Source organism: Rutidosis leptorrhynchoides, chromosome 1 (assembly GCF_046630445.1).
Source record: "Rutidosis leptorrhynchoides isolate AG116_Rl617_1_P2 chromosome 1, CSIRO_AGI_Rlap_v1, whole genome shotgun sequence".
NCBI lineage: Eukaryota > Viridiplantae > Streptophyta > Magnoliopsida > Asterales > Asteraceae > Rutidosis > Rutidosis leptorrhynchoides.
In genome coordinates this window covers 475,008,795-475,080,883 of record NC_092333.1, presented here as the reverse complement: position 1 = coordinate 475,080,883, position 72,089 = coordinate 475,008,795, and the positions used below count along the sequence as shown (strand labels likewise).

The following is a 72,089-nucleotide window of genomic DNA, read 5'->3' as shown; positions in this document are numbered from 1 at the left end:
ATCTCACCGGAGCGGGGCTGTGATCCTGAGGGTCCGGGGGCAGATGGAGCTGGAATCTCCGAAGGGTCCTGGGCTCCGCTAGAAGTAACCACTGGGGCAGGCGCCTGGCTGCTAGTCCCGAAAGATGAAGCGCCGGGGTCACTCGTGGGTAGCGGGATCGGTGTGTCGGCAGCAGCAGTAGGTAGGGTGGCTGACGAGTCTGAATTGCCTAAAATGATAGCAGGTGGAGTATCCGACATCTGAACAAGGAAAAATAAATTTTTCCATGTCAGTAAGTCATAAAGCAAGCACGTATTAGGCCAACAGTTTAAATCATGTATAACAATAAGTAGCATGGCAATAATAACGAATCGTACAGAAGTAGCATGCAATCGAAAGCAAATAATATCATACAGTAGTGAAATCATGTAGTAGCATACGGCATGTAGCAGTAAAAGTAAGCATCAGCATGCAGTAAGTTCAGCAGAAACAAGTAAACTAGCAAGTTGTAGATTAGTCCTATTAGTGAATCCTACTCGGGTCGGTCTTAGACTCACTAATGCAACCTAATTCCCTACAACCAATGCTCTGATACCAAATGTGATGCCCCGTACAAAACCATCGTGTACGAATCATCAAAAACAGGATCATTACAAGGTTAAGTACTATATGCTGTAATAAAAGAAGTTGCATTCACGATAAAAAGGTGACGTCATAACTAACGTCGAATGTTTTACACAAACAGTATGCTTCTACGAATAGCAAGCATGAATAAATGTATGTGACCCTTAGGTCATTACAAAACATTGTTTCAAATGTATTAAAGTTTGAATGCAAGATAAACAGTTCATGTGGTGATAACACTAGAGCAGCGGGTGTCTACGGCAAGACTACCACGACAGCGGAAGCAAATAACCTTAAGCACCTGAGAAAAACATGCTTAAAAATGTCAACACAAAGGTTGGTGAGCTATAGTTTAAGTATAACAGTATGTAAGGTAGGCCACGAGATTTCAGTGCTACAAAGAGCGTTTCAAAACAGTATGATAAAGTATATGTTAACCGTGGGCACTTGGTAACTAACTTAACGTTTATACCCCCTGAAAGTACACTTGGCAAGTGCGTATGTCTACGAAGTATTAAACACTCGTTAAATGCTAGCGCTACTAGCCCGAGTGGGGATGTCAAACCCTATGGATCCATATCTAAGATTCGCGTTGATTAAACGTTACCAAGCTAAAGGGAATGTTTATGCCGTTGTATAACCCAAACATATATAAGTTTAAGTACTCGTGCCTAGTATGTAAAACATAAAATCCGTATGTATTCTCAGTTCCCAAAATAAGTTAAAGTAAAAAAAAAAAGGGAATGCTATAACTCACAATGATAAAGTAGCGGTAAAGTATGACTCGGAAAGTAAGCAAGTAATGAAGGTTGTCCAAACGGGTCCTCAACCTAAGTCAAATAGTACTAAGTCAGTAAATCGTCCAAATAGGTTTAAAAGTATGTAAATAAGGTCTTAAGGGTCATCATCATTCATCATCAAACAAAAGGTGTAAAGTAAGTTTCGTTCATGAAAGTAGTTTAAAATAAAGGCTGAGTTCGGTCAGTCACCACGTTCTCAATACCTACTGAAATAAGGTGAGACCAGTGGCTATGGCTCCATATATGAGTCCTTTAGTTGTGGTAAAAATTACAGAAGCAAACTTGTCTTTGTTTGACCGTGGCGACGGTCTAAGTGCGAGTAGGTCAGAATTTTCAGCACAACGTTAAATGGACATAGTGACGATCGGAGGGCCATAAATCCTAAACCGTAACTCGGATTAAGACGAGTCCTATATGAAAAGTTATCTACTTGAACAGAGCTATCTGAAAATCATAATTACAGTAGCCCAGATCGTACATGTCAGACACAGAAATAGTAGAACAGTAGGGTCAGTAGGTTCCGGTGGTTCTTGGTGCTCGATGCTTATCATGGTTCTCATCCTTGATGCATATAGCTTCAAGTGTACAACTCGTTGATGTGTTTGCATCATTTTCACCAAGTTTTGACCATCATAACCCAAGTGTAAGTCTAAGACATGAAGCACAACTCACTTAAGTGTTGCAAGTGTTTTGATGAACCAAAGTTACATCAAAGTCTTAGATCTAACACATACATGAACTTTAAAACTAATAATAAGTTACAAACTTGAAAGTAAACTTATGAAATCAAGATCTTGAGTTGTAGAACATAGTTCTTAGTTAGATCTTGAAGATCCTAGACCCAAAAGTCTAGATCTAACATAAGTGTACAAAGTTATAGTTAAAGAAAGCTTACTTACATGTTCTTGAACTTTCAAAGTTAACTTTAGTTCAAGAAAGTATGAAGTCAAGACTAACTTGTAATGCTTGACCATTTAAACTAACAAACATGAAATTAAAGTGCATAATACAAAGAAATAAACTAAGTAAACAAGTAGTTAGTTCAAGGTTGTTCATACTTTAAAGATTCAAGCCTAAGTCTTGATCTTTAGAAAGTAAACTTTAAAGTTTACTTCATGAACTTCAAGTATGATTTACAACCATGAACTTACAATCTTTTGAAACAACATATGTAGAACATAAACTAGTAAGTTTAGTTCTTGTGTGTTCTTGAAATTACAAGATAAAATGAAGAATGAAACTAGTAAGTTTGATTCTTGAAATTAGTGAAGAACAACAACATCAACAACTAGTAAGTAACTTATCAAAGACAAGTAACAAGTTAACAACAAAGAATGATGATGATGCATGTTGGATTCGGTTCTATGTCAAGAAAAAGGAAGAAGAAAACTCATGATACTTACAAAGTAGAGAGCAAAAGATGAGAGGGAAAGTTTGAGAGAAAATGCAAGTTAAGTGTGTGTGAGAAAATGAGAGAATAAACAAGTGATATGTAATCAAAATTTTGAAACAAAAAACCTCTTGGGTACCACCTAGGCCGATGGCCAAAACAAAGGGGAAGGGAGGAAGAAAATTGCCTACTAGTTCCTTGTGTGCATTTGACTAAAAAGATGGATAATAGGTGTATTGTTATGGGAAAGATGTATAACAAGCTTGCAACTAGATTCCTTACTAACATAATCAATTTAGTTTAACTTGAAAGTAATACTTACATGTGAGAATGGGCTAGTTAGTCCATTTAGATGTATGGTGGGCTTATAAGCCCAATATCATGAGTCCATAACACTAATAAAAGCCCAAGTTCAATTAATTAACAAATAAATCCAATTAAAGCCCAAGTAATTAACTAATAACCATAGTTAATTAAAATGTTTAATAAAACTAATCATGAATGCAAATAATACTCTAAAAAAATATTATTCGTGAAAGTTTCGTGTGTCACAAAGACGTTTCGGGCAATTAAAGTCAAGTACGGGCAATCATGGCAACATGTAAATGTAATAACGTACATTCGTTTAATCACAAATATTAATAATAACAATTATTAATAAATAAACGTTGGAAAATCCAGGGTCGTTACAGTTTTCACATGTGCTAGGACAGCAAGACGTCCCTTCTTCATGATCTTTTGCGCTTTCATGCAGCTAATGAGGTTCAGCTTCGAGGTACATCTCTCTCTGTAAATGATCAGTGGCTCACCATCTCCTTGTGGTATACGAAGAGCTTTATCTCCACAGATAATGTCGGCCCTTATCTTGGTCAACCAATCCATACCGACGATCACGTCAAAACTTCCTAATTTGATGGGTATCAAATCAATTTCGAAATCTGCACCAACTATGTTGATAATAGCTCCTCGACTAATATGGTCAACTTTCTCAAGTTTTTCATTGGCTACCTCTACAAGCATACTCTCCTTTAACGGGACTAACGACCAATTAATCTTATCGCAAAAGTGTCTACATAAATAACTTCTATCCGCACCAGTATCAAATAGGACAGAAGCTAAAAGATTGTTGATAGTGAATATACCTATCACCAAGTCGGGGTTCTCGCATGCATCCCTTGCATTAACGTTGAAAGCTCTACCACGGGGTGGTCCGCCGTCCTTTCGCTTGTTGGGACACGCATTTCTGAAGTGGCCCGTCTGTCCGCATTCGTAGCACTTTTTCGATCCATTGGTGTTCGCCTTCACATTCAGGGTAGTGACCTTGCAGTCCTTAACGATATGTCCAGTCCGTTGGCACTTTTCACAAACCACATTACAATACCCGGTATGGTGCTTGTAACACATCTTGCATTGCGGTAAGGTGCCCTTGTAGTTCGGGTTGGGGTTCCCACCATTGTTGTTTCCTTTGAAACCCTCATGTCGCTTCGCTGGGTTTTGTTCATAGGCTCTACCCTAGTTGTTATCCCACTTACGCTTATCACTACTACCCGCTTCAGACTTAGCCTTCTCCGGTTCATCGCTGATGATTTGGTTCATTAAAGTATGCGCCATGCGCATCGCTTCCGGGACATTGGGTGGCTTGGACGAGGTGATGTTTCCCTTAATGGACTTAGGAAGTCCCCACAAATATCTTTCCATACGCTTGAACTCCGGGGTAACCATGGTAGGACACATCAGGGCTAGATCCAAGTACCTACGATTGTAACCATCGAGGTCGTTTCCCACAACCTTCAACTGCATAAACTCAATCTCCATCTTCTGGATCTCGGTCCTAGGGCAATATTCCTTAATCAGGGCCCCTTTAAATTCCTCCCATGGGGTAGCAAATGCCTCATCAATACCCTTTGCTTGAGCCAACGTGTTCCACCATGTTAGTGCACCGTCAGACAGCGTACATGAAGCAAACTTGGTTTTGTTTGCCTCTGAGCAGTTACTAACTCGAAACACAGATTCTAATTTCTCAAACCATCTAGTGAGACCAACCGGCCCCTCCGTTCCACTAAAGTTGTGGGGTTTGCAGCTTTGAAACTCTTTGTATATGCACCCATTACGAATGGGCTGGATAACCGGTGGCGGTGGAGCTTGGAGGTTTCTTTCCGCTAAAGCTGCGGCGACTCGTTCATTGATCATATCCTCGATTTGGGCTGCGGTAGGTGTTGATCGTCCGTTGGCCATGGTGTTCTAAACAAAAATTTTGACTCAAGTCAAAATCCAGTATGCAAATAGTAATAATACAGTATATGGTAGCCAACATGGAATCAACACATCACATGTTTATTAAGTAATGCAATCCAGGTACAAATACCACAGAATCATCATACAGTAACGTAAATAGAACACTTGTGCAAAAAGTAAACAACACAAAGCTCCATTCATTAATAATAAGTTTCATACATCCGCATAGATTCGTACAATACATAAGTAATACATAAAATTACAACTAGATTACATAGTGAAATCTACTACAAAGGTCCTATGGTGAAGGTGGGTGTAGGATGTCCAATACATGAGACATCTGGTCCTCGAGCTCAGCTACCCGAGCACGGAGGATCTCCACCTCCCTTGTCAGTTCCTTGACAGTGGGAGATGGTGGGGCAGGCGGTGCTGTCGGTACGGGTAGTGCTGGTGGAGCTGGTGGTGCAGACGGTCCGGCTCCAGAAGTAGAGGCTGCGAAGCGGTAAGGCTTACGGATGAAGGGATCAGCAGGATACGGCACAAGCCGCTTACGGGCGGTAACCCTACGACGCCGACCATATGCGTCAGTGAATGCTCAACCTCCATTAATCCCCAGAATGACGGTACCATCAAAACGGTACCGCTTCTTTGACGGGGTGGAGGGTGGCTGTACAGGTGCATCATCAGGGTCCTCCTCGTCGGAGTCATCGTCACTAGAGTCGTCTATGGATGAGTCGTCAGATGACGGGTTATCTGAATCATGTGGAGGTGGCTGCACGGGTGGCTGTACAGGCTCTCCTCGGGCGGCCATCATCTGTCGGTATCTGTCGGGCCCGATCAGCACGAGTCGTCCATCAGGAGCGCGTCGGCACCAATGGCGATACTGATTACGGAATGGACCTTCCCTAAATTCCGCGGGAATCACAACACCACTAAGATGGTGTTGTGGATCCTGAGGTACTGGGGCTAGTGGAGCTGGAATTTCCGGGGGGTCCTGGGCTCCGTCTGCAGTAACCACTGGGCCGGATACATGACTACTAGCACCAGAAGACGAAGCGCCTGAGTCACTAGAGGGTGTCGCCGACGGGATCGGAGGATCGGCAACAGTGGCAGGTGAAGTGGCTGATGAGTCTGTGTCGCTGCCCAAAATGATAGCAGGTGGAATATCCGACATCTGAACAAGGAAAAATAACTTTTTCCATGTCAGTAAGTCATAAAGCAAGCATGTATTAGGCAAAGTAACTATGACAGTCTAAATCATGTATAATAGTAAAATAGCATGGCAATAATAACGAATCATACAGAAGTAGCATGCAATCGAAAACGAATAATAGCATGCAGTAGTGAAATCATATTGTAGCATACGGCATATAGCAGTAAAAGTAAGCAGCAACATGCAGTAAGTTCAGCGAAAATAAGTAAACTAGCAAGTTGTAGATTAGTCCTATTAGTGAATCCTACCCGGGTCGGTCCAGACTCACTAATGCAACCTAATTCCCTACAACTAATACTATGATACCAAATGTGATGCCCCGTACAAAACCATCGTGTACGGACCATCAACAACAGGATCATTACAAGGTCAAACACTATATGCGTTTTCAAAACAAGTTGCATTCATGATAAAAGGTGACTTCATAAACAACGTCAAATGTTTTACATCCAAAAGTATGCTTCTATGAATAGAAGCAATTAATAATTGTACGTGACCCCAATGGTCATTACAAATTATAGTTCCAAAAGTAATAAAGTTTATGAATGCAAGATAAACGTTCATGCGGTGACATCTCTAAAGCAGCGGGTGTCTACAGCAAGACTAGTACAACAGCAGAAGCGGCTAACCTTAAGCACCTGAGAAAAACATGCTTAAAAATGTCAACACAAAAGTTGGTGAGCTATAGTTTAAGTATAACAGTAATGTAAGGTAGGCCACGAGATTTCAGTGCTACAAAGAGCATTTCAAAATAGTATGATAAAGTATATGTTTAACCGTGGGCACTTGGTAACTAACTTAACGTTTATAACCCCCTGAAAGTACACTTGGTGAGTGCGTATGTATTACGAAGTATTAAACACCCGTTAAATGCTAGCGCTACTAGCCCGAGTGGGGATGTCAAACCCTATGGATCTATATCTAAGATTCGCGTTCAACGGTTCAAAAACCAATGACTAAACGTTACCGAGCTAAAGGGAATGTTTATGCCGTTGTATAACCCACACATATATAAAGTTTAAGTACTCGTGCCTAGTATGTAAAACGTAAAATGCGCATGTATTCTCAGTTCCCAAAATAGTTAAAGTAAAAAGGGATGCTATAACTCACAGTGGTAAAGTAGTAGTAAAGTTGAGTCGGGAAGTAAGCAAGTATGTAGGTCCGGAAAGTCCTCAACCTAAGTCAAATATTACTAAGTCAGTAAATCGTCCCAATAGGTTTAAATATATGTAAATTAGGTCTTAAGGGTCATCATCATTCATCATCAAACAAAAGTTGTAAAGTAAGTTTCGTTCATGAAAAGAGTTTAAAACAAAGGCTGACTTCGATCAGTCACCACAGCCTCTATACCTACTGAAATAAGGTGAGACTAGTGGCCATGGCTCCGTATATGAGTTCTTTAGTTGTGGTAAAAATTCCAGAAGCAAACTCGTCTTCGTTTGACCGTGGCGACGGTCTAAGTGCGAGTAGGTCAGAATTTTCAGCACAACGTTAAAAGGACATAGTGACACTCGGAGGGCCATAAATCCTAAACCGTAACTCGGATTAAGACGAGTCTTAAATGAAAAATTATCTACTCGAACAGAGCTAACTGAAAATCAACTTTACAGTAGCCCAGGTATTCTGATCAGTTCCAGAAAACAGTAAACAGTAGGTTTCGGTGGGTTCTTGGTGCTTGACGTTCATCACGGTTCTCATCCTTGATGCATATAGCTTCAAGTGTACAACTCGTTGATGTGTTTACATCATATTTACCAAGTTTTGACCATCATAACACAAGTGTAAGTCTAAGATAAGTAGCACAACTCAATTAAGTGTTGCAAGTAGTTTGATGAACCAAAGTTACATCAAGATCTTAGATCCGACACATACATGAACTCTAAAAGTAATATTGAACTACAACTTGAAAGTAAACTAACTAATCAAGATCTCAAGTTGTAGAACATAGTTCTTAGTTAGATCTTGAAGATCCAAGACCCAAAAGTCTAGATCTAAAGTTATTAAGTTAAATCCTGAGTATTAACACTTGAATCTTTACTTTAATGAAACCATAAGCTATAAAACTTAGATTTTCATCTTGTAAAGTATATGTAAGCTTTCAAGCTCTAGATTATGACAAAATTTGAAGACCATAAGCTATAGAAACTTAGATCTTTCATAATTATGTGAAGTTGTAACTAGAAAGTTAAACTTCCATGTTCTTGAACTTATAAGTTAACTTTAGTTCAAGAAAAATGAGATCAAAGTTAACTAGTAACACTTGACCATTATAGCAACAAATCACGAATTTAAAACATGAACAAATGAAGAAATAAACTAAATAATCAAGTAACTAGTTCATGGTTGTTCATACTTTAAAGATTCAAGCCAAGATCTTGATCTTTAAGAAAGTAAATTTTAGTTTACAAACATGAATTCAAGTATGATTTTACAACATGAACTTTCTTTCTTTAAAACATTAAGTGTTGAACCATAAACTAGTAAGTTTAGATTCTTGTGTGTTCTTGTAAATACAAGATAGAATGAAGAACAAACTAGAGAGTTTGGTTCTTAACAATATGTAAGTAAACAACAACAACAAAGTTCAAGTAATTAAACAACAACAAGAAGCAAGTAAAAGGATGATGATGATGTGTTGTTGCTACGGTTTTGACAAAGAAAAGAAGAAGAACACAAAGCTTTGTTACTTACAAAATTGAGAGAGAAATGAGAGAAAAGTAATTGCAAATAAGTTGTGTGTGTTTGGAATGAGAGAATGCAAGTGAGTAAGTAATACAAAAATGAAACAAAACCTCCCTTTTACTCCATGCTAGCCGACGGTTTTGGGAGCCACAAGAGGAAGGGAAAAGTTCACAAGGTTCTTTCATGAATTTGGCTCAAAAGTTGGTCATAAGGTGTGTTTGCATGGGAACATAGTGTAAGTAACTTGTAACTAGATTCCATGTGCACTAATCCATCTAGTTAAGTTCAAATGTAATACTTGCATGATAAGTTGGGCTAATTAGTCCATTAAGTGTGTAGGGTGGGCTTCTAAGTTCATTAATCATGAGTCCATTAATAAAAGACCAAGTATGTAACAAATAATCCAATAAAGCCCAAGTAATTAACCATTAGCACTAGTTAATTAAAAATGATTAATAAAACTTAATCATGAATGTAAATAATATTCAAAAATATTATTCGTATAAAGTTCGTGTGTCTCAAAGACGTGTCGGGCATTTAAAAGTCATGTATGGTAACACGTAAATGTATAACAATACATTCATTTAACACAAGTATTAATAATAAATATTAATAAGTAAACGTTGGAAAATCCAGGGTTGTTACACCATCCTAAGTATGTCTAAATACTATTAGGAGCATAAGTTTTCCTGTAACACTTATGTGTTATTCTTAATCAAGGCTAAATTGTCATTAAGGTGTCATTAGGTGTGATTAACCAAGATTAACGTTCTAGTAACCAAAACTCTTTTGAGTATGAAGTGGGCAACTATTCTAAGCATGTTTAAACAATTTTCATAAATTATAGATGCCCCGAAGTGGTTAAACTTTATTTGATCAAAATTTTGGACAAAACCTTCTGCGGTCAACCCACGGTTGACCGTGGGGTCAACCGTGCACACCTGGTTTCATAAACCAGGGTGCAGGTCTTTCACGTTCTGACATGCGGTCGACCGTGGACCAAACCGTGTGACTTATGTTTTTATTTTAAGCTTTATTTGATTTTGGTCTTTTGCTAAAGAAAGTGTGAATTAGTGAACTTGTATATTTATGTCAAGATATTTACCATCACCTTTAATTATGTGCACGTGTCATCATCTAAACACTTATTGATATTGGTTAAAGTTATGCATAAACCAACATCCTTCCCCAACAAACCCTATGACCTAAATGTTGTTATGTTTAATAAGATCTATCCTACGCCCTTTAGAAAAATTAAGAAAATTAAAAGCACATTGGACATTTTTTAGTTTTGTCGTTTTTGTCAGGTTTTCTTATGACACATTTGGTGTTATGAGCACTTACTAAAAATATTGCAAATGTCTAATGAAGAAATATATAAACTTATGCTCGAAATGAAAATAGACAAGATCTGGGCCAACTTGGAATTTTCAAGAGCTACATCGTTTGCGTTTGATTATTCATAAAGTTTATATTTATTTCTTTAAATAATAAATATAAAGTTTATATTAATTAAAACAGTAGATTCTATAATTTCTATTTCTATACATGCTAAAACACCAACAAGATTGGGTCGTTTGAATACTACAAAACTACAACAACAAAATTTACAAAAGACCCCCTTAAACTGTGACGTCCTCCAGATAGGGTCTGGAAGAAAACGTCACTAATATCAAATAAACCAACATATTATAATACGAGAACAATACTAAATGATAAAAACAAACTTTTATTGAGTACGCAGCGGAAAATGAAATGTCGTTACAAGAATTTAAATTACAATGATGTAAATGTTTCAAATGCAAGAATAATAAATGCGATAGTTCTTGATCCTAAGTCCAAGTAGCATCACATAAGCAGTAAGTAAATAAGCTTGATCAATTAGGCACCTGAGACAAACATGCTAAAGTGTCAACCAAAAAGGTTGAGTGAAATCATAGGTTTAACAAAAATAGTTATCGTTGTTTTTAGATCACAAGATTTTTGTTTTCAAAAGTAGATCACACAGATCTTTAGTTGTCAAGAAGATCACAAAGATCTTAAAAGTTGATCTCGCAGGAATCAACAAGTTATGTCAGTTCGTGATATTTAGACTAAACGTTCAAAGTATGCCCCAATGACAAGTTGTGTCTGTCCTTGTCGGTTTAATTTCATTATTAAGTAATACAATGACTTGGTCAAATGTATCGGGGACGTTACTCCCGATAGGCCTACCCCCAATAATTAAGCATGCATTCAACGAGCAATTAAAAATATCACTGTAGGGACTTAGTCGGACATAGCCGGGTATAGCATAGTTTAGCAGTTGGTACTTGTGTCTAAATTGTAAATAGTAAAAGTAGCATGTGTCTCACCCCAAATAAGTTAAATAAGTTGCGCAATAGTAAGAGAGGCTATGAGTTCACCTTAGTAAGTAGAGAGAGAGAGTTATTCCTCGGAATAGAAAGTTTGGATGGATGAGCAGGAAGTCAACCTAATGACATTTAAGAGTAGTTAAGTGTTTTGCCCAAATTTAAGTTAAGTATGAAAGTGTAATTCGTTTTACTAAGTTTCAATTCCTAGTAAGTTTCCATTTTTAGAAAGTTTCCATTTTTAGTAAGTTTCTCATTTTAGTAAGTTTATAATTAGAAAGTTTCTATTTAAAAGTGTTTCCATTTTAGGATATTTGCAATATTAGATATACTTCCAATCACCCATTTCCCTTCGAATGGCCATTTCAGGTCTAGGGGCTTGAGCTATAGGATCATTTAAATCGGAAAATCCAAACCCTTCCTCCTAGAGTTTCGTAGAAACCATTCATCAAGAAAGTTCGAAGATCTATATATAGCTAATATATATCCAAAAAGGTTTTTATGTGTTATAATATAAGTAGTAGGTTATAAGTGTTAGTAATAGTAATAGTGTATAAATATTATATAATAGTAATTTAATGATTAGGGTTTTGTAATAAATGTTTAGGTTTAGGGTTTAGTGTAGTAATGATTAGGTAATGATTAGGGTTTTAATTAATTAAAGTAGTATTAGGGTTTTAGGGTTTTAATTAATGTATTAGGGTTTAGTAAATTAGGGTTTAATAAATAGGGTTAGGTTTAAGGTTTTAGTTAATGTAGTATAGTTTAGGTGTTTTTAGGGTTTTATATATATATATATATATATATATATATATATATATATATATATATATATATATATATATATATATATATATATATATGTCTATATTTTGTGTATATGTATATATATAGTATTTTTATTTTTTTTATATGTACCGAATGTATATGTATATATATAAAAATATTTTTTTTTACATGTGTATATATATATGTATCAATTTATGTATATGTATATATATATTTATATTTTGTTTCCTTAATTAAACACAAACAAATCTTTTATCTAATCACCTAGGTTTTAAAGATCAAACACCCCTATTCTTTTTTTTTCGGTCGACTATACATATACATACATATATATTTTTTTCTTTCATATATATATATATATATATAGATCTATGTGTGTTCATGTATATATTGTATATGTTTATGAATTAACAAGTTTGTAACATGAATACGAATTAAACAAAGATCAAAGATTATGTAAATAAGTTTTAAGGTTTATGTTATACCTTTGAAGATTCGAAGATGATAATGTAACGACCTGGAATTTTCCGATCGTTCTATACTTATGAGATTAATATTTACACAAATTAAACCTTACCAACATGATAAGCAATTCAAACTATTGAGACTTATATTTTTGAAAAGAGTTTTACACAACGTTTGACCGTCCAATTTGACCGATGATATCACGAACTATATAACACACGATAATTATACGATTATGTATATGTACATATCTATACATATTTAACATGATTTAAGGATGGTTTAACATTTCATTGTGAACTAACAACAATGAGTTATAAGTATACTTTGAGACTACTAACTTAAGTTTTCAAAACGATAACTATATGTAACGTTCTTTGACATATATACTAATGTGTTGTGATTTATGTCACCAATATGATTTAAGTGTAATGGGATTAATTTGTAACCAAAATAATCTTGATAAATATCGAACAAGTTTGGAGAAGTGTGGAGTGCACAGTTGTTTGAACTTATCTTGATTATGACGGGGGTTCGGGGGCAGCGCCCCCGATAAGCGGGGTCCAAGGGGTGGCAACCCCTGGCGGGTTCCAAGGGGCAGAGCCCCTGGCTGGGGTCGAGCTGCCAGGTCAGCTTGGAAATTTTTTTTTGGGCTAACATTGCTTTATTAAAAATGTCTTAAAATTTTATTTTTGGCCCGGTTGGACCCAAAATAAAAGCCCGATTTTGAGCTTCTTTTACCGTATCATACTCATCATCCATACATATTTACTATTGGTAAATACACATTAAATCAATATCCTTATCAGCTTTAGATCTGCCCTAGATAAGAGGGAATCTTATTTGTAAGCTAGCATACATTATTACTCAAAAATTCAACACAATAATTTGTCCTTGTTCCCTCAACAACCAGACTGTCCTATAAGTATCACCATCACCTTGGTTTTTCATTTCATTCTTACAACCATCTTTCTCTAACCAAAAACACTCTTAGGAACTCTAAGTGTTCTTCACAATCTCAGCAAATACTCATGAAGAACTAGCTTCATGAACAACCTATAATCATCATAAGAAAGTTTGATCAAGATTATTTTCTATCTTTTCCAGTAGCTTTATCCAAGTAACTTGAGGTAGTAACCTTATTCATAATCTTATTCAATTCATATTTATATAGCTATCTTATTTTGTGTTATAAAATATTTAACAACAAGAACATAGTTTGAATGATTTCAAACCTGTTCGCAAACTAAATAGATCCTTCTAATTTGATTTTTAAAACACTTCAAAACCTGTAATATATCATATTATGACAAAATCGGATTAATCATATCTTGGCTAATTAACATAATATTTAATATATATTTACTTATGATTTGATTTTATATATTCCAGGACCACCCGTAAACAACGCGAGAAGATTAATCATAAGACCTCATGATTGTACGCAACACGTCATCTGACAACACGGTACTTTATGTACGCAACACGTCATTTGACAACATGGTACCATGGGTCGAGATTAATTCTGATCAATACGAATACGATGGGGTCTTTATTTATTTTATTGAGCAACTAATTGTGGACCATTAACAACAGACTGCTAACTACGGACTAAGAAAATATTAAAAGTATTATAAGTATATATATATATATATATATATATATATATATATGTAACGATTACTTGAAAAGAAAATATGTTGATATATTATATATATGGTTAGGTTCGTGATATCTATCGGAGACCAAGTCGAGTTAAATACCTTCAAGGAAAAGGTGAGTATATAGTCCCACTTTTAAACTCTAAATATTTCGGGATGAGAATACATGCATTTTATGATTTACGTTATGGACACAAGTGATTAAAAATATATATTCTACGTTGATTTGTACCACTGGCATACTTCCCTGTAACTTGGTAACTACTATTTACATGAGGTATTGTAAACGCGAATCCTGTTGATAGATCTATCGGGCCTGACAACCCCAACCGGACTGGGCGACCAGTATTCAACGGTTGAACAGTACTTCGTTTCGGTGACTACACTTGGTACGGTGTAGTAAGATTTCATAATAAAGGGAATATGCGACGTTGATTAAATGTTAAGTATGGTTATCAAGTGCTCAACAACTTAGAATATTTTTATTAAAACGTTTATATATGAAATCTTGTGGTCTATATTTATAACGCTGCCGGCATTAAACCTATATCTCACCAACTTTATGTTGACGTTTTAAGCATGTTTATTCTCAGGTGATAACTAAAAGCTTCCGCTGCAACATGTTGAATTTAAGCAAGATCTTGAGTATGCATATTTGTGTCAAAAATAAAACTGCATATCGGAGGATTTGTAATGTAAAATATGTTGGAGGTCGTATTGTTATTATCACATGTAAAGTTTGTAAGTCTAAGATTATCGCTAAACGATAATCATTATTAAGTTGTTTAAACCTTGTATTTGTAATAAAAGCTATAGTTTGTATTGTAAAAACGAATGCAGTTTTTGAAAAATGTCGCATATAGAGGTCAATACCTCGCGATGAAATCATATGTTATTGTATTCGTCCTTATGGTTATGGTCGGGTTATGACAGATAACAAAAGAAAAAAAGAACACTTGAAGATTGAAGATCAAAACCTTGACGATTTGGAGAACACCTTGAAGATTGTTGAAGAACTTTGAAGAATGCGAAGAACACGATGAAGATTGCTTGAAACCCCTTAAAGATCTTGTTGAAGATTTCGATGGTGGGGGGGTGGTGAATTCGGTTTTTGAGCCGAAAATAGGGAGAGAGGGGAGAGATTTGTGAATTGATTTGGTACAAAGAAAAGGTTTAGCTTAGGCCTCTATTTATAGGAGAGTTAGGAGGATTCTAGAATTAGGGTTTAATTAGGAATTACTTAGGGAACAAGTTAGGTTAATGAGGAGGTGATTAGGGTTAGGTTTTACTTAGGGAACAAGTCAAACTTGATGAGGAAGTAATGGAGGATGAATTTGGCCGATTTTAGGGAGGGGTATAATAGGCATTTCACTTATTATTTTTTTTATTTTCGGCTAGGTTAACAAGGAGGGAGTTTTGGGACTTTTTCGTTTTAGTCCTCGTACTTTAGATTAGCTTAAATAGCTCATTAAAGGCTCTAATTAAATTGTTTAAAGGCTACAAGTTTTAGAGTATTATATTTTGTTCACGAAAGTTTATTAGCTCATTATTTTTATCTTTTATTAACTTGTCGTTTATTACACAAAGTTAATTATTATGTTTTATAATTCTTAACTCTTAACAATTATTGATTAAAGTTTAATCGTTAAGTTTAATTTTATTGTTTGGCATTTAATATTGGAAAAATATAGAATGAAAAATTGAGGGTCGTTATATTATCTATGTCACATGTGTCAACTTCTTAGGGGTAAAAAGTGAAAAAAATCTATTTTATTAAAAAAACTTAAAAAAACTCTACCAACATTTTTATCGGGCCGTATCTTCCTCCTCGTCAACAGTTAAATTTCTCCGACATCACCGTTCAACTCGAAATAATTTCACGAACGCAACGCAACTAACTACACGCGAAACATACGCTTTCTAAAAAACGCTAAATATTTCGGGTTATCTGTCGTACATATGTATGCACGTATGATAAACAATCCAAACTAACTACATCACATTGATGGTTCGGTCCCCCTTTTTTACGCAATTTTCCCGGCGTCAAAAAAATGCACGCCATTAAGTATACTAGGTACTACCCACGTGTATCCAAACACACCCGCAACAACGCGTTTTTAATTATGTAAATACATAACGCTACGTTAAATATGAATATGCAACCAGAAAGGTCCAGCCGCATCGCGTGGGCCGGTTCAACTCTAGTTTAATTAAAATTAAATTTATAATTTAACTATAATTTAATAGAAGTTTTCTAATGACAACCCTAAGGGTTGTCATTAAGAAGTAATTGATGCATAAAAGAGTGGTATAATTTGATTGTTGGAGGTGATTATTTTCATGGAGTGGGTGGTTAATTATAATGTACAAATAAATTAAGCATGTCTTAATTTTTTTAAGACAACCCTTAGGGTTGTCATTAGAAATTTTTAATTTAATATTAACATTTAATATATTTTAATTAATTTTAATGTTATATACAAATAAAACCAAACAAGATAATTTGCCTAGATGTCCAAAGAAAAACATCGTCATCGATCTCATTCCTCTCTTTCTCGCCGGTTACAAAATATATCTTCTCCGACTACTCTCCGATCACAATTCACGGTTTCCTGCAACGATCTGATTTATTATCGATCTCATTCAACAACACCAAAACCATGACTACTGGAGAGCTGCTCAACATCGAACCCCAAGAGCTTAATTTTCCATGTAATTCACTATTAATTTTATATTATTTTTCTAACTTTAATTTCAGATCTGCTGCCCTAATTATTTCCCCTATTAATTTATGTTTATTTACAGTTGAATTGAAGAAGCAGATCGCTTGTTCCATGCAACTACTAAATAAAACTGATCACCATGTAGCTTTCAAGGTACTCGCTATTATAATTCCAGTCATCAGTATTACTCTTATCCTTTTTCCTTTTTTATTATATAATATTATAAGATTATATGTTTTAATTAATAAAGGATTTATTTATTATTATTATTTTTTTAAATAAATTGTACAGGTAAAAACAACCAACCCTAAAAAGTATTGTGTTAGGCCTAATTCTGGGATCGTGTTGCCTCGCTCTACTTGCAATGTCACAGGTTCGATCCTACAGTATTTTTTTTTTTTTTTTTCGTGTTTCGGTAATTCATGTTCGATACTAACTCATTTAAATATCAAGTATTGTGATGTGCAATTAGAAGGGCTGTTTATTAGTTATAGTTAAGTGGTTATCATATTCATATATGTAGGTGTTTTGTTGATTGTGGCACTTATTGTTACATTTTATTTTAGACTGCTCTAGAAATTCACCTTCTGGCTTGATAAAATTCATTAAAAAACACATATGATGTGTTAACGTATGAAATCGTTAATTAACGTATTTTGATTTTGTTTTTTGATATGGTAAAATAAAAAGTAAAGTTTGTGAATGGAGGAATGTGCAAGTCTTGGGTGTGAAATTGTATCTGTGCTTTTCATGGATTTATGTTGTTGATTCATAATCATAATACATCATTGTCGTACTATTTTTTAAGGTGAAATATAAAAGTGGATAGAGTATAGGACATGAAAAGCATGACATATGCAAAAAAAAAAAAAAAACCTTAACTTTAATGACGCTGAGTACCGAGCAATTGCTTGTTTTAATATTAGTACATTTATTCTGTATTATTTTTATGAAGTTCAGGCTTAATGTTTAATGGCTATGATTTTGGTTCTTAGAGGTCGGTCTTAGGGAGACTTTGGTTGAGAGTAGAGTATTGTCATTAATAGTGTCATTGGTTCTGCTTTAAAGTCTGATTTGTTTATCGTGAAATTTTCAAAAGTTAGATCTAACAATTAATGGAGTTCCGTTTTGAGTTTAGTTTCTGCAATTTGTGATTTTCTATGGTATTCTAGTCGTTAGCCATTTAGTTAGAAATTCCATTTTGTGCCGTAGTATGTGGTCTAGTTTATCTTCAATGTGATACGAATCTGTATTTACTTGATGCATTTCGAGTTTTCAAAAAATAAAAAATAAAAAAATAAGAAATAGGACAGATGAACTTAAATAGCCTTTACCCACCAACTGCTTTTTAACTTTCCGCATGAATATTAATTTTGATCATCTTATACGGGTCATCTTTCCCCTCTATCAACATCAAATGTTTTCGATTTTAACATGAACACAGTCTGATACCTAAGTAGAATATAGTTATGAGTTGATTATCTGCTCTCTGCAACTTCTAGAACAAGTTAACACACCTGCGCATTCATAATTTGTGCAAAAAATGTATGTTTTTATCATTTAGTTACAATGCAAGCACAAAAGGAAGCTCCTGCTGACATGCAATGCAGGGATAAGTTTTTGCTTCAAAGTGCAGTTGCTAGTCCTGGAGCTACCCCTAAGGATGTCACTCCAGAGCTGGTAGTTAACTAACCGATTATATCATATCATGTTTAAATTGTTAACTCCATTCAAGGTTGCAAATATCGCTACTCGATGAGTACTCGATCGGGACTTTTTAGGTAGGACTCGGCAACTCGGGAAGAACTCGGATGTTGACCAAGTTTGACTTTGATCAATTTTGACCGAGTTTTGACCAATTTTGACCGATTTTTCTGAGTTTGGCTTATTTTCCGAGTAATCCTGAGTTTTGGCGAGTTTAACCGAGTACTCGCCGAGTAATTTCGAGTTCTGCAACACGACTCCATTAATGATGGAAGCTTATACTTTTGACTTGTGATAATAGTTTAACAAGGAATCGAACAATCAAGTTGAGGAATGCAAATTAAAGGTTAATTATGTTGCTCCCCCACGACCACCGTCACCAGTAAGAGAAGGGTCCGAAGAAGGTTCGTCTCCAAGGGCTTCAATATCTGACAATGGGATACTCAATAGTAATTCTGTAAGTTTTGAAACGGTTTGTTATAACTTATAATTATTTTATATATTATAATATAGAGACTGACGTTCAAGTTCGTATGGTACTTAATATTTGTAGGCACCAAGAACAGTTGCTGAATCTCAAGAGCAATCGTCAGAGGTTATCTTCGTTTTGCATCTTTAAAATGTTGAATCTTTATACATGGATGAGGAGTTTATTAATTTATCATTTTGCATTTAGGTAAAAGCTCTTATTTCCAAGCTGACTGACGATAAAGATTCTGCCATTCAGCTAAGTAAAAAGCTTCGCCAAGAACTTGTACGTATATTCTTTCTTCTTTTACCAATTTTTTTTTTAACTACTGTGATGTGCTACCAACTGCTCACTAGCATGTATATGCTATCTTCCAGATAGTTCATTTATTATTTATTTTCTGAATGATGAAAGCTGCTTTAAATATGAAAAAAATAGTTTAATTGTTGTGCATTATTACCAGCATATACATTTTATCGTAACAATTATCCATCAGGATTCTTCATCTCGTAACATCAATTTTTACAGCAGGATTGCTCACTTTGTTCTTAAAATAAGTAGTTGCGACCTATCTTTAATTTTATACTTTTAGTGAAATATATATTATATATTTTAATAAAATTCCCTTTATAATCTCTGAATGTTGATTTGTATAGGAGCTGTTGAGGCGTGAAGGAAACAAAAGTAGTGGTGGCATCCCGTTGATATATGTGATTCTCATTGGTTTGCTCGGTTTGGTGTTGGGATATATGCTCAAATAGTTGAAGATGGTGTGAAGACAAATTTGCGTTACCTTAGGAGTCATCATGTACGATACTAGAATGCTCAAAATGGGTATTTTTAATGCTCTATAGTTTGTTTTTATAGATTGTTAACTTCCAATTTTGGTCATTTAAGGAGAGGTTTTCAGGGTTTTTCGTATTTGTTGGACTTAGTTCTCTTAGTGCGCGTACGTGTGATCCAAAGTATAGGCTTGGTCTTGGTAATAGGAAGTGTTTGGTGAATGGGTGGCGATGAATGGTTGTGTTCATTTTCCTTTTTGGTCTTGATTTCACATTAATATGGTGTGTGTAATTTTAGACTTTAGACAGTTTACGGGTTCTAACAACTTTTCAATGTGAAATGTGATTTGGTGTGTTTTTTATGTTTCTTTTTAATGACCAGTAATTGTAAAAGAACGAGGGTGATTGCTCGCTCTTTGCAGTCAATATCTACATCTTTTTAGTTTGTAAACTTAAGTAACTACATAATTATATAAACATAAAATAAAATAGTTAGTTTGTAAATCTTATTATTAATTATATAGTAGTATAAGATAAATTTTAATATTACCTCCTATTCTGTTAAAAATTATAACATACTATAACAGTGTGATACGTTCGGTTGCCAATGGAGGTTTAAGTTCAATTGCCTCAAAACTCTAATTTCAACACCCTAATTTCAACTCTAATTCTACATTCTACAACCGATTCAAAGAAACTAGAACAAATCAATAATTCTTAACCATAACAACTGGCTGAAAATGACGAAACAAATTGAAACTCTAATTTTGTATATCAACCGCGCAACAAATGAAGAGTTATCAATCGATTGAAGCCGTCAGTATAAGAAGTCATTAGAATAAATATATGTGTGTGTGTTGATTAAAGAAAATGAACAATCCAAGTGAAATACATGTATTATGGACTTACGAAATTACCCCCTTAGTACAGTATTTACATTCCTAAAATGACATTGAGTCTGTGTAGTCTACTAAACTTATTTATTATACACGGGAACAATCAAGTTTATTAATATATATTTATATAGGCCATCTATATCTGAATATAATTTTGTAGGTCGTATAAATTCATAATATATAATTTTCTATCTGCTTAATTAGTTGAAAAACTCATGGCAAAATGTAAAAGAGCACAAAATACGCACGTATAGTTTAATCAATGTTATTTGACCGGGGTGTTTTGAAAGTAGTCTTTTGACTTAATGTAAAGGAGAGACTTTCATTGTCATTGGTGAGAAACGACTTGCTTTATTTAACTCTAGAGGAGTGATTCTATATCTCACATCCGTGGTATCTCACATTCATGAAATTAACTTTGTAACTTTTCACGATGACTTTTTATCGTAATTTAATATGTATAGAATAAATATGATTATATGAACTTGGGTGACTTATAAAATTATTTTCAAATACGAGTGATTAACAAAAATAAAATGATATATAGAAAAGTGATCTTTAGATATGTAATATTTTTAGAAAATATGTTATAAATGACAATGATTTTATCAAATATGTTTGGATTGTTTTTATAATATTTGATCTTTCTTTTTAAAAAATATAAAAAAAAAAGATAAAAGAGACTGAAAGAATGAGCCCAAAATTAGGCCGTCAGCCCGTCACACATCGCGGTTATCGTCATCCCCAATTTCAATCTCATCTTTCTTGATAAAATCGAAATCACAAATCAACGCACCCAACACTTCAATCTTCAATCTTCATGTGATGAATTGATTGATTGATTCATTACAATGACCTCACAATCGTTAATGGCTACTCCTTCATCTTCACATTCCTTCAAAATCCATACTCTACAATCCCTCCCTATTTCACTTTCTTCTTCTTCTTCTAAAACCCTAATTTCTTCCACTCCCTCTCCCAATCTTAAATTAAACCTCTTTACAGCATCGAAACACCTACGCTTGTTGAATATTCACAATTTTCGATACGGCATTCATCGTAATTCACCAAATACTTTCACTCACACTCTCATCTCTAGAGCAGATACTAATCACATTCAAGACGATGAACCTCTTCAGGTATTTTAACTTTTGAAATATATGTTTTATTAATAGATGTACTGATATAATTCAATGCATTATTAATAGAGACGATGCATTTTGAAGATTATTATTATTATTATAATTTAGTTTATTTATTTATTGATTATTGATATATGGATATATTAATTATAATGCAACAGCAGCAGCCGCAGCAGGCGAAATGGAGTCAGTTAACAAAAAGGATTGTGTTTGGAGTTGGAATTGGAGTATCAGCAGGTGGAGTGGTAGTAGCAGGAGGATGGATGTTCACGGTGGCATTAGCTGCTGTTATATTTGCTGGTTCAAGAGAATACTTTGAACTTGTTAGAAGTCGTGGTATCGCGTCTGGAATGACTCCGCCTCCTCGTTACGTTTCGCGTGTTTGTTCTGTGATTTGTGCTCTTATGCCTTTGTTCACTTTGTAAGATCCTTCACAAGAACTCATTTGCAAAGTACTCATTCTTGGATTGTATGTAGAGATACCATTGTTATAAAGATATACTTAGGGGCTGTTTACTTTTTTTCTGAATTCGCCTTTGTTTCCATTTGCCTATGTTAGGAAGGGGTGTCTGATTCTATGTCTCCTAGAAACAGATCAATTTTCAGATTAAGTGACAAAGAAACAACAATTTTACTTACTGAATTAAGAGCTTTACACAAACAGATCATTAAGTGGAAAGTAAAGGGGCCATTAGTTTTATTTACCGCTAGGACATCTGCATGTATAAATGCTAGTTTCTCAAAATATAACTGTCTAAAGTTAAAACGTTGGTCATTCATACTTAACGAAGAAATCGTTTGTTGAAAGTGATAATTTAAACTTGCTTTATGTATTTTATCTAATATGATCTTGATGTTTGTTGTTTTTGATTTGTGTCTGTATGAGTCATTGGCTAAATACAAAGTTATAAATGAAACTATGTAACGTTTTATCTTCAACCAAACTAGTCTAAGCAGTGTGATAACAAACTAGGCTCGACCCTTGATAGTAGGATCCTGTGAAGTCTAATCCTACATTGTTTTGGGAAGAGAGTCCAATTGGTATCTGGGTTTCAACTGAGTTAAGAATAGATTTAGCTTAAGGCTAATAGTAATTATTGACTTATCGTATTAATATATGACAACATATTATGTTAGTCAGTAATAAGGTTATCCAAAGGTCAGGTTTAGAGTTATGAAAATTTAGATTTAGATGAAAATAAAAACAAGGTATTAAATATTTGTTAAGTGTACGGAGGATTGTTAATAGTTCAACGTCACATTTGTTGTATATATTGTGTAAATTATTAAAAAATATAACATCTATATGGTATCCAAACTGTCAACATCTCAGATGTGATCATCTAGATAGAAGTTCATCCCCGTTTGCTCGGTGGCCGTTGGCGCTAAAATTTTATAAGAATATGGTCGTTATGTATTACAAGCACATTGTTTATGTGAAATCTTTTTATATATTCTTTTAGTGCTCATTATATCTGTTGTGATTTCAGATACAAGGGTCAAATTGATGTTTCTGTGGCATCAGCAGCCTTTATTGTTGCTATGGCATTACTGTTACAAAGGGGAAATCCTCGATTTTCTCAGCTCAGTAGTACCATATTTGGCCTGTTTTATTGTGGCTATCTTCCTTCTTTTTGGGTTAAGCTTAGATGTCGTTTGCTAGCACCTGCCTTAAATACTGGTAAGCTTTGTAGTTCCTTATGCTCATCACTTCAAAATGGTCGAAACTTCCTTCCTACTTGTTAGTGATATTGGTGAATATTTGCCTAAACTTCATCAAGCAATTTATTTGGTTCATCATTTCTGTATATGCATGAAATTAAAGTGTATATATGCATATACTCTAAACAAGATCATAAGCATTTTACTGTTAAAAGCATGAAAGAACTGCAACTGCATTAGCGTTATTTAAAAGAATGGTTTGTAGTTCTCTAGTTTACTTTTGTATTTAAAAGAAGAACTTGGGAGCTAAAAGCATTTTAAAAAGTTGGCGTATTTGCCTTGTCATTGCACTTAAACAGTCATTTTTTTTACCTGATGGCGTATACATATACATATAATTTTACTAATCTAATATTATATCTTCAAGAGGAGTGGGAGCTACATGGCCTATACTTTTAGGTGGTCAAGCTCATTGGACAGTTGGTCTTGTCGCCACCTTGATATCGATCAGCAGCGTAATTGCAGCAGATACGTTTGCTTTTGCTGGTGGCAAGGTATATTAACATCCCTTTGATACTCATGATTTGTCTAATCTGGGAACATTATGGTTTCATTTAACTTCGATTGCAGGCATTTGGTCGGACCCCACTTACCAGTATTAGCCCCAAGAAAACATGGGAGGGAGCTATTGTAGGCTTAGCAGGATGCATAACCACTTCTGTATTGTTATCAAAGATCTTTTCTTGGCCTACGTCTATACTCAGGTACTTAAATGAATGAAAGTTTATTCAATCTTTTTATAAATAGCTACTGTCGGATATAAGATTAAAAATGTTATCTTTTGCACTAAACAATGTACGAGGTTTTATACCTTTAACCATCACTTTGGGTCATATATAACTAGCGTCTTTTAAGCTATTGTTATTGTAAAATGGCTTGCAAGGATAAAAGATAACTTGAATCCGCCCTTAGTTATATAATTGGGCTGAAATTGCTAGCTCTACTTTCATTCTTTGGCTATTTTACTCTTTACTCTAGTATAAGAGCACATGAAGTGGCCCTTGTCAATCCGTTTTGATTGCGATGGCGTCGCCACCACACCCCGGCGTCGCCACCACACCCCGACCCTTCGCCGACCACGTCTTTTCGACTTTTATTTGGGTATTCTATATTGTATGTTGTTTGGGCTTTGAGCCTTTTTTAGGTTTGGGCCAATTTTTTAATCTTTAAATTTGGGCCTTTTTTGTTAGGTTTTGGCCAGTTATTTTAGTCTGTTAATAAAAATGTTTTAATTTTAAATTAATAAATGACTATTTTAATTTAATTTTTTGATTATTTATTTAATTGTTCTAATTTATTGAAATATATAAATTATTAAATACTACAAAATAAAAACCTGATAAACACATTTACTGACCTACTTGTTGGATCATACAGCTCCACACCAACTTGCTTTTATTCTTCATTATCGGAACATACTCATATATTCAATTCAATTTTCAATTATAAATTAAATATAGTGACAAAATAAACAAGCACAATGACTACATTTTTAATCTTGCTAGTTTTATTCATACTAATAGATAGCCTATTTTTTTTTCTTTCGGTAAACGGGTTTTCACCCGGTGAATATCATTAATGATCAAAACTTACAACCAAGTCCCAATGATTAAAAGGCCAACATCCAGGCATTGTGCGCCAACAGAAGGCCAACAAGCCAAACAAAAAATAAATAAAGTAACAAGTAATCGACTAAGCTACTCCAAAATTCCATTTCAACTTCAAGTCACGAACATGTTGCGAGTCTTTGAACTTCAAAGACATGATCTTGAGACGAACCGAGGACACAATAGCCTTAACGACTTGATCCAGGTTACGGCTATCACCTTTAAATAACCGAGCATTCCTTTAAATAATAGATAGGCTATTTATATAGTCTTAAACTCTTAATACTTGACCTCTAAAGTGGTAACTACCCATTTACACTACCCATTTAGAATCGGACTACCCACTCTCCAACGTAAGCTTTAATTTGGATCAACTCATACTACTTTTTCAAACCTACTAAAACCATTAACTAAAACTATATGTATCAATAATTAAATACCCCGTAATACTCACCAAGTACTAAATAATTATCTAAACCTAACATCTAGCTATGGACACATTAACATGTTAACATGTTAACATGAACCATATCAAAATTACCCAACACTACTTCCCATTCTCACTTTTTTAACTTGGTCAGTCACTAGTGACGGAGACCTAGGTCACCACTCTGAATGACTCATGCTAGCTTCTGCTCATCTTGTTTATCAGTGCAATAGGTTTTGGTATCCTCAACTTCTTTGGGTCTCTTTTCGGTGACCTTCTTGAGTCGATGATCAAGAGAGATGCTGGTGTAAAAGATTCCGGATCACTCATACCTGGTCATGGTAATTATTCTTTTTTCTCTTGTAGTATATCTTATCTGATTTCTATGGATAAATTTAACCTTTAAATGATGAAAAAAAAAAACAAAAGGCTGTTGGGACATGTTTAGGAGGTCAATGAATTTGCTTAGACCAAACTTTTTTCAAATTTGTTAATCATGAAAAGAAATGATTGGCCATGTGCAAACACATGGATTTTGTCCCCAATACTTGTGAAATTATTTCATTTTCTTTTTTAAAGATTGTGTTTTGTACATGATTAAAACCATACGGAGGCTTTTCATAATTACATTGATAAATTATATATATTTTTTTATTAATTAAAGGTTGATTTTTGTTAGTGCACATTGGGGTCCTTCAACCAGCTTGACCCATTCTGCCTGTTTCTATATTAGCTAATTCATAGTATAATGTTATTCGTTTCAACCTGCTAAGGACATGATATATAACCTAAATTGACCCTTTTATCGGTAGTTTAGCTAAAAGTCGGACCTCTATCTCAATATCTGTAATATATTTTATTACCAATTCAGACATATTAAAATATTATGTTAGATTTGTGCCTGATGTTGCAATGTATTGAACAGGTGGAATACTGGACAGGGTGGATAGTTACGTTTTTACAGGTGCGCTGGCTTATGCGTTTGTTCTCAACTTACTGCCTCTTTACGGAGTTTGAAGTAATCTAATTTCTCAAGTAGCCATGCGACCACGTCGAAACACGATGTATTATACCAGAAATGGTATAGTTGATGTCAGCTTGCGAAAGGTAGGTAAGTAATATACAAAATTAATATTAGTTTAGACGATAGATGTTTCATTTGACATGATGGTACAGTCTTTCTTGTATGATATTTTTGTTCAAATATTGATCAATAAATTATAGCTTTAAAGAGCCGCCTAAAGACAAATTTTATTGAGCCCGTGATAGATGTGACACGAGCAGTATACTTCTTTGTTGGATATCATTTGCAGCTTCGGAAATCAGTCAAAATGCTCCATTTCCGAAAGTGCTTAATAATATACCCTAAAAAAAATTGTAATTGTATAAATGCATCCCAATCACGCACCACGTACTATGCTTGGTGCGTGTCACCAAGATCACCGAGACATCCAATTTTCCTCGCACCAAGCATCACACACGATGTGTGGTGCGTGGTGCTTGTTGCGTGAAGACTTTTAATGACCATATCTTTTGACTCGTAGCTCTGATTTAGTCACCGTTTTTTTGATAATGTGTTTTAGAGATCTATCTGTTGGAAAGCTTCTTAAACGAAAAAATATATTTGAAATTAGACCTTATTTAGCGATTTACGAATTAACATAGAAAATGCTCGAATTGCTCAATGTAACATTTATTTAATTTGATTGAGTTGCTGCGTATACGTTTAGTCAAAATTATTGATAAATTTAACGGATCACAAATTAGAATGTTCTATAGCAAGTTATGAAGGTCTTCGAGGCCGAATTTGGGAAAAAAACTTGGCACAAAACCGTCCATGACTGTTTGCCAACGGATAGATCTCGAAAAAATACACGATTTCAAAAAAATGGTGACTAAATCGGAGCTAAGAGTTAAAAGACACGGCCATTCAAAGTTCTGACGCACTAAACACCAAGCACTGCACCAAGCATCACACACCGTCCGTGATGCTTGGTGCATAAAATGGTTGTATCGGTAAATGTCTTGGTTACACATGCAAAGCACCGAGCATGGTGCTTGATCATGGGTCATTTTTGAAATTACGTTATTGTTAATACTTTCGAAAATCAGGGCATTTTAACGAAGTTCCCTTGCAACTTTGTTAATTTGACTACAAAATTCTTATATTAAATTGACATAATTACGCTCCTCGTCCCTGTGGTTTAACCCAAAATACACCCCTCGTCCTTATGGTCGAATTTTTGCTTTCCTCATCCCTGTGGTATTTAACCCCTACAACCCTCGTCCCTCCGTCTAAAAAACGTCAATTTCAGCCGTTTGTCTGTATCACGTGAGGTACATGTGAGGGTAAATTAGTCCAATGCCTATTAAATCACGTATATAAACCATAGGGACGAGGGAAAACATTCAGATCTAAAAAATTAGGGTTAATTATAATCGTCATTAAAACCCTAGAATTGGGGGCGTGAAATTGAAGATGATGTACACTGTAAGACCTGAAGAACCTGAATACGACATTCCATTAATATATGGTGAGTGAATGAATCTATGTTTTTCATCTATTAATTTGATGTATTTTGCTACTACTCATAACCCCAATTTTCTGTTTATTTGAAATGACAGATTCATATGAATCATTGTTTACTTTAAAGTTGCATCATGGTGGTGAGTTTACTGATACGCCAGGAAGGAAATATGTCAATGGTAAGGTAAGTTTTGTTGATTTGATTGACATTGAGATGTTTTCAATCCACGAGCTTGATAATCTGATACAAGAATTAGGATATGATGGTTTTAAGGTCGTTGTCTACCATTTTCTAAGACCTAATAGTGACCTGGATTACGGTTTAGAACCATTAGGTTCAGATGATGATGTTAGAAACTTTGTTAAGTATGTGAAAGAAAGTAGGAAAAGCCAACAGGTTGTGGAAATGTCTGTTTACACAGAACATGGATTAAATCCTAAGGTCAACCCATTTGTTAGCCCTAAAGGAAGAATTAGGTTCAGTTTAGAAGAGATTGTTGAGGAAGAACAAAATGCTAACAGAGCAAAGGCTAGTGTTGCTAAGAGATTAAATGTTGATTGTAATGAAGTGTTAGATGAAATTCATCCTGTGTGTGAAAATGTAGAGGTCAACCAAAGTGAATCAAACATGGTTAATGAACATGATAAGACATCACAGGATAATGATGAGGAAGAGGATGATTATATAGTTGAAGAAGATAATGAAATTGGTGATTATGAAGTTGACATGCAAGAATTTCACTGTGTGATTGACAAGGACTGTGAATTTATGGGAAATGCAAGCCAAATATTAGATCAGAGACCCAAGAATGATGAGTTTGTGGGGTTAGAACAGTTTGATATTGATCAATTTGACAGTGATGTTGATGAGAGTGACCTAGAGTGTATGAGGAAAAGAAAACTGAATGAATTGAAAGCACAAGAGAAAGAAAGATCATCTGCAGGTTTTAAAGTTAATTTCTCAGTTGGGCAAGAGTTTGGTAGTAAAGCAGAGGTAAAGGAACTTGTTGACTTGCATGCTATTGAGACAAGAAGGAATCTTGTGATTGTGAAAAATGACAGGATCAGGCTTAGGGCCAAATGTGAGGGTTTTCTAAAAAACTATAAAAATGGTGAATTTGTGGGTGGGAAACAACCATTGACTGGTCAAACTTCAAATAAAGGTGGGGTAGGTGAGGGTAGTGGGGCATTAAAGTATAAAGGTAATGGGAAAAAGACAAGTAAAGCTACACCACCCAATAAAGATAAGAAATCTCATCATAGGATTAAACATATTGAATGTCAATGGGCTTTACAGGTTAGTAAAATTCCCAACTCAGAAACATGGTCAGTTAGAACATATAATCATAAGCATGACTGTCTAGAATCAAGATTAATTAGACAGTGTACTTCTCAGTTTCTAGCAACAAAATTGGTTGACCAATTACAAACAAACCCACAAATTCCAGTTAGAGCAGTCAAATCCCAATTGGAGTCAAATTTGGAAGTCAAAATACATCCACAGAAAGCTTTTAGAGCACTGCAGAAGGCCAAGAAAACCCTAAAAGGAGACTACATGGATCAGTAAAGGGATTTAAGAGACTATGCTATTGAGCTAAAAAGATCTAACCCTGGAACTACAGTTAAAATAGATGTTGAACCTGTTGAAGATCCAAACATGAGTACAAGGGTTTTCAAAAGAATTTATATTTGTTTGGGGGCTTGTAAAAGGGGATTTAGGGCTATTGGAAGGGATCTGCTTGGTGTGGATGGTGCATTCATGAAAGAACCAGCCATTGGTCATTTGTTAACAGCTGTAGGTCTTGACTCTAATAATGGAATCTATCCTGTAGCTTATGCAATTGTGGAATCAGAGTGTTATGATTCTTGGTGTTGGTTCCTTGAGTTAGTGGCTTCAGATCTGGAACTAGATGAGATGTGTAACTTCACTTTTATTAGTGATAGACAAAAGGTACAACTAATTACTACTTTAATTCTCACTTTATTTAATAATTTACTTTTACAATTAAAAGTGAATCTCATTGTTTAATATCTTGTAACAGGTTCTTGTATCTGCTGTTGCAAAAGTATTCCCTGTAGCAGAACATAGATTCTGTTTAAGGCATATTCATGAGAATATGAAGAAGAATTGGCGTGGGGTTGCATACAAAAATCACTTGTGGGCTTGTGCAACTGCAACAACAGTTCCACAATTTGAAAAAAAAATGGCATTGTTGAAGGAATTTTCTGAACCAGCCTATGTGTATTTGTCAAAGATTCCACCTGCACAGTGGGCAAGAAGCCATTTTACTGGTAACATGGTTATTTTAACATTTATGCATACTGTATTATCTTTTTGGATATGTACTAGTTATGTTTGTATCTTGATTTATGTATGTATCATGTATTATAGGTCGTGCACTTTCAGATATATTGTTGAATAACATTTGTGAAGTCCTTAATAGATGGTTATGTGAGGCTAGAGACAAACCAATTATCACTGCTTTGGAGTATATTAGGCAGTACTTAATGAAAAGAATAGCTAATGTGATCACAGCTATTTCAAAGTGCAATACTCCATTGACATTAGGTGCTACTAAAGTGTTTGACAAGGTAAAAAAGGAAGCTATGAAGTGTGATGTTATTTGGAATGGTGATGAAAAATATCAGGTTAATGGTCATCATGATGATCAAGTTGTTGTGGATATGGGTGCCAAGAACTGTTCTTGCAGAAAATGGGATTTAACTGGAATTCCATGCAAGCATGCAGTTGCAGCTTTGTTGAACATGGCATGTTATAGCCAAGAAGTTTTTTTAGAAAAATGGGTGCATCCTGTGTATTGGGTATCCACTTGGAAGAGTACATATAGTCATACCATTAACCCTGTAAGAGGCAAATCAGAGTGGACCAAGTCACCAATACCAACAACTTTGATACCACCAAAATTCCATGCTACTCCTGGTCGTCCTAAGAAAAATAGGAAGAAATCACTTGATGAGAAAGATGAAATGGTCACAAATGGTAAGCTAACAAGGAAAGGAAAGACAATAAAATGTGGAGATTGTGGAACATATGGGCATAATAAAAGGGGATGCACAAAAGACAAACCAACACCAAGTTTGAAGAGAAAAGGTGGAGATGGTGATGGAAATGGGAGGAACAAGAAAGTGAAAGCAGCAACAAGTGATGTATGAACTTGTCTGATGTAATGTGTGTGATTTTGTTTATCTTTTGTTTGAACTAGTCTTTTTAATGATTGAAGAAACTTGTGTTAGTGTTTATTTTGGTTGTATGAACTTATGTTAGAGTTTATTTTGGTTGTCTGATGTAATGGTCCAGGTTTATGTATGAACTTATGTTGGTGTTTAATGATGTATGAACTAGTCTATTTGGATGTATTGAACTTGTTTCTACTTAACTAATGAACTTGTGTTTGTGATGAACCTATATCACAGTTTGATTTTGTCCAGGTTTATGGTCCAGGTTTATGTATGAACTTGTGTTTGTGTTTGTGTTTATGTTGAACCCATATCACAGGTTTCAGGTTAATGGTCACTTTTATCATTCAAACCAAATGGTCACAGGTTAATGGTTGGTTTTAGTCCAGCTTGTGTAGTGTGTATAACATGCTTTCACAAACAGACATTTGCAACAACACTTGATTTAGATTAAACTAACTTCACTTGATTACAAACATCTGCAATTAAACTACTACAACTTTCTAGTACAAATAACACTTCAAATTATAGACAAAATACTACTTAAAAAAAAAAAAATAAGCAATGATACAGATCCAATGAGCTAAAATTAACAACTTCAGCCTTTTTGTTTTAGCTTTTTCTACTTCAAGCATATCTTCATCGAACTCAACTGATGTAGGTGGATCTATCCAACAAAAAAACCTACAATCAGAATACTACCATTCAACAAGCTTATCGTTAGTCCAAACCTGAAACACCCAACATAATTTGAACAAAAAATTAAGAAATTTTAGAAAATAATATTAAATGGATATTCACCTTGTTTGAACAACGTAAAAACCTTCTACCAGGGTTTTTTTTTGGTGGATGATATGTATTCAGCTGCTAAAAGACCACATTTGCAATAAACCATGATTTTTTATTGAATTGGATGATCAATCGTGTTGCAGACACCCAAATTTGTAAACAGGGATGATAAAACCCTAATTTTTTAGATCTGAATGTTTTCCCTCGTCCCTTAGGTTTATATACGTGATTTAATAGGCATTGGACTAATTTACCCTCACATGTACCTCACGTGATACAGACAAACGGCTGAAATTGACGTTTTTTAGACGGAGGGACGAGGGTTGTAGGGGTTAAATACCACAGGGTTGAGGAAAGCAAAAATTCGACCATAAGGACGAGGGGTGTATTTTGGGTTAAACCACAGGAACGAGGAGCGTAATTATGTCTATTAAATTTAAGAAAATATGGTTTGCAAGAGGGCTTTTTAATCGGCCACTAGGTGGCCCATTTGGAAACTTCACACTAGCCAGTTTTGTAAGATGGCATAGGTAGTCAACTTCACAGTGCTAGTTGTAAAAGTCACTAGTAAGTGAACACTTTGTAAGGACTAGTCGGCCAAATTGGAGAATAGTCCGACGTTAAGTGTTTTTGCCTTTGACTGTATTTGACTTCAATCAGAGGCGTACATAGTATATATTTAGCGGTAATACATGATACTAGCGAAATACGCGATGTAGTGAAATTTTTGTTAGGATTTTAACTAGTGATACCATTAGAGAATGTAAATTTTTTCTTGTGACACAATTGGATAGTGTCAAACTTTTAACTACAGACACCCGTGACTATGATCCCTGTATCCGCTACTGACTCCGATCTCACGATCTTACACTTGCTGCGATCTGTTTATCATCCAAATCATTTTGTGTACATGGTTGAATGACCCTACTATATCGTGATTTTGGTGACATCGATCTATACCTTTCTCCTTGAGAAAGTGTAACCGAAAGTTGTAGACATGTAGGTTGTGGATAGGATGAACAAGCAAGAATACAAACATCATCCTCCATGCAAAGTATGGATCTGGCTAATTGAAGTGAGTGGGGTTTGAGACCATTGAAGGTGTCTTTCATATCATGATATTGAAGGCCCGACAAAAGCATGAAGTGCCAACTTTTAGAAGTATTTTTAGATCTAAACAATATATTATGTGGATGGTAAAGAAAGCGTTGTTTTTAAGCTCACTTTAATCTAATCACATAAACATCAAATATTCTTTTATGAAGAAAAAACAATAAACTATATATATATATATATATATATATATATATATATATATATATATATATATATATATATATATATATATATATATATATATATATGGAGAGGATCCAGTGAGAACTTTTTTACTGTGAGAACTCTAGGAACTCCAAAAACACTCAAAATACACTAAAATTCGAGCAAAAAGGGACACGGACGAGCAAAAAAAGGGGAATTCGAGCAAAAATACAAAACACGGACGAACAAAAATTTCATAGTCGAGCAAAAAAAAAATTTTTTTTTTCGAAAAAAAATGTAGAACACATTTTTGTTCGAATATCAAAATTTTTGTTCGACTACCTATGTGTTCTACATTTTTGCGTTCGAATTTCAAAAATGTAAAACACATTTTTGTTCGAATATCACAATTTTTGTTCGAATATCAAATTTTTGTTCGTCCTTATTTTTTTTTGTTCGACTTTTTCCATTTTTGCTCGACTATCATGTTTTTTGCTCGTCCGTGTCCTATTTTTTGCTCGAATATGGAGTTTTTTGCTCGAATTTACCATTTTTCCTCGAATTTCTGTGTATTTTTGAGTTCTCAGGGTTCACACACAAAAAAAGTTCTCATTTGATCCCTCTACTATATATATATATATATATATATATATATATATATATATATATATATATATATATATATATATATATATATATATATATATATTATTGCTAAAATGATGATGTCATTATTAGGTTAATTCCTTTGTTAAGAAAAAATCAAAAATAAAAAGAAAAAAATCTAAGCATGGTGGGTGATGTCATTAATTTAAATAATTTTGAATTAAAATTAAATCTTATTAATTGATTATTATTATTATTAAATCTTATTAATAATTATTTTAATTATTAAAATTAAATAATTTTAAATTACTTTAATTAATTATTTTGAATCGAGTACGAGAAGGTATAAAAGTTAGGCAGAATGAAACCAATTCTACATTTATATTTTAATTTATACTTTTAAAATAAAATGGCAACCAATATTATCTCTTATAATTGGATGTGGATTGTTTAATATGCATTTTAGGTGTTTGATGAAATGTTCATGTGATGACCCGGAAATTTCGACTAAATTTAAACTTAATCTTAAATGATTAATGATTTCGACACGATAAGTAAAGTCTGTAAAACTGAATCTCAAAAATTTTAAACTATTCAAATACCCTTCAGTTTTTCTCAACGATTCGCGAACCATTATATGTAAATAGATACATATATATACTATAACTTGAAAACGTAACAAAGTTTTAATTGCATGTTACCGTACATTAAACTTATTGGTTTATATATCTATTTGAATATATATGATTTCAAGTTATTTAGTAAACGATAGTAACATTCGATTATTGATTCGATTGATATTTAGATAAGTTAACTAAAACGTTTAAGATGAACAAGTAAAACACTAATTTGCTACAGTATTTTCAAATTGCTACAGTACCCAAAATGCTACATTGTTTTCGAAAATCACTATTTGCTACAGTAAAATTTACTTTGCTACAGTGAATTGCTACAGTAAAAATTGACTTTGCTACATTACTTTGCTACATTAAAACGCTATTTTAAAAATGTATTTTAACAAATAGCGAGACGATAATTTATAGAAGTAAATGACCAAAACACTCTAAAGTTTAAGATATACTTTGAGTGGTATAGTTTATGGATAACTTAAGGCTATATTTTGACAAAGGTACGTGACACGAAACGTAAAATGCAAGTTTTCTAAAGGTACGAAAGGACATTCGAAAAACCGGAACCGGGACATAAGTCAAGTGATGACGTACGACTTATCGGAACAAAAATTACAAATCAACTATGCACGGGAATAAAATATAATATATAATTAATTAATTTAAATTATATATTATATATATATTATTTAATTATGTCGACAAGCATTAGGACAAAATTATGTGAGCTGGAAAAATGGGCCATGCGATCGCATGGCCAATGGCCTTCAGAACCATGCGATCGCATGGGGTCTGGGGACAGGCCACACCTATAAAAACTCGATCATTCTGCTTCTATTTTAACATATATTACTCCGTATTTATTTTATTTATTTATTTATTATTATTATTATTATTATTATTATTATTATTATTATTATTATTATTATTATTATTATTATTATTATTAATAAGATTATTATTAATCTTATTATTTTTATTATTAATGTTATTATTTTTGCGATACAAAAATAATAATGTACATAAAATATTAAGACGGAGTGCTGTCCAAGTAATTTTCAAAACGAGTTTCCGAGCGAGCTAGAGCTAAAGAAAATATGGGTTATTACCAAGGAGGTTATGGGTAATGTTCGGGGGTATTTTTGTGAATCAAACCTCGTGTTTATCATCTCCGATGCGTCTACGTGCTTTCCTGCAATATTGTATATCAATATAAAACAGTGAGTTTCATAAGATCCTTTTTACTCTCTACATTTTTGGGCTGAGAATACATGCAAATGCTTTATTAACTGTTTTACAATATTTATATGTGTGAGTTTCATAAGATCCCTTTTACTCTCTACATTTTTGGGCTGAGAATACATGCAAATGCTTTATTAACTGTTTTACAATATTTATATGTGTGAGTTTCATAAGATCCCTTTTACTCTCTACATTTTTGGGCCGAGAATACATGCAAATGCTTTATTAACCGATATACAATATTTATATGCGTGAGTTTCATAAGATCCCTTTTACTCTCTACATTTTTGGGCTGAGAATACATGCAAATGCTTTATTAACCGATACACAATATTTATATGTGTGAGTTTCATTGATCCCTTTTTAATTGCTTTTGCAATATATATTTTTGGGCTGAGAATACACGCACTTTATTTTAAACGCAATGGATACAAGTACATACTAAATTCTACACTGAGTTTGAACCGAAAATCCCTTAGCTTTGGTAACTGTTAACTGCCAGTTATAAGAACTGGTGGGCGCGAGTAGTAGTATATGGATCCATAGGGTTTGATATCCCCGTTCGAGCTAGAGCACTAGCCTTTTAACGGACGTATGCTATTTGAGAAGCGTACACGTTGGTTTGCGTGTATTATTAAGATGATTATACAAAGGGTACAAATTATATAAACGTTAAAGTTTAGTTACCAGGGTGCTCAATTTTGTAGAACCGATTGATAAACGTTTTGGATGAAACAACTGAAATCTTGTGATCCACCTTTTATGTAAAACCTATTGATAAACGTTTTGAATAAAACAACTGAACTTTTGTAATCTACATTGATATACGGATTATGTGTAATATTAAAACTATGAACTCACCAACCTTTGTGTTGACACTTGAAGCATGTTTAATCTCAGGTTTCTAGAAGTCTTCCGCTGTTTGCTTATACGTGATACAAGATATGTGCTTGGAGTCATACATGCTATATACAAGAAACTTGCATTCACCAAACCATTACCATGTATCTTATTTTGACTGTATTGTCAACAGATATATTATTGTAAACCATTTAAATGGTGATTGTCTATACGTAGGAATCATCAGATGTTAAAAACCTGGAATTTATATATTCATTTATGAAATACCTTTTCAAACGAATACAATGTTACAAAATGTATCACATAGAGGTCAAATACCTCGCAATGAAATCAATGAATGACGTGTTCGTCCATATGGATTTGGAGCGATCGTCACAGTTCAGCTTACGAGTTTCTTAGTCGGACTATATGGTTCTGACTATATGGTTCCACGGGTCATTAAACTAAATAACTTTAGCATTTACGTTCACTTAATACCTAAAACATATCATTAAACTATTTCGTTTAAACAAACCCGTGGTTTCACGGGTCATTTCACTAGTGTATATATATATATATATATATATATATATATATATATATATATATATATATATATATATATATATATATAGTTACTAAAACATTTTATAACGTTAATGTGATCGTATTGGACACAAAAAATAAAGACGAAATTTGGATGTCCATTATATAAATAATAAACACGTACTCGTGTGTTAATATAAAATCTAATATATGGGTATCACTCTAAGACATAAAGTATTTATTGCTTAAGTAAGTCAAATATATGTAGACCCTTGTGAGGAATATGAAATGGAAAACATAACTAAAAACAAAAAATGAACATGAAACATTTGAGGAACATCACAAACCGATGTTCGTCTTTTATTCGAATTTATTTCATCATTTTACCATTCCAAGGAAAAAAAGATATTATATTAATAAGAAAATTTAGTACTTCATATTTAAAAATCAATGACTTTTGTTGAACACGCAAATTCATGTAGATATATTGCGATATATCGATACTAACTTTTTTAGGCTTAACTTTTTCATACCTTTTTCTTAGCCCCATGCATGCAAAACCATGTTCCAAGAAAGATTAATCATGTGTCCCCATATTAGAATATCTGATTAAGATATACGAAGTAAATAAAATCTATATATGCTACATGAGTACATAGTGTAATTGTATCTTAAATTTTGTATATTCAAACTATCATTTTAAATATATAAAGTTTGCTCAGAAACTTAGCTTACGTACTATCGTTGTAATCTTGAAAATAATTTAGTTGAGCACTCGATTCTTCATGACTACGAGTATTACGATAACTTAACATACCAAATCAGAAATCCACCCTAAAAAGATATTTAGTATAAGTTTGATAAAATCAAATTTCAAATTAGAATGATAAACGTAGCTTTTGAAGCTATTTCTTATTTATAACTCAAAAAGATATTATAAATAGATAGTGATATCAAATCTAAATAAAGAAAGTCAGAATTATAAAATAATAATTATACTTTATAGTTAAATTAAATGGATAAATAAATATAAATATAATAAGTTTATAAAACCTAGCTCTAAAACTAAGTTTAACAGCCTCCTTTTGAAAATACTAATTGTTGAGCAAAATAATTTTAATCTTGAATTGATACTATTAAAAAGGTGTTAAATTTGTAAGATAGCTTGCCGAATATGTTATTAATTTAACACCATTTTGAGATTATCATTTCAAATTTTTTCATATTAGTACATACCAGAAAAGTGATCCTCGCGAGTCGCGTGTTGCGTTATTGTGTGACATCATTAACAATAAAGAAAGCATATTAACAAAAGAATTTACAAAAAAAAATAATAAAAGAAGAAAACAATTTAAACAAATAATCTTTTTAAAAAGTTATTCCTTTCAAGCTTTTATTAATTATAACTCTCTTTTTTACATATCAATAATTCACGGACGGAAAAATACACTGTTTAAAAAATCTCATCATTTCACTATATATTTTTTTTTTACTTTAAGTTTGTATCTCGTACCTTTTACCTATTTTTTTTTATTTATATTCAAACGTTATGGTAATAAAGTAACTTTACCTCATTGTTCTTATTTATTTTTGAAAGTGAAATATTAATTTAAGACAATTCAAAATGAAATAATTGACTATCAATTTAAAAAAAGGAGTGATATATTATATTTTTTAAATTAGGTAGTTGGTTGTGTACACCTATTAAGTCTTGGAATATGCTAAAAAAATATATTTTTAAAAGTGAATTATTAATTTAAAACAATCTAGAATGAAATAATTGACTATTAATATGAGACGGAGAGAATATATTATAGTTGTCTAAATAGATAGTTGGATGTATACACCTATTAGCTTTTGAAATCTATCAAAAAAAAAGCAACTACAAAAAAGAATATTTCGAAAGTGGACTATTATTTTGGATAACTCAAAATGAATCGGAAAGAGTATTATATTTGTTATATTAGGTAGTTGGTTGTGTACACTTATGAGATTTTGAAATCTATAAAAAAAAATTATTTTGAAAATGGACTATTAATTTACGATAACTCAGAATGAAATAATTGATTGTCAATATGAGACGGAGAGAGTATATTATATTTTGTTAAATTAGGTAGTTGTTTTGTACACAGGTTTTGAAATCCAATAAAAGCTGTTGGTTAGTGATCCAATGATAATATTCAAATGTTAACAACTTTGTTTTGATGATGACACCAAGTCTTATGTGCTAAAACAACGTACACTACTACATTCCGGCCCTTTTAGTCGTGTGGAAAAGGTCTTTTAGACGTGTTCCGCAACACGTCTATATGCTTGGGCTCTAAATGAGTGTACTCATATAGTGCGGTTCAAGGAACCGCTCTAAAAACCATTAATTAGACGTGTTGTAAAATCGTTAGTTTAGGTTGTTCCGTTTGTGTCTTTTAGACGTGTTCCGTTATCTTCAATTAGACGTGGTCTGTTAGTTTCATTTAGACGTGTTCCGTTAGTTGCAATTTAACGTGTTCCATTACTTACTATTAGACGTGTTCTGTATTTTCCGTTAGTCTCTATTAGACGTGTTCATCTAGATGTAATAAGACGTGTTCATCCAGTTGCAATTAGACGTGTTGTTGTAGTTGCAATTAGACGTGTTGATCTATTTGCAATTAGACGTGTTCTGGGATATTTTTTTAAACCCGCCAAAAATTTTAAAATATTTAAAATTTTAAATTTTTAAAAATTTAAAAATTAAATATTTCAAATTGCCACCAAATATAACAGACTTCTGCAAATAGACGTGTTGTATTGTAACAGAAATTTAAAAATCAATTAGACGTGTTGAATTGGTTGTGCTAGTAGACGTGTTGAATTTGCATAATTACAGAAATGGTAAATACTGGTAAATGTAACAGATTAACAAGAATAAAACAGTAATTAATTTTATTAATAAAAAAACCCAAATATACATATAAATTATCTTCATAACATTCACAAATAAAAAAAGTCATAAATCTAAATCATCTAGGTATTACAAATGAAATAAGCTGCCTACTAATCCATTTCAAAGCAAAGCATCCTGCAGCACAAAAAATTCACCTGCTCTTCAAATAATCCCATGATTTGCTTTACCTGTTTTTAAAGAAAAGTATTTTGAACATGCATGAATATATGGACTTTAACAATATTACCAAATCTCCAAGACCATTGACACAAAATATCAGATCACATAAAGGTTACACATACCAGACATTAAAAAGGAGCCCACAAATGCCATTTTTCCATAATATTGTCGAGATCGATTTTAGATAAACAACGTTCATCCCATGATAGCTGTAAATTTTATATATGTATATAAATATACATTTTTACATATATACATATATTATATAAGCTTTTTGTAAGATATACCTAAAGATAAAATTTAATCATTCATAACTTAAAATACTTACTTCGTCAATATTAATAACTTCCTTTCTTATACGACTATTTACGATCGAATGCATCCAATTGAGCACATAATATCCACACTCCCAACTGCCGGGTTGTTGATTGCACTGCATTATAGACACACATTTATACACATGTATTAATTTAACATGTAACACGTAATGAACATGAAAACATGGATGAACAACTTGGAGGACTGTTTGTAGACAGCTAGGATGACTAACCTTAACTACATTCCATTGCAAAGGACCCCAAGCCCTATTCAAAATTAGACAAATAAAAGACCAAATGATATTGTGTAATGTGACATAATGTAAATGTAATCAAGATTTAAATTAACAACTATTATTGATTTAGAAATAATTCTTACTGCGTTATGCAGTCTGTGATCAGATAATCATCTTTCGTCTTCTTATGAGTCCTATTTAGTGAATCAAGTATGATTCCTTTGTACTCAGTGTGAGATATAAAAACCAACACCCAATGGCCACTGGCAATTTAAAATTCACTCGTTAGAAGATAAATTTTGTAAGCAATATTATATAAGGAATGATTACATACTTCTGATTATATGGTGCGAAAAAAGACTGTTGAGTAGAGTTGAAGGCGGTCTTCAAGTACTTGATTACAAATTTTTTGTCTGAGGTGATAAATGTTCCACATATATAATAAGGGTTCATTAACCCATATGGTTCGATAAAAGCTACTTTCATAAGCTTGTCTAAACCCCTATTATGCGGGAAAAAATTAAAAAAAATAACATGTCAGCTCAAATCCTGAAAACTATAGTCAAACGTGCATATGAAACTGTTAAATGCACTTACAGCATGAAGGAAAAAATGATGCTGCAGTCCAGGCATCCCTTTATCCAAAGTGTGATGATGTCATCAGCACCAATCGTACTTACGCACTCTTCGGGTACGCCAAAAACTCCTGGATCTGCTTTAAGAGTGAAACCAGTGGTAGGATCTTCTCGACTCATCCATCTAGTATACGCAGCTTGCACACATGATCTGTTGGGTAGGAGATGTTCCATTGAAAGCAGTCGGTTATACAATTGTTCTCTCTTTTTTTGGTGTTGCATTCCTGAATCTCCATTGTTACGTGGATGCACCTGCAACACCACATCAGATAACTTAAATTATATAGGTATATACGTATGATGATGTAACTTAAATTTGATGAGCATATATATACCTGCTTACTACTAGTACCAATAGACACATTGCTTTTATCTATTCTATTTTGTAATCCCACCCTCTTTGATTTCATTGCACTATCCTGATAACAATCGAGGCAAAATTAATAATAACACTTAAATTCAGTTTACCAATACAGGAAATTATGTAAGCAATTATACATGTACCTTGTTTTTGTCTGAAGGACGAAGTTTCAAGAGAGGCCATTGTATCATAGCCCCAATAGCCTCTTTTAGTGTATTAGACTCAAGATTTTTATCTGGTATTGGAAGCAATGTAGATTCATATCGAGGCAAAACAAAGTTTATGGACACCTTCATGTAGCACGGAAGCACACGCTTTCCATGTATCAAGGTAGTCTCATCGGTTGGATGCATATGCCCCCTAGCACACGGTGTAGGTTCTGAACTCGTGGGGTGGAACAAAACGATTTCTGTCTTCACCTATAAAGTTACACACATGAAATTTAAATATATTTATAGTAAAAATTATACAAGTATTCAGAGTATCCAAATATTGGCAGAGTATTCAACTATACAGAGTATTACATGAAAAAAATTATTCAGAATATAAACATTAAAAACCTTTTTTTGTTGCAATTCCATTAGTCTTTGTGGTGTCACCACTTGAACTGTGTACTGTTTTTTTTGGGCACTGATGTCATTTACATATGCCTCCAATTCCTGAATGAAGATATAATTTATAATACTTAGATTAACACAAGAAACGGGTAAGTAAGCTCTACAGTACATGTACCTTGGTGATGCGAGTCATTTTCATGAGAGGCCATTGTACAAAACTTCCAACCACATCACCTAAAACCTCCTTCACCGTATTTTTTGACAAGTCTTTGAATGGTATTGGAAGCCTCAATGATGTGTTGTCCTTAGTAAAGTTATTTATTTTCACCTTCATGTAAGAAGGAACAACTTTTTCCCCATTTACTTGAGTAAATTCGTTGGTTGGAAATAGTGTACCCTGACCACACACAAAAGAGACTATACGATGTGGGTTAAATAACAAGATTTCAACTTCGTCCTGTAAAAATTAAAAACAACAAGTATTATTTGTAGAGTATTTAATACTTTCAATGTGTATTGAATTATCCATTTAGCTTTTGAAATAAAAGAAGACCAGTTACCTTTATGTTTTGCAAGTCTGCAAATGGTTGGTTCTTGACCCTTTGCTCTTGAACCCTTGGTTCATGAATCACTTCTTTTCGCATGCCTAGTGCATCCACTTTCTATTTTTAGCCACTATATCTTGTTCCACCTCTATTCACTGGATCTCCACTTGTTTGTCCACAACTGGGTGATCTTCCATTCCCCGTTTTCTCTCAACAAACTTGTCATTCAACACCACCTGTTCGTTTACCTGTTCCAGTTTGTCTACCTGTAAGACTTCCAGTGCGTCTACTGGTTCGTCAACATGTTCGTCTACCAGTTGCATATTTCCTGTCGTGTCGTGATGTTCTGTCGGGTAATAATGTTCAGGTGTTGTAGCTGTTTCATGTGAAGTTTCATGTGTTCCAGTTTTTTCTCTTTCCACCACCACCCTTTTCACCTCCTTAGCCACAAATTCCTGTAACTTTTCCATTGTTACTAATTGCTCTCCCTTTTGCTTCTTACCGAATTTACTATATCCTAGCGTGCTGCTAACACCTCTGGTTCTACCGCCGTGTTCTTTCCCCACATTCACTAACAAGGCATCATCACCTTTTTGTATCTGTATTAACCTGGAACAAAACAAGAAAATTAATCGGTTATAAAACAATTCTAGGTTAATAACGCTATAAAATCAATTTAAAGTATATTACAATTTTCTCTACAAGGGAAACATTCGTATCTGGAACTATTGGCCTCTTCGATTCTTTCGTTCGCTTCATCCTTCCGAGTACATAATTCCTTGCAGCAGAATTGGAGATATCGTGGTATACGGTACGCCTTTCAGGATCTTTTTTCTCTGACTCCCATTCTTCTTTATGGCCTCGATAACCTGAACGACCTACACGGGCGTAATTATCTTTTGATTGTTGCAAGGCATTTGCTCTGCCTTTTTCTCGTAATTCCTTTACAATTTGCATGGGATTAAAAAGCACATTAGTTGCCGTCAATTTAAAAATGTAATTCCATACATGTTTAAAAGCAAAATGCATAACACTAACCCTTTTTGCTGGTGTGTCTTCAAGTTCACAAAATTCTCTCCATTTTACTGGAGTTATGAAACCGTAATCTGGCACTTCTTCATAAGGAAGCTTGCCTTGAACCATATACATTCTTAACTTGGCCCTGAATCTCTTAAAAGCCCCGTTGCAATGATGAAGCGTTTGTTTCTTCGCAAAATCATCTTGGATAAAATGATGTTGCTGTAAATGTTGTTACATATATATACTTAAACATTAGTTTAACAAATTCTGATACCTTTATGAAACATAATTCTTATAAGTTATATATGATTTGATACCTTTATGTCCAACCATAACGCGTTTTTCTCATCTTTAGATACTACTTTCCAATCATCCTCAAGAAAATCAATCCTACGCCTTGTAAGAACACCTATGTTACTGGCAAACAAAGCTTGATATTTTCCTATAGCATGCCCAAATTCGTCAAATTCAACCACAAATGGAATCACTGATTTTTCTTTAAGTTTGCTAACTCCTCGTTTAGGCCTATTGTTTCGGCTCTGTATACATTAAAAAAATCAATAATAAGAAGCTAACAATAATAACAAGACTAATACCTAAACAATACTAGTAGTTCTAGGTACACATACAATAGAATTGAAATCATAAATGTACCATGATGTTTGATGTATCAAGTTCTTGAATGTATCGAATTTAGCGATTTGAAGTAGTATGGATCACTTCTAGGGTTTGTGAAAATAATAAAACAGTGAATGAGACTGGCGGTTTGTTTCAATTATGATAGGGTTGTTTTGTGTCAATTAGTGGTTTTAATTAGATTGGCGGTTAATTTGAAATTTTCGAGACCAAATGGTGGGATTTGGCCATTAAGCTGATCTGATGATGAAGAGTTTAGGTATTTTACCTATAGTAAAATATTTGGTATTTTTTAATACACCGTAATAATCTACTTGACCCGGCCTAGGCAAAAATGATCCGGTATTTTCAAAAATATCTGTTTATAAAAAAAAAAAGCAATACAAAAAATCCCTCACCTTCTCAAGTACATCATACTGAGTATCTTTTCACCTGCCACCAGCTCTGTACTTGCAATAGCGATCAACTACAACCATTTCCCGCCATGTCGAGCTCAGGTTATTGTGTTTTCTTAAACAAAATTTGTTGTTTATTAACTGTAAGCACAGGGTTTTCCGAATTGAAAACCTAAAAAACTTAGAACAAAGTTTATCATCTCATTTGTTAATTGTAAATCATTAAAATCAAACAACAGATCTACACTTCACATGTATTTATGCTTTTTTATTTGAACCAGAATCGATTTTTTCTCACAGTTGTGTGCATATATAATATCAGTGTTTTTCTTTGGAATTACACTCATGCAGGTGTGAGTCTGTAAATTTATTGTGTTATACCTTTAAGTTCATACCAAATGTTCATTTATGATATTGCACTTGTAGATATTATTTGCTAATTATCTGCAGATTCCCAACAGGTTACTTAGGGTTTGATTTATGTTACAGCAATATGTATTGTGAACTTTCAAGCTACAATACCAATATAGTTTGCTTAGTTTTGAAAAAGATAGCATATACATTTTATCTAACCATTTTAAATCTAACAATTGATTTGTGATGTAATTGAGTATTTTGTTCTTTGTTTGCATATTAATGAATTGAATCACAAATACAGCTGGAAACAATGATGCCTCTACTAGTCAAACACGTGCACTCGCCCTTGACCAGCTGAATAGAGCTGAAAGGTACAACATATGGAGCACCGTTGATGTCACATACATCTTCTTCGACATACCAAGGGGAACTATTTGGGTGAGTTAGATACTTTTTTATAGAAACAGTTAAACGTATTTGTGTATATAGCAATGACAAATAATTATGCAATCATTAACAAATAATATGTCACTATCATTTAGGAACTACCTGAGGACTTTAACCGCATCCGAGAACTCAAGGCTGGCTGCACCTATATATGATTCGATATGGAAGGGATATTCCATTAGTGGGACATAAAACAGGCCACAGATGTAACCACAAAAAAGCTTTTTGTTTCGAAAGGCTGGGAATACTTTGTGGCTTTGAATGGGTACAAAGTGGGTGATAGGTGTATGATTGGGTTCTCACGTCGGTACAAGAGTTTTTTCATGGTCTTGGATGGAAGCCACCCACTTTAACAATCTCATTGGGGTCAATAGTCTTCTGATAGTGCAGCTTTAATAACTCTAATTTGTGTAGTAGTTATGGTCTATGTACGAATTGCACGTGTACATGTTTTGATAACATTTAAGTTCCTAACCGGAGAACAATTTATGTTTTAGATTTACTAATGTCTGTAAGAATACTATATTATGATATGTAAATTATGTTCGTATTTAAAAGTCGATGTTGATGTTTGGTAAATTACTACCGTACTCGCATACAATTATTGTTCGATGTGTAGGTTCTTTAATCTTGTTTAGTAATGGAACATTGTAGTTTACAATAAACTATTGTGTCTAACTCAAGTTTGATTATATTCGAAGTTGCGCGTCACAAGTAACAACCTTAAAAGATGGTTCACTTGTCATGGTAAATTGTATGTATTTGGCTTTTACAATGTAGTAAATGTACAAGATTTTCTAATGAAATGTATGTTTTAAATGGTTCTATTGTTCCATTATTGGCAAATGCTTAAAATTGCATTGAGTTGCAGATTTGTAATCAAAAGTAATGCAAGAAGTAAATATTTCTATACTGCATGCATCATTGGAAAACATTACCGTATCCAAAATATTACAACAAACAACATTTAAATACACTGTATAAGTGCAAGCAAAAAATATGTAACCTACCAACATCCAGATTGTACAGCACTTATACACCAAAAGTAACTACAAATGTTTAAACCCACAAACTAAAGATAAAAGTTTTGTTGCTCCAGATTGTACGCGAGTTCATAAAATTGACCAGGCACCAGGCCATTGATTGATCGGTACTCAGGAAAATCGAAAGTAACTGCCAGGTTTGGTTTCTTTTTCCCTGTCTCCTGCTTCAACCGCCACTGAAATTCATCACCTTCATGATTAAAACAACTCACATAACACCCACTCCTCAGTCCTGGAAGTCCAATAAACTCCTCCAGAAGACGCTAACGAAAAAGAAAATACATATTTAGTCAACGGTTTAACCAAATTGTTATTCTATAATGATGAAGCATAAAACGTTGATATGTAAAAAGATAAAACAAGTAGTGTGCCACCATTTATCAGTTGATGAATGTTAAACTATAAAAAGATAAGAAGCGTACCAACAAGTTACCAGACGGTATTTTGATAATCACAACACGTTCAGGATGTAGATGTTGTTGAGGCATTGGTTCATCTTCTGAGGTATCACTTTCGATATCACTGTCTGAACTGTCATCAAGTTGTTGAGACATTGGTTCATCTTCTGAGGTATCACTTTCGGTATCACTGTCTGAACTGTCATCAATGTTAATGATTTCATGAATGGATTGGGAAGTGGATCCTCCTTCCCAGGTAGTAGAAACAACATCATCCTTCAGCTGAAAAGTTAATAAATAACCCTTTTCTACACCACGGTGATCATAAATCACCAGCTCAAGATTTTCCGAATCAGTTGCATAAAAGACCATGCAATCACCAGACGCCACTTTAAGGTCTGTAATCAACTCAGACCATCCTTCCCACATGACAACTTCACCTTCAACTGAGAGTACCACCACCCTTTTGTTGTACCATCTTTGAAAGTGAACACTCATTTGTTCTTTGGGTCCAGAGTCTCCAAAAGTAGTTGTTAACCATTCCTTTGGCAGTATCTACATCCAATAAAAAATAATGCTATTTTTGTTAAAGAAATATAAAACTAATTTGTTAAGATAATAATCATGTACACATACTAAATGTGTGTTACATATGCGAGATCAAAAAATTGACCATACCATTCCTGGTTCACTTGGATTGTTGACGAATTTCATGAATGAAGGGAAACATCTGTATGGAGCATTTTCATACACTTTTGCCTGAATTCGAGTCAATACACTGAAAGATGTGAATGGATCAAAAAAATTCTTTTGAAACAGGTCAGGTGAGTAAATAGCCAACTCGTAGTTTCTTTTGTCGATTCTGGTCATTAGTAGGATATCACCTTCTCCAATATCAAGATCATTCATGATCTTCAACCAGCCATCACCAAGTATCATACGGCTACGATCATTCATCGAAAATGTAACTTCAGATTTATATCCTAGCAGGGTGTGGATGATAACAGAATGTCTTGGAAACATGGTATCATAATGGTCAACATACCAATCATGTGGCAAAGCCTGTAACAAAACATAATAACCTGATATGTCTTACAATGGTTTTGCTTTATAAAATATATAATTTTAAGGTTAAAACAGAAACGAAACAATACCAGTTCAAGCTTATCTGTTAATCATATTATGTGGATGAACGATGGTGGACGATTGTAGGTAGCCATAAATGACAACGTCAGAGATTATTTCTGCTTCTGTAAAATCAACATATATGTACATATCAGTTCTGTAGGTATCAATAATAATTATGGTCAAATTAACACAACTAAATTAACACGATGGTGGACTATTTCTGCATCATCTATTCACCACTTATAAACCATAATGTGTCAATTTTGCTGAATAATCTAAGACAAAATGTGCATGTATATAACCTAATTTTCGATTATTGTTTCCTAATCACACAACTCGATTCAAGTATAATAGTATGATTTTATGGTCATTACGTCTATTACAAAAATATTCGAGTAAAGAACAATTAGATAACTAAAAAAACCATCTGTACCTGTATTTGAGACGATCCTTCAGCCGTGATGACGAAATTGATTTCGTTCGTCAAATAATCGCCGTTCTATGATGTTGGAATAGGGTGTTTCCGGTGGTTTGATAATGAAGTGGGATGGTTTAGGGTATACGAAGAAGTTGGATGGTTTTGTGATCGCGGTTTGTTCCCGGGCATAATATTGAAAAATGTGCATATATATGTTTTTATATGTATATATATATATGTGTGTGTGTATGTGTGTATGTGTGTGTGTATTTTTTAGAATTATTTGTATTTGTATTTGTATTTGTATTTGTATTTGTATTTGTATTTGTATTTGTATTTGTATTTGTATTGTATACATTGGTATTAGTAATTTAAAAGGTAATAACATAAAGTAGATTTTTCATGGTAAAAAAAATTAACAAAAAAAATTAACAAAACACATAAAAGACATGTTGCATAAGTCATTAAAAAATATACTCATGGGTGTAAAAAAAAAAGGTAATCAATCATATGTTTTAACAATTTTTATGTGTCTGCAACTTCGTCTCCTTCCTCATGGTCTTCTCTAAAGTAGATTGTATTATTTCCAGTAACAACTTCATTCAAAGGTTGAACACATACTGAAAATGGCGGTAACTCGTCAAATTGGTCGTACTCATCCTCATTAACAACGTTCTCGACACCAATAATCCACCGTTTTCCATACTGAACCACATGCCATCTAGGATCCTTTGGGTCTTCGATAAAGAATACTTGAGTAACTAGTTTTGCTAGAATGAATGGTTCTTCTTTATATCCATTGGTGGAAAGATTAACAGTTGTAAAACCATCTTCATCAACTTGAACACCGCGATCATTAGCAACCCACTTACACTTGAACAAGGGTATAGTGTACGAATCACCATAATCTAATTCCCATATTTCTTGAATGACACCATAATACGATTTTTTGGCGATCCTTGATCTTTCTTCACGATTGACCATGGTGAATTCCGTCGATGAGGCTATCACCGTGACACCGCTGTTTTGGGTTTTACTCTTCTTATCTTGAGCTTTAGTGTAAAAGGTATACCTATTTATGTCATATCCTTGATATTGGAACACATGTTTAGGGGCGAATCCCAAAGCTTTGACCATTTTATCAATATTTGGAAGTGTCCTCCTAACTTTGTCTTTCAACCATTCTGAAAAAGTTTTTTTATGTTGATTTGCCAACCACTTTGCACTCTTTTTAGGGTATTGTTGTCTCAAGAACGACATGTGTTCTTGTATGAACGGATCAATATATGTAGTGTGTTGTAAGACATTAAAATGTGCCTCTTGATAATCGGAAACATTTGAATAGCCCGTCTTGCGCCCAAGTATCCCTTGACCTGATAGTCTTCCTTCATGATGACTTTGTGGAATCCCAACACTTTTAAACCCATCCATATAGTTTGTGCAGAATTCGATTACCTCTTCGGATGCATATCCTTCAACGATACTGCCTTCTGGTCGATTAAGGTTCCTTACATAACCTTTCAAGATACCCATATATCTTTCAAATGGATACATATACCGTAAGAAAACTGGACCACATACCTTTATTTCTCCTACAATATGAGATACCAAATGAACCATGACATCAAAGAAAGAAGGTGGAAAGTACATCTCGAGTTCGCAAAGAGTAAGTATGATATCTCTTTAATATTCATCCAGCACACCAGGATCAATCACCTTTGAATGAATCATGTTGAAAAATAAGCATAGTTTTGTAATTGTGTGTCGAATATGGTTGGGTAGAATTCCACGAATTGCGATAGGAATCATCTGGGTCATTAGTACATGACAATCACGTGACTTCATACCAAGTAACTTCAAATCTTTCATCGAAACCAACTTCCTAATGTTAGCAGAGTATCCTGGTGGAACCTTAATACCATGTAAACATTGACAAAATTTAGTTTTCTCGACCTTCGACATAGTATAACAGGCCGGAGGAAGAAACTTGGTGGACCTTCCATCAATATCTTTAGGTTGTAGCTCTGGTCTGATATTCATTAATTCCATGTCCCTTCTAACTTTAATTCCATCTTTTGTTTTTCCAGGAATGTTCAACAGTAACCCTATCAAACTTTCACAAACATTTTTCTCAATATGCATAACATCAATACAATGTCGGACTCGTAAATGCTTCCAGTAGGGTAATTTCCAAAAAATAGACTTTTTCTTCCAAATACCTTTGGGAGGACCAACCCCTTTCTTTCCTAACACAACATTTATATTAGCAACTTTGGAGAGTGTAGTTTCTCCATCCAATGGTGGTGGTAGTTTTCTATCCTCTATAGTACCATCAAATAAATCCGACTTTTTATGGTACGGGTGATTCTCGGCAAGCTCTCTCCGATGCCCCATAAATGCAGGTTTCTTACAATTTGTGAGTCATATCGAGTGAGTATTTTCCTCACAAATAGGACATGCCTTTTTCCCCTTCGTACTATATCCAGACAAGTTACCATAAGCAGGAAAATCATTAATGGTGCAAAAAAGCATTGCCCGTAGTTGGAAGTATTCTTTCTTGTATGCATCATAAACGTGTATGCCGGTACTCCATAATTCCATCATTTCATCAACTAATGGTTGCAAATAAATATCAACGTCGTTTCCAGGTTGCTTTGGACCTTGAATCAAAAGAGACATCATTATGTATTTTCTTTTCATACATAGCCAAGGCGGTAGATTATAAATGCATAGAAGAACAGGCCACGTGCTGTGACGGCTACTCAAATCTCCGAACGGATTAATTCCATCTGAACTGAGTCCGAACCTTATATTACGTATCTCATCTCCAAATTTTTCAAAATCTTTATCAAAATTTTTCCATTGAAGTGAATCAGCCACATGTCGCATTTTACCATCATTTTTACGATCTTCAGCATGCCAACGTAATAATTTTGCATCTTTCTCATTCGCAAATAGTCTCTTTAATCGTGGTATGATAGGCAAGTACCACAATAATTTTGCAGGAGGTCCATTTTCCGACACATCACTATCAGCATTATCAGTCGGTTTTCCACGTTTATACCTAGATGTACCACATACCTTACATTGAGATAGGTCTTTGTCTTCATTCCTGTATAACATACAATCATTTGGACAAGCATGTATTCTCTGTATTTCCAATCTCATTGGGCACATTAATTTCTTTGCTTGGTATGTTGAAACCGGCAACTCATTACCTTCTGGTAGCATTTTGTTCAATAACTCTAACAGGCTAGTGAAACTTGTGTCGCTCCAACCATTGTTTGATTTTAAGTTAACCAGTTGTATCACGGCAGAAAGTTTTGTAAAATTCATACAACCGGTATATAAAGGTTTTTCAGCGTCAACAAATAGTTGTTGTAATCTGTCATGATACTTATCAGCAACATTATCCTCCATATCCAAATCGTCAAACACGTCATCAAAATTAACATTATTGTCACTATTGTATGAATCTTCTTCATTATCGGTATCGTTATCCGAAACAGACGGGTTAAGGTCAGCTACTGACTCACCATGAAAAGACCAACATGTGTACCCTCTCATAAATCCGTGTGCAATTAGATGACTTTTGATATCGGTTGAATCAACATACCACCGTGCATTTTTGCATTTCTTACAATGACAACAAATTGCGTTGTTTCCTTTTTCTAGTTGATCAGTCTCGGCAACTGTAATAAATTCATCTACACTATCCATAAACTCAGCGGTAGCTCGACCTATCTCGTACATCCAAGTATTCTGATCCATCTACAAGCAACATTGAAAAAAGTTAATACATTATTAATAATAAAGAATTTAAAAAGTTGGAAATAGGACTAGAACCCACGACCTCCTCTCTACCAAGCAACGTCCTAACCATCTAAGCAATTGTGTTAACCTGACAAATTTACATTTATTTTCTTTAAAAATATTTCTTATGGTATACTGTAAAAAAAACCCCAAATCAAAATCAATTGAGTTTTTATCGATCATAATCCCATTACCTCATTATCATTTCTCTTTTGTTATCGGTCTGTGTTCTAAAAAAACCGCCAAGCAACCCAAATCACTTGAATCTGTAAACCCTAATTGTTCGATACCCTATTCGATTTCTGTTCTATTTTAGATTCAAACTCTGCACGATTCTACTGTGCTACCATGGCTTACACGAAGCATCATATTACAAGAGAAAAAGAGTGTCTTTCAAAGGTTAATTCCTACCAGTAATTATAAACAATAATTAATTATGTTTATTTGAGAATCTAAATTTATTACTTTTTTTTTGTTCAGAAATAAACGTGAATATTATTGTCGCGCAATTAGTCTTTGAAATGGGTTTGGTTATGAGTTCGGTCAATTTCCTTGTTATTGCATATTGTGTATGTGTGATATGTTTGCTGTGTAATTCATAACACAATAATAAGACTGGATTTGTTTGAAATGATAGTAAGGTGTATAAGCCTGTGTTTGTTGTACTATGATCTTAATTTGTATATGCATGTGCTTAGATGTGTGTCTTTTCTATTGCATTTGATGTGTATCTTTTCTATTGCATTTTATGTACAGATGCAACAAAAAATTAAAAAAAGAAGTGTAAACAAACTGAAAAAGAAGTCAGCTGTTGTTCAGTTGAACATTGAATTTGACGAGTTTGGCCAAGCCATGGGAAAAACCCAAGCTATTTTTTCGACCAACAATGGCGTTTTAACTAGGACCAGTTGTGATTTCCTTGTAAAGGATTGGAAGCATGTGTCTCCTGATCAGAAACAAACTTTATGGAGCAAAATAAAGGTATTTAAATCTAAGATTTTGATTAATTACTATTTATTTATATATGTTACAACATTCAACACTTACAGTGGATTACATTATACAGGAACTTCATAATATTGAAGACGATTTTGCACGAAAAACAACACTGCAAAAATGCAACACAGCGTTTACGAGATTCAAGCGCAAGTTAAGAACGTATATGGATGAAGGCAAGCTTCCTTATGTGGAAGTAAAAGATTACGATTTCATAACTCCAGAAAAATGGCAAAAATTTTGTGCAATCGAAGCTAAGCCTGCTAGACGAGTAAGTGCTATTCAACCTGATTTGTATCAGGTTTGGAGGTACATTTTGATATTGTAACGCTTTGAAAAAGTCATTTAATCGCATTAAAACTGTGTAGGAACTAAGAGAAAAAGGCAGGAAGAACGCTTTCAAAAAAGCAAAAGAAAAGTATGCTCGAGTTGGTCGTTCGGGATATCGTGGGAAAAAAGCACAATGGGATACAGAAGCAAATGATCCACATAAACGTACACCATACCACAATATCAAAGATCCTGCAGCGAGGTATTACGTGCTGGGCAGGATGAAGCCGGATGACAAAGGGAAGACGGCAGTAGAAACATTTGCGCCGCTTGTAGAGAAAATTGTAATATATTTATATTTGAATTTTTAGACTAACCAACTCATAATTTTTCTATAATTGATTACTTGTGTTTTTTTTTCCAGGTTAGGACAGATAAAGAAGGCGGGGATGCCTTGTTAACTCATGTGGGGAAGGAACACGGTGGTCGAAAAAGGGGTATAAGTAGCACAATAGGATACAGCAAAATCACAAAGAAACAGAAATCAGACGATAAAGGAACGAGGGTAACTGATTTAACTGATGTTATATTTCTTACAATATTTAAATGCTTACTTACTACATTTTATATTTCATGTTTGCTAATCAGAAGTCTCAGGAAAACCAAAAGCATGATGATGAAGAGAATGTTGTTGATGAAGATAATGATGATGAAGAAGAGAATGATGATGAAGAAGAAGATGTAGATGATGAAGAGAAAGAAGATGATGAAGAGGATGTTGATGAGAATTCTGGTCATGAAGATGATGTTGATGATGAAGAGAAGTCTGATGATGAAGATAATGGTGATAATGAAGTGGAAGGTGCTAATGAGAAGTCTCAGGAAAAGGAAAAGCTTGATGATGAAGAGGATGAAGAGAATAATGATGATGATGAAGAAGATGTTGATGATGAAGAGAATGATGAAGATGAAAAGGATGTTGGTGAGAAGGCTGATAATGAAGATGAAGGTGATAATGAAGTGGAAGGTGCTGATGAATGGCCTCAGGAAAATGAAAAGAGTGATAATGGTGAGGATGTTGATGATGAAGATAATGATGATAATGATGAAGAAGATGTTGATGATGAAGAGAATGATGAAGATGAAAAAGATGTTGATGAGAGGGCTGATGATGAAGATGAAGTGGAAGGTGATGATGAATGGGAAGTTGATAATTTAGTGGAAGGTGCTGATGAAGGGGAAGGTGAAAGTGAAAAGGATGTTGATGAAGATGAGGATGTTGATGATGGAAAGGATGTTCAACATCAGAAATTCACCAAAAAAATAGTGAAACAATCGAAACACATAAAGGTAACTGATTTAACTAAATGTTGTTTTTTTCTAGACTTTTAAATTACTTACCACATTTAGTTATTCATGTTTGTTAATGAACAAGATGTTGAAAAAGAAAAGCCTGATGAAAATTTAAATGTTCATGACAACATCAAGGAAAAAAAAAGATGCAGTGATTGAAGAAGATGCAGAGTATGTTTCATATGATAATGTCCAGATGGTGATGAACGAAGATGAAGAAGAAAATGTGGATAAAGAAGAAGATTTTGTGGTTCGAAAAATAAAAGATGGAGAGTCTAAAAAGGTTAATGAAGCAGAAAAAGTTGCATCATTTTCTGACGATGTTGATGAAGAAATGTTGATGGAAGAAGTTAATACAGAGCAAGATCCACTGATTAGACTTATTGATGCAGGGCTAACAAATTTCAGAATGAAACCCAGTCCTCCACCAAGAAGAAGGAAGTCTGAAAGAATCTTATTACAGAAGCTTTCAAAAAATGTTTTCGTCAAAGATGGCACAGGTATGAGTGAGAACAATCCAATAAAATTGTAATTTGTGATGAATATTATTGATGCTAACATAACTATGTTTGTTAATGTATAGTTGTGACTCTACTTTATATTGGAGCTAATGAATATTTGTGATGCTCCTTTTGTATGAAGTTTTGATCTACTAATATAACTGTCTTTGTTTATGGTAATTTTCCAATGCAACTGTACTTAGGGTTATGATTAGGGTACTGATTGTACTTTGGGTTATGATTGCCACTGAAGGTGGTTATAAGGTCAACATTGCTTATCATATTGGTTATTGGGTATGATTTGACATGTATACTACCTCATGGATTTTTTTTTTTCTAAATTGGAGTGAGCGTTGAGTTGTTATTACTTCACCAAACGAAACGTAGGTTGGTTTCTGCATTAGGCATATATATATATTAGAATAGGTTTATATGTTTGGTTTTCTTTTGGTTGCCATAGTGTGCAGCAGGTAAATAATCAGGTTATCCAGGTTTTGTTATCCAGGTTTTGAGTTGTTATTACTTCACCAAACATAGCGTTGAGTTGTTATCCAGGTTTTGTTTAAGCTGACCCGGTTGGTTCTGCTACTACTATCAGGTTGTGTTTGCCTATTGTTACTATATAGTATAACTTTCGTTCATTGCATAATAAGGGTTTATATGTTATAGGTTATATATAGTGTGTTTATATGATGTTAATAAAGTTTAAATGTTGTTAATATAGTGTTGTATGATGTTTAGAATCGTGTTGTGTAATCTGGCGTGTTAAAACAGTTAGATGGTTGTGTGTCGTTTGTTTGTCAAGTTTTGCTCTAGGTCTGCACTACATGTCTACAATCGTGTTGGGTAATCGTGTGAATCATGGTGTGTTATATAGTCAAATTCTTGTGCTATAGATCCAATCAAACATGTGTTATAAACCTGATTTATACGAATGCTTCAAACATGTGTGAATCATGTGATATATTTATACAAACTTTCAGAACAAACGCCCAAGTGATTAAAGAAAAAGAAATATTCAATTACCTCTGATGATGTTGAAGTCTCCATTATCTTTGAATCCTGCGACGAAGCTAAACAAGCAAACAAGAGCAAGCCGAAAAAAAAACAAACAAACGTGTGTTTTTATATTTATGAAAAGATTTTTTATATTTTATATTATTTATAACTTCAATATAAATCTTATTTATTTAAGGTATATAAAATTTTATAATATTATAATTATATTATATATACTTATCAAAATCCATTCCTAGTTATCAAATTATTTCCTAACTCTTCCGTAACTAACTAACTTCCTATTAATTAGACGTGTTTGTTTATTAACCCCGTTCAATATGGAACCCTAAATAACCCGTTACATTATTTGTTTAATTAGACGTGTTCGGTAGTTTCGGTAGACTAAAATTAACAGAACTTTAAGGGTTAGGTTGATTAAACAGATATCGTTAACATATATATCCCGTTAACTTATTTAGACGTGTCACAGTTAAAGGCGTTACTTACAAACTAATTAGACGTGTGTTTTGAAACTTATTAGACGTGTTAAACATGTGTTCCCGGCAAATCTAATTAGACGTGTTGCCAATTAGATGTGTTGTTGTTTCATATAGACGTGTTCCTGGTAGACATAATTAGACGTGTTGTTAATTAGACGTGTTAGTTGGAATACTTTTTAGACGTGTTGTCAATTAGAGGTGTTCCCGGTAAAAGTAATTAGACGTGGTTACCAATTAGAGGTGTTAAACTTATTTAGACGTGTTGAATATATCTAATTAGAAATGTTGCGAATCTTAATTAGACGTGTTCCGTGTTTTTTTTGTGTAAAAATCTTAATTAGACGTGTTCCGTTTGATAAAATAGACGTGTTATATAGTGAACACGTCTAAATGGAGGGCTCTAAATGAGCCGAAATGTAGTAGTGGTATAAAACAACACAAGTTCACAAGCCTACACAATCTTTAGCAGGCGATCAATAAACAAAATAGTTAAGTCAAAAGAGTCAATTGAAAAACACTGGAGGAGCAAGGCTGGGTCCACGGTCGACCGCAGGTCAGACCGTGGGATGCCATGTACTTTGGTTCTTCGAAACAAGGTGCACGGTTGACTTCACGGTCAACCGTGGGTTGACCGCAGTTTCTTCTGTCCGAATTTTTGATCGAAAAATTTTTGACTACTTCGGGGCATCTATAATTTACAAAACTCATTTAAACATGCTTAGAATAGTTGCCTCCTTCATATTCAAATGAGTTTTGGTCACTGAAACATTAATCTTGGTCAATCACACTTAATGACATCTAAATAACACTTTTAGTTTATGATTAATGTTAACACACAAGTATGGCTAAAAGTTCTTTTTTAAAAGTCATCTTTTTAAAATATAAATTAAAGGTAATGAAATTTTTAAGATGGTCATTAAAGTCCCAGTTAAAGAGATGTTCTCCACTTGATTAACCATTAAGCATTACTTACATGCCTAATAAGAGTTTAGTGTAAACTCCCAAAAGTCTTCATGTAAAAACAAGTTGGTCTAATTTGTAAGGTTGCAAGTAACCAATGAATGTATATACTTGCAAAATTAATGTTGACAAAAGGCTTGAAGACTTGTGACTTGAAGTTTGGAAGCATGTAGTTGTCATGGGATCAAATTTATGCATTTGCCTTAAAGGAAAATCAATGACACACCTCTAGTACAATGAGACTTTCCTCTTTTAAACCATGGTCAACCTCAAAGAATAAACCAAGATAAAAGGGGTAATGCAGGTCTTTTCAGATATTTTTGGCATCTAATTGCAACCATCCAATAAGGGAAAATAAAAAAGTTAAAGATCTCAAACGGCTACAATTTCAGAGGTCAGAGACCTGCACGATCGAACCACGGTCGACCATGAGGTGAGCCGCAGATAGTCGGGTTTGAATTTCTCTTGCCTATAAAAGCTAAACCTTGGAGCACTTGAAGACTCACCTCTTGCACTTACATTTCCATATATTTACTGATATCATTCAATTATTATTGTAATCTATTTAGATTGATTCAAGGAAGAGTGATTGTAAATTTAGCTGTGAGTTTACTTGTAAACTATCTTCTTAAAGGGATCTAGAAGATAGGTGAGGTTTCACTTAGTGGAAGCATTAGGGTATTGTGGTAAGAGCATTTGGTGATTGTGAATTCTTCAAAGGGACGTAAGGGTTCATAAGTTACGGCTTATCGAGGAGCTACTGTTGTATCATGACACTCCACCGAGTTTGGAGCATCATAGTGAAACTAACTCTCAATTCGTTAGAATTGAGGAGTGGATTAAGGATGATTAGTTAACATCTTCCCGAACCACTATAAATCTCCTTGTTTGTTCTCTTTTCTTAATATTTTTTATATTTGTGAACAAACTAATCAAATCACACTATATTAATCTCACGTTCTAAATCGAAAAAGTTTTAAAAATTGCACTAAGTAACTATTCACCTCCTTTAGTTACTTACAATTGGTATCAGAGCAGTTGCTCTAAACATTTTGCTAAAATTGTTATTTTTAAGATAAAAATTAATTTTTGCAAACTTTTGAATTAAAGATCATGGAACAAAAATTTAAGAACTTGAGCTATAGTGAAGGTTCCTCTATGCAAAGACCTCCACTACTTGAGAGTGAAAGATTTTGCTATTGGAAACAAAGATTTGAAATATATGTCCGTGCTAAAGATATAGATGTTTGGAACATCATTACTAAGGGAGATTATGTTCCATTCACACTTAGTGAGGATAGGAAAACTAGAATAATTATACCCCAAGATAGTTGGTCCAAAGAAAATAAAACAGATGTAGAAAAATTATCAAGCTAAACTAGTCATATTTAACGATTTACCTAGAAAAGAATATGAAAGGGTGCAAAGGAAATATGGGATAATTTATTAGTTACTCATCAAGGAAATGTGCAAGTTATTGAAAATAAAATTGAACTACTAGTAGCTCAATATGAATAATTTGTCATATCGGATGATGAGAAAATTGATATCGCTTATTCTAGATTTAGCAATATCTGTTCAAGTTTGAAAGCTTTAGGTACTATCTACACGAACAAGCAATTTGTTCGAAAATTCTTAAGAGCATTACCTTCAAAATGGAGACCTAAAGTGACGGCAATAGATGAGTCAAAGGACTTGGAGAAATTGTCTCTTGATGAGCTCATTGGAAATCTCAAAGTCCATGAGGTCATCCTAGACAAGGATGAAGAAGCGGATAAAGTTAAGAAAGAAAAGAATAAGTCAATTGCTTTGAAAGCCAAAGCAAGTGAAGAAGGCGAGTACGAAGAAGATGAAGATGATATCCTAAACGATGATGAACAACTTGCATTTATTGTTCGATCATTCAAGAAATTCTACCGAAGACCCGGGAATCACGTCCGACCTCCAATGGAGTCAAAGAAGGCACCTTTCGATTCCAAGAAGAAGTTCGTAAGGAAATGTTTTGGATGCGGTGATCCAAATCACTTGATAAGTGAATGTTCCAAAAGAAAGAACGAGAAGGCATTCCTCAGAGGTGCATGTGATGATGAAGAGAATGAGACACAAGAAGAAGGAAATGAGATATGTCTCATAGTCATTGAGGCACCAAGCTCAGAAAGAGATGATGAAGCTTGCCTAGTCGGACAAATCGACAATGAGGTTCTTCCAAACTCTTTTGAATTCAATATTAATAATTTCATTAAACTTTGTGATCTAAGTAGTAGAGTTAGCACTAGTAATACTAACTTAAAAGAAGAAAATAACTCACTTAAGTTAGATGTATCTAAGCTAATGGAAAGAATAACTAACTCACACGAATGTCTTACTTGTGATAATCTAAAGCATGAAAATAAAACACTCAACAAAACCGTTTAACTACTTGAAAATAAAATCAAGTTTTCAATATATAATAAAAGTGGAAAAGTGCTAGAAGACATTTTAGTGCTCAACGGTCAAGCAATGCCAAACATGTGTTAGGTTTTAAAAAAAGCTCTCTCAAAATTAAATCATCAAAACAACAACCTATAGTGTTTGTCAAGTCTCAAGGAAAGCCAAACGACACAGAAGACGTGTGGTCGAAGCACGACAGGACCTTGAAGTCGATCGCAGGTCAATCCTCAACAACTAGGTCATTTGAAAAGAAAGAAATTAAACAATTCAAGAAGAATTCCTTAGAAAGGAAAACTAACCACTCTAGAAATCCTAGGAAAGAAATCGTTGAAACAAGGGTCCAACCAAAAGGAAACTATAACGCTAAAATCGTAAAAAAATGGGTTAAGCTAGGAGTTTTTGATGCTAATCATCCTTGACCCAATAAACATAGGGTACCAAAGATATTAATCAACAAAATATGGGTTTGCCTAAATGGCGTTGTACAAGAAGAATATTGGATAATCGATAGTGGATGTACAACGCACATGACGGGTAATAAAGACTTCTTCACAAGGTACAAAGAACATAACGGTGGTGACGTAATCTTTGGTGGAGATATACGAGGTAAAATCATCGGTAAAGGTAATATCACTAACTCTAAAATTACTCTTGAAGATGTCTTGCATATTAAGAATCTAAGCTTTAAAGTGTTGGTAAAATATGTGATAAAGGTTATAATATGACATTCACTAAATCATCATCACATATAACCAAAGATGGTAAAAATGTTTTAAATGGAATTAGGAAAAAGGGCCTTTACACGTGCAAACTAAATGACTTTAAACATTTAGATATTTGTCTTACTTCCATTCATGACACCACCACTTTGTGGCATAGGAGACTTGGGCATGCTAACATGAAACTAATTCACAATATATCTTCTAAAGAAATGGTCAGAAATTTATCCAAGCTAAAATATGAAAGTCATTTTTGTGATGCATGTAAAGTAGGAAAACAAGTCCATGCTAGTCATAAACCTAAAAAATTCATTTCAACTAAAAGATATCTAGAACTCCTACATATGGATTTGTCTGGTCCATCATTCGTTTAAAGTTATGGTGGGAATTTCTAAACCTTGGTAATTGTTGATTTTTCTAGATATACATGGATACTTTTTCTAAAACACAAAAATGAGGCATTTGAAAGATTCGTAATTTTTGCTACAAAAATGTAAAACTTGCTTAGGTGTACAATTGTCACCATACGAACGGATCATGGAAGAGAATTTGATAATGATGCCCAATTTTAAGTCTTTTGTGATTTATATGGAATTTCTCATAATTTCTCAGCTCCTCGCACTCCTCAATCAAATGGGGTTGTTGAAAGGAAAAACCGAACTTTTCAAGAAATGAGTATATTAATGTTAAATGAACAATCAATCCCTCAAAATTTTTGGTGTGAAGCGGTAGTAACCTCTACTTATATTCAAAATAGAGTTCTAATTAGGCCTTCAAAAGATAAAACACCCTATGAAATTCTAAATGGTAGAAAACCCACCTTGAGTCACCTTTGGGTATTTGGATGCAAGTGTTTCATCTTAAACAAAAAGGAATACCTAACAAAATTTGAACCTAAAGCCTATGAAGGAGTATTTCTAGAATATTCGTTAGAGAGTAAAGCCTATAGGGTTCTAAACAAGTACATTAATGTCATAGAAGAGTCGTTAGATGTCACTTTTGATGAAACTCCTCCACCTAAGTCCAAACCGCTAGTAAACGATGATGTGATTGAACAAAAAGCCATTGTGACTAGCACAACTCAAAATGAGCCCAAAGAAGTCGAGGTAACCAATGTGAAAGAATCTAACATGGAAAACGGTCCTAGCAATGATAATTTAGAACCCACAACCGATCTTAAACATATTAAGGATCATCCAATAGAACAAGTCATAGGAGATATTAACACTAGAACCACATGATCACAAATCTTTAATCTAGTTGCAAACTATGCTTTCATATCCCAAATAGAACCCAAAAACGTTAAGAAAGCTTTATTAGATGAGAGTTGGGTAGAAGCCATGCAAGAGGAATTAAATCAATTTCAAAGGAATGACGTATGGGATTTGGTTCCCTTACCAAGTGAGTAAAATATCATAGGAACCAAATGGGTATATAGGAATAAACTAGATGAAGATGGGAAGGTTATTAGAAACAAAGATATGTTAGTCGCACAAGGGTATAGCCAACAAGAAGGAATCGATTATGATGAAACATTTGCTCCCGTAGCTAGACTAGAGTCCATTAGAATACTTCTTGCATATGCATGTGCTAAAAAATTAAAACTATATCAAATGGATGTCAAAAGTGATTTTCTAAATGGTGTCATAAATGAAGAAGTATTTGTGTCACAACCTCTGGGCTTTGAAGATTTTGAAAAGCCATATCATGTGTATAAACTTAAGAATTCCTATATGGACTCAACCAAGCTCCTAGAGCTTGGTATGAGAGACTTAGAACCTTCCTTATTAATCATGGATATGAAATGGGATGAATTGATAATACATTATTTGTCAAAAAGCATGAAAATGATCTAGTTATTGTTCAAATATATGTTGATGATATTGTATTTGGTTCTACTAACGAGTCTCTTAGCAATGAGGTTTCAAAGCTAATGCATGATGAGTTTGAAATGAGCATGATGGGTGAACTCAAGTTCTTCCTCGAACTTCAAATTAAGCAACTAAAAGATGGAACGTTCATCAATCAACAAAAGTACATTCATGATATGCTTAAGAAGTTTGGAATGGAAAACGCAAAGCCAATGGCCACTCCTATGGCCATCAATGTCAAGCTTACTCTTGAAAGAGAAGGAGATTCATTCGATAGCACTAAGTATAGAGGAATGATTAGATCTCTTCTATACTTAACGGCAAGCCGACCCGACATCATGTATAATGTGTGCTTATGTGCAAGATTCCAAGAGAATCCCAAAATATCTCACGTAGAAGCGGTTAAATGAATCTTTAGATGTCTATGGTATCCAAAGTTCATCGGTGTTGACATTATGTGCTTTGCGGATTCCGACCATGGAGGATCGTTGATTGATCGAAAGAGCACAAGTGATGTATGTGAAATTGTCGGGCTTTTCTTAACATCATGGTTCTCCAAAAAGCAAACATCCGTTGCACTATCTACTACCGAAGAAGAATATGTTGTCGTGGGAAGAGCTTGTGCACAAGTTCTATGGATGAAACAAACCTTCATCAATTACGGTGTCATCTCTTCTAAAATATCTATTTGTTGTGATAATAAGAGTGCTATAGACCTATCTAAGAATCAAATATTACACTCTAGGACTAAACACATACACATTAGGCACCACTTTTCACGTGATCATGTCCAAAAGGGTAATATTGTAATTGATAAGGTAGACTCCTTAGAAAATATTACTGATATCTTTACTAAACCTCTGAAAAAGGAGACCTTCACTCTAATTAGGAATGGGTTGGGAATGATTGAATTTGTATCTTAAATTAAACCCACCAAGCCCGTGTGGTCAAATCACGGTCGACCATGGAATCAACCGCACAACAGTTGACGGCTGTTTTGTCTTTTCCTCACCATCTTTATTATCTAAACCACTTTTTCACCAACCCCACTCCTTCTTTAAGCCCACTAGATCCCAGATTTCATTGTCTCCCTTCTCTTCAACATCTAGTGGTCCTCAAATGTAAGCATCCAAAATTTTTTTAATCTTGCTTACTTTAAAATTTTCTCATGTGATCCTTAACTACTTGCATAATCTCACGAGAATAATTTTAGTGTCTTTCATACTAATAGGAACACTTGTTTTGATGCATAACTTATCAATTGTGTGAAAATTTCTTTGCAAAGGTCTTAACTAATAAAGTGCCAAGTAGCAACTTTTCTTGAATATTCCATACAAGTTGTTTTTGAAATCACTCATGCACACATAAATATTTGACCAAGCTCTTGTGATAATTGTCAATCTCATGATATTTATCAAACATTGGCAAACATAAATTGTCTATCTTTTTAAAATGGCACAACTCATTTGTTTTCAAAAAGGGCGTCTAGACAAGAATTAATCGACACATGTTTATCATATAGGTTTTCAAAACCATGTTGTAAACATGAATTTCTTGCTAAAATGTTCACGTTCCTAGGAAATGACCAACACACGAAGACAGTGTGCGACATATCACCAATAACAAATGGAAACCCGAACCCTTCTTGAAGAAGGAGTTGTTCACTATGATGAATTTTCAAACCTTCAAACAACCTTCACTCAAAAAGAATGTTTCTCTTTCTTAACCTAGATGAGGTCATCTATCCACCCCTTATCCGAGAGTTTTATGCCAAATTCGAACTTGTCAACCCAAATCAAGTCAAATTTCAACTCGGTAACAAGATTTACACTTGGCCTCTCTCATACTTTGCTTTGGTTATGAGCATTCCCTCACAAGGTTGTAATTTCTACACTCCACGAACCGATCTTATATCTTTACACCCAACATACCCCACACTAGAAGTACTATCCACCATCAATCACTCGGATATACCTCACTATCTCAATCACCGCATCCGTGTTCAAGACTCTGAGATACTTCATGATCTTCAACTCCTCTTGACCGTCATTCGACACAACATCTTTTATAGGGAGACTTTCATCGATCATCTCTTGGGAACCGAAGTAGCCATTCTATGGTCTTTCCTATCAAACGATACCATAAAATTAGCCTTCATCGTAGCTCAACGAATGAGCAATCTTCGTAACCTTCCTAACCGTCCACTTCCCTACTCCATTCATCTCAATCGCATCTTTCAACACCTAGGTATGATAACTCCTCTAGAGGTTCCTAGCTTCGTGTCAACCACTCCGCTTACCTTTTGGGTTGCCACTCCTATCAAAATTCTCTCATCCGACTCCGAGGACTCTGCAATTTCGGATGCCGTCAGCACCAATTCCAATTACCTTTAAAATGTTGGTTAGGAGTATATTAAGGGCGGGTAGTTAAGTTAACCTAGTCTATGATTAAGACTTATGCTTATTGTAACATCCCGTCTTTTTCCGTTTACTTATTTAAAGTCCGTTATATAATTATAACATCTTCCGTTAAAACGCGTCTTAAAATATTTCGTCTAGGTAATTCGTTTGGTTAATACACGCACCCGCTTTAAACTTGAGGGACCAATTTTTTCATTTGACCAAAGGTGTGACTAGGTCAAAGAGTCAACTCCTTCCTCATCCATTCATTATCCATTTCCTTTTCCATTTTTCTTAATACTTTCAACATTTCTCTCAAAACTCCAATTCAAAGATTCATCATCCATTTTCAATCTAGCAATCAAACATCAAAACAAATTACATATTTGAAATCCTTGCATTTTTCTCTTCAATTTCATACCGATTTCATCTAGTTTGGGTAATTTTCTAAAATTACTAGATTCTTTGTTCTTGATGTTTTAAACTTATAAAAGTGTTAATTAGTGTCTATGGCTCAAGTCTAACATGAATATATGATTTATATGCTTGTTCTTGTCATTTTGATGTAACTAGCTTAAACTTGAAATGGGTGTGTTTGAGTTTGAGATTTGATTGCTTAAATGTTGTTAGATGTTAAAAGTGCATGTATTAAATGTGTTCCTAGCATCACTAGCTTTAATTTGGTATGTAGGTTGGCATGGATTAGCTTCATAAACATAATTGTTAAATTTGTGATTTTGAGCTAGGGTTTGATAGAAGTAAAAATGGATTTTTGATGCATTAAATGCTTTGCAATGTGGTTTGTAAGTGTTTAGTGGTATTATATGCATAATTACCTACAAAACGGCGTATTATATATATGCATTTAATTCCCGAATCATAAATTTGTATTTATGAACTTGAAGTATTAATAATGAGCATTAATTGAGCATTCAATTTGGAAATTCGATTATTTCAATGATGTTTTTAATTGATAAAATGTGTTTAGTTGTGTTCCTCGTTAAATTATCTTTCCAACGATGTATGACATGCGTTTTGAATGTTTTCGATTCATGAGTTATGATAAATTGAGTTTTGGTTCGAGACTTAACAAAATACTGCAACCAGCACTTTTTCCAGGAACGCGCGCCGCGCATCCTTTCGCGCGCCACGCACATGGTGAATTGAAAGTGCTTAACCCCTAGACTGGTATCTGATCTAGTTTCACGTTGTAGTGCGCGCCGCGCACTCTTGCGCGCACCGCGCATTCCCCAGGCCACTTTTACTTGTGCTTTATTGTTCACAAAATCTTTCCCGCTTAACCGCAACTCCGATTAACATGAAATTTGGTTAACATGCTCATATATGATTCCTCATCATGGGAAAATTGTCGGATACCCGACTCGACCTCGTTGACTTTGACTTTGACCAAGTTTGACTTTTAGTCAAACCTAACCAAATATTTATGCAATCATTCTAACTTGCTGTTATGCTTGTATCTTGCATGAAACTTGACAATTTGATTCACATGCTATATAATCGAGTCTTAACGAGCCATAGGACTAATCGAACATCTTTGACCAACCGTTTTTACCGTTATTGATACAACCTACTTGTTTAGGTCAAGACTAGAACTCATTCTTGCACACGTTACTTTGTGAAGTACTTTATTTACTCGTGCACTCAAGGTGAGATCATAGTCCCACCTTTACTCTTTTAAACTTACATTTGGGATGAGAAAACATAAACGTTTCATTTTACAAAGTGAACACAAGTACGAAAACAAACATTCTACATACGAGTTAGAACAAAATCCTCAATTCGATTATCATTAGTTACACTTGCCGGGTGTAAGCGAGAACTTATGTTCTATGGCCATCTGGGTTTGACAAACCCTCATTCGGACTGTTCGCTACTGTTATTCAGATGAAATATATTTTCAAAAAATAGTGTATATTCTAGCACTATTGTGATGAGGTTCTATGGATGAAAAGTTAAGCCTTGATAATTGGATGCTCGTGATAACAAATTTTAGAATGGTTTACTATTATTTCAATGATATAAATCTTGTGGTTCATTTGTACTTACTTACTTACTTACTTAAACCTATGATTTCACCAACGTTTTCGTTGACAGATTTCTATGTTTTTCTCGGGTCCTTGAACGTTTTGAGATACAAGCTTCCGCTCATTATTTTGATACTTGCTTTGGATGTCGAGTATATATGCATACATGGAGCGTCTTTTGGCTACTTTTAAATTGTGTCGCATAGGTTTCATTTGTACTTATAACGTTGTAACGTAACTTGTGGTTGAACTATTCTTGTAAACTTTGAAACAATCGTTACATTTGAAATGGATGCGACATATTTTGGGTCAAACGTCTGTTTTAAAGACTTATGACCACGTAACGGGGCCTAAGTAGACGGCGTTGTCAATGTCAATTTTGTCTGGTCGCTACAGATGGTATCAGAGCGTTGGTTGTAGGGATTTAGAGTTCATTGGTGTCAACCCCGAGTCATAGGGTACATTAGTGAGTCTAGACTACAACCGGCATATAGACTTGAAGTAGAAATTACTTGACTACTTGTGCATTTATACTCGAACTCTTCTATTCATATATAACTCTTATTCCATCTTAATCTCACGTTGTTTAATTTGATTGACACGCCACCTTGACTATATGAAATAATGTCGAATTCACATATGAATTAGGGTAATATAATTTCCGAGATTATATTACGGTGACTCATATGGACGTTCCGACATTATGACATAAGGAATTTAAGGCGAGTCAAGGAAAATCTTCTCTCTATCCTTAAATTCATATCACGGTTAGTATTATTAAGAATACTAATCAACGATATTCTTGTGTTTTGAAGGAACAATGCCTCCCCGCCGGGTACCATGCCATGAGACTCCCGAACAAGCTCTACAACGAATGATAGCCACCGCCATAGATGCGGCCATGGCCGGTCACTCATCCAACAACAATACAATAACAACAACCACAACAACAACAACAATGGAGCCGGTAATTCAAATGAGGGATGCTCCTATAAAGCTTTCATGGGGTGCAAACCTCACACTTTTGATGGAACAGGGGGACCAGTTGTGCTCACCCGATGGTTTGAGCAAACGGAAGCCGTCTTTAGCATAAGCGGTTGTCGGGACCAAGACAAGGTCAAGTACTCCACTCACACTTTCGCCGGTGTCACGCTCACTTGGTGGAACACCTATGTACAATTGGTGGGTACCGATGAAGCCCACTCCCTCTCTTGGGCCGATTTAAGGGAAAAGATGATCATCGAATATTTTCCCCGTGAAGAAACCCGAAGGCTCGAATAAGAGCTAAGAACTTTAAAAGCGGTCGGAAACGATCTCAAGGCCTATAATCAACGATTTTCCGAACTAGCCTTGATGTGCCCAAACCTTGTGAACCTCGAGTCTCTAAGGGTTGAACTTTACATGGATGGTCTTCCAAAGAGCATCAAACACGGTGTAATTTCATCCAAACCCGCTAATCATCAAGAAGCTTTGAAGATGGCCCGCAAATTGATAGAAACGGTGGACAAAATTGTAGTGCCGGCACCTAAAGCCGAGGATAAGTCGGGTAGCAACAAAAGAAAGTGGGAAGCTCCCCAATCAAGCAACAACAACTTTTCCAAGAAGCCTTTCACCTCCGACGGCAAGAAGGGTTATGCCGGAAACCTACCTCTTTGTAACAAATGCAACAAGCATCACTTTGGTGAATGTGGCAAGGTAATTTGCCATCGGTGCCAAGGAATTGGTCATAAGGCCAACGATTGTAAAAGTGCCACCCCCGTCGCTCGAAAGGGGCCCAATGCACCAAAGACGGTCAATTGTTACGAATGTGGCCAAATGGGTCATTATAGAAATGCATGCCCACAGAAGAAAGATAACCCCAATACGCGCGGCCGAGCTTTTAACATTAACACCGTGGAAGCCCGAGATGACAATTGTCATAACCCGTCCTTAACCATAAGAACGAGTTAGATAACGTATGATTTCATTGCGAGGTATTGACCTCTATATGCGACATTTTTAAAAGAACAACTGCATTTATTTTACATTACAAACCATAACTCTTATTTTAATACAAGCTTTAGACAATATAAAGATGATTATCGTTTAGCGATAATCTTAGACTTACAAACTTTACATGTGATGATAACAATACGATTTCCAACATATTTTACATTACAAATCCTCCGATATGCAGTTTTATTTTTGACACAAATATGCATACTCAAGATCTTGCTTAAATTCAACATGTTGCAGCGGAAGCTTTTAGTTATCACCTGAGAATAGACATGTTTAAAACGTCAACATAAAGTTGGTGAGATATAGGTTTAATGCCGGCAGCGATATAAATATAGACCACAAGATTTCATATGTAAACATTTTAATAAAAATATTCTAAGTGGTTGAGCACTTGGTAACCATACTTAACATTTAATCACATCGCATATTCCCTTTATTATGAAATCTTACTACACCGTACCAAGTGTAGTCACGAAACGAAGTACTGTGCAACCGTTGAATACTGGTCGTCCAGTCCGGTTGGGGTTGTCAGGCCCGATAGATCTATCAACAGGATTCGCGTTTACAATACCGCTGTAAATAATAGTTACCAAGCTACAGGGAAGTATGCCAGTGGTACAACTCAACGTAGAATATATTTTTCAGTTACTTGTGTCCATAACGTAAAACATAAAATACATGTATTCTCATCCCGAAATACTTAGAGTTTAAAAGTGGGACTATATACTCACTTTTGCCTTGAAGATATATATTTTGACTTGGTCTCCGGTTGATATCACGAACCTATCCATATATAATATATCAATACATTTTTATTTTAAACAATCGTCACATATATATACTTATAATACTTTTTATGTCTTCTTAGTCCGTAGTTAGTAATTTAATTTTAATGATTCATTTTTAGGTGTTTTAATAATTAAATAAAACCCCCATCGAAATAAATAAAACCCCCATCGTATTCGTATTGGTCGGGATTAATCTTGACCCACGGTACCGGTGTTGTCAAATGACGTGTTGCGTACATAAAGTACCGGTGTTGTCAAATGACGTGTTGCGTACAATCATGGGATCTTATGATTAATCTTCTCGTATTGTTTACGGGTGATCCTGAAATATATAAAATTAAATTATGAGTACATATATATAAAATATCATGTTATTTTAAAAAGATGTGATTTATTTAATTTTTCTCCAATTATTTTCGTGGCTAAACTAGTCTTGGATATCCGATTTTGTTTTGGTCATAGTTTCTTCGTTACAACTCCGTTTTCGTTGGTTCAACTTGACAAGTCCTTGGATCGAGTCCCTCTTTAAGAATATAAACTGTAAATACCTTAGTTTGTATTCGAAATCACAGGTCATAGGTCAAACTTTGGTGAAACTTATGAAGTTGATCATTTTCCATCATGTAAACAACCTTAAATGATTATTTTTCTAAAAATACTTATACTTTGAGTTAAATCATGAAATTTTTATGTGTTAACATATTCATAAGAAATATCATTTTTCCAGAATATAAACCTCCAATTCAAAGTTCAAGATAGTTTTTAATTATCCAACCCAAAACAGCCCCCGGTTGCATTCCGACGTCGTAAATTCAGTTTTTAAGGTGTTCTTTGAAAAACCAAGTTATACCTTGTTAAATTAGCATATATTTATGATATATTACAGATCTTGAAGTATTTTAAAAGTTAAGTTAGAAGGATCTATTTAGTTTGCGAACAAGTTTGAAAACATTCAAACTATGTTCTTGTTGTTAAAATTTTATACCATAAAATAAGATAGTTATATATATATGAATCGAATAAGGTTATGAACAAAGTTACTACCTCAAGTTACTTGGACAAGATTGCTGTAAAAGAGAAGTAAAAACCTAGAACCAAAAGAGTGATGGAATTGGATGAAAGATTGGAAGTAAGCTTGTGTTCTTGGAAGGATTCTTGAAGTGTTTTTGTAAGGATTTTCTTATGATGATTAAGTGATGTTTTTGGAACTAGATCTTCATGGTTGTGAGCTGAGATGGTTAAGGGGTTTAAGGCTCATGAAAGTGTGTGTGTTTAGCTAGAAAATGGAAGTGAAAATGAATCAAAATGGAGTACTCCTTGCCCTTTAAAAAAACGTGAATGGGGGGAGACAAAGACAAGTTTTCCTTTTGTTATTTTGTATGACTTTCAATGCTAGCATCCAATTTCTAATTACCTTATACATAAGGCATGAACAAGGGCTGGTTGGTGGTGATTTGATGTGTATATACCAATAGTAAATACGTATAGAAGCTAGGTATGATACGGGTACATATACCCTAGATATACGTATAGAAATCTTGTGAAAACGGAACG

General features: G+C 34.1%; 5 protein-coding genes across 5 annotated transcripts; 4 read left to right on the top strand and 1 right to left on the bottom strand.

Moving 5' to 3' along the window:
• The first annotated feature begins 16,710 nt into the window (after positions 1-16,710).
• On the top strand, positions 16,711-20,222 carry LOC139874738 (vesicle-associated protein 1-2). Its single transcript, XM_071862142.1, has 8 exons — positions 16,711-16,901; positions 16,995-17,065; positions 17,204-17,285; positions 18,477-18,592; positions 18,918-19,073; positions 19,170-19,211; positions 19,293-19,370; positions 19,742-20,222. Exons 1-8 carry the CDS (start codon positions 16,850-16,852, stop codon positions 19,844-19,846), a joined length of 702 nt encoding a protein of 233 aa, XP_071718243.1. The 5' UTR covers positions 16,711-16,849; the 3' UTR covers positions 19,847-20,222.
• Positions 20,223-21,614: 1,392 nt separating this feature from the next.
• Positions 21,615-26,910, top strand: LOC139839711 (phosphatidate cytidylyltransferase 4, chloroplastic). The gene is made up of 7 exons (XM_071829852.1): positions 21,615-21,902; positions 22,067-22,326; positions 23,396-23,586; positions 23,997-24,121; positions 24,198-24,331; positions 25,887-26,002; positions 26,587-26,910. The coding sequence occupies exons 1-7, from the start codon at positions 21,615-21,617 to the stop codon at positions 26,676-26,678; spliced, it is 1,206 nt and encodes a 401-aa protein (XP_071685953.1). The 3' UTR covers positions 26,679-26,910.
• Positions 26,911-29,845: 2,935 nt separating this feature from the next.
• LOC139839703 (uncharacterized) lies at positions 29,846-31,362 on the top strand. Its single transcript, XM_071829845.1, has 3 exons — positions 29,846-30,139; positions 30,231-30,480; positions 30,581-31,362. Exons 1-3 carry the CDS (start codon positions 29,846-29,848, stop codon positions 31,360-31,362), a joined length of 1,326 nt encoding a protein of 441 aa, XP_071685946.1.
• A 19,953-nt stretch (positions 31,363-51,315) lies between these two features.
• Positions 51,316-52,906, bottom strand: LOC139839698 (uncharacterized). Its single transcript, XM_071829833.1, has 3 exons — positions 52,902-52,906; positions 52,741-52,795; positions 51,316-52,665 (listed from the first exon to the last, which is right to left on the bottom strand). The coding sequence occupies exons 1-3, from the start codon at positions 52,904-52,906 to the stop codon at positions 51,316-51,318; spliced, it is 1,410 nt and encodes a 469-aa protein (XP_071685934.1).
• A 10,488-nt stretch (positions 52,907-63,394) lies between these two features.
• LOC139839689 (uncharacterized mitochondrial protein AtMg00810-like) lies at positions 63,395-63,715 on the top strand. Its single transcript, XM_071829824.1, has one exon. The coding sequence runs from the start codon at positions 63,395-63,397 to the stop codon at positions 63,713-63,715; it is 321 nt and encodes a 106-aa protein (XP_071685925.1).
• Positions 63,716-72,089: the final 8,374 nt, after the last annotated feature.

Excerpts from the sequence above, each read along its gene's own strand:
- LOC139839703 (XM_071829845.1), top strand. The coding sequence starts at position 29,846 with ATGAGTACAAGGGTTTTCAAAAGAATTTATATTTGTTTGGGGGCTTGT. Across the intron at positions 30,140-30,230 it reads TTATTAGTGATAGACAAAAG|GTTCTTGTATCTGCTGTTGC; the intron begins GTACAACTAATT and ends ATCTTGTAACAG. Across the intron at positions 30,481-30,580 it reads GGCAAGAAGCCATTTTACTG|GTCGTGCACTTTCAGATATA; the intron begins GTAACATGGTTA and ends CATGTATTATAG.
- LOC139839711 (XM_071829852.1), top strand. The coding sequence starts at position 21,615 with ATGACCTCACAATCGTTAATGGCTACTCCTTCATCTTCACATTCCTTC. Across the intron at positions 24,332-25,886 it reads TGGCCTACGTCTATACTCAG|TGCAATAGGTTTTGGTATCC; the intron begins GTACTTAAATGA and ends CTTGTTTATCAG. Across the intron at positions 26,003-26,586 it reads ATCACTCATACCTGGTCATG|GTGGAATACTGGACAGGGTG; the intron begins GTAATTATTCTT and ends TGTATTGAACAG.
- LOC139874738 (XM_071862142.1), top strand. The coding sequence starts at position 16,850 with ATGACTACTGGAGAGCTGCTCAACATCGAACCCCAAGAGCTTAATTTT. Across the intron at positions 19,212-19,292 it reads CTCAAGAGCAATCGTCAGAG|GTAAAAGCTCTTATTTCCAA; the intron begins GTTATCTTCGTT and ends TTTTGCATTTAG. Across the intron at positions 19,371-19,741 it reads AAAAGCTTCGCCAAGAACTT|GAGCTGTTGAGGCGTGAAGG; the intron begins GTACGTATATTC and ends TGATTTGTATAG.
- LOC139839698 (XM_071829833.1), bottom strand. Across the intron at positions 52,666-52,740 it reads TGGTAGAGAGGAGGTCGTGG|ATGGATCAGAATACTTGGAT; the intron begins GTTCTAGTCCTA and ends TGTTGCTTGTAG.
- LOC139839689 (XM_071829824.1), top strand. The coding sequence starts at position 63,395 with ATGGGTGAACTCAAGTTCTTCCTCGAACTTCAAATTAAGCAACTAAAA.